Source organism: Suillus bovinus (genome assembly GCF_016758785.1).
Source record: "Suillus bovinus strain UH-Sbo-P2 chromosome Unknown EDB93scaffold_86, whole genome shotgun sequence".
NCBI lineage: Eukaryota > Fungi > Basidiomycota > Agaricomycetes > Boletales > Suillaceae > Suillus > Suillus bovinus.
This window is the reverse complement of record NW_024542142.1, coordinates 1-63,165: the sequence shown is the minus strand read 5'-3', so window position 1 is coordinate 63,165 and position 63,165 is coordinate 1. Positions and strand designations below refer to the sequence as shown.

The 63,165-nt window shown below is 46.9% G+C and overlaps 18 protein-coding genes across 18 annotated transcripts in view; 9 read left to right on the top strand and 9 right to left on the bottom strand.

Annotated features, from left to right (window-relative positions):
• EDB93DRAFT_1176032 (uncharacterized protein) overlaps positions 1–397 on the bottom strand; it is a 530-nt gene extending 133 nt beyond the window's left edge. Inside the window, exons 1-2 of the mRNA XM_041450499.1 lie at positions 187–397; positions 40–134 (exon numbers count right to left, since the gene is read on the bottom strand). Of these exons, the coding sequence (XP_041302852.1) occupies positions 69–134; positions 187–339 (219 nt within the window). The 5' untranslated portion in view covers positions 340–397 and the 3' untranslated portion in view covers positions 40–68. The remainder of the gene's footprint in view (positions 1–39; positions 135–186) is intronic.
• A 1,256-nt stretch (positions 398–1,653) lies between these two features.
• On the top strand, positions 1,654–4,938 carry EDB93DRAFT_1255121 (uncharacterized protein; the record flags this gene model as incomplete). Its single annotated transcript, XM_041453731.1, has 9 exons — positions 1,654–2,272; positions 2,320–2,490; positions 2,542–3,206; positions 3,256–3,657; positions 3,748–3,808; positions 3,870–3,989; positions 4,129–4,679; positions 4,742–4,766; positions 4,823–4,938. The coding sequence occupies 9 exons, from the start codon at positions 1,654–1,656 to the stop codon at positions 4,936–4,938; spliced, it is 2,730 nt and encodes a 909-aa protein (XP_041302851.1).
• Positions 4,939–5,900: 962 nt separating this feature from the next.
• EDB93DRAFT_1176014 (RTA1 like protein-domain-containing protein) lies at positions 5,901–8,009 on the top strand. Its single transcript, XM_041450498.1, has 7 exons — positions 5,901–6,396; positions 6,445–6,501; positions 6,554–6,682; positions 6,730–6,965; positions 7,024–7,245; positions 7,306–7,372; positions 7,429–8,009. The coding sequence occupies exons 1-7, from the start codon at positions 6,330–6,332 to the stop codon at positions 7,551–7,553; spliced, it is 903 nt and encodes a 300-aa protein (XP_041302850.1). The 5' UTR covers positions 5,901–6,329; the 3' UTR covers positions 7,554–8,009.
• A 2,308-nt stretch (positions 8,010–10,317) lies between these two features.
• On the top strand, positions 10,318–12,253 carry EDB93DRAFT_1093677 (permease for cytosine/purines, uracil, thiamine, allantoin-domain-containing protein; the record flags this gene model as incomplete). The annotated part of the gene is made up of 11 exons (XM_041446540.1): positions 10,318–10,442; positions 10,509–10,592; positions 10,644–10,667; positions 10,720–10,779; positions 10,828–10,984; positions 11,032–11,063; positions 11,120–11,332; positions 11,380–11,425; positions 11,474–11,751; positions 11,805–11,866; positions 11,916–12,253. The coding sequence occupies 11 exons, from the start codon at positions 10,318–10,320 to the stop codon at positions 12,251–12,253; spliced, it is 1,419 nt and encodes a 472-aa protein (XP_041302849.1).
• Positions 12,254–12,736: 483 nt separating this feature from the next.
• EDB93DRAFT_1175990 (cytosine-purine permease) lies at positions 12,737–15,255 on the top strand. The gene is made up of 12 exons (XM_041450497.1): positions 12,737–13,095; positions 13,151–13,240; positions 13,301–13,384; positions 13,438–13,461; positions 13,515–13,574; positions 13,623–13,779; positions 13,827–13,858; positions 13,914–14,126; positions 14,174–14,219; positions 14,274–14,551; positions 14,607–14,668; positions 14,724–15,255. Exons 2-12 carry the CDS (start codon positions 13,227–13,229, stop codon positions 15,059–15,061), a joined length of 1,308 nt encoding a protein of 435 aa, XP_041302848.1. The 5' UTR covers positions 12,737–13,095; positions 13,151–13,226; the 3' UTR covers positions 15,062–15,255.
• Positions 15,256–17,238: 1,983 nt separating this feature from the next.
• On the bottom strand, positions 17,239–17,549 carry EDB93DRAFT_1040253 (uncharacterized protein; the record flags this gene model as incomplete). Its single annotated transcript, XM_041444549.1, has 2 exons — positions 17,239–17,444; positions 17,501–17,549. Coding segments are annotated over 2 exons (255 nt in total), but the record flags the coding sequence as incomplete, so codon positions are not given.
• Positions 17,550–18,015: 466 nt separating this feature from the next.
• EDB93DRAFT_1323055 (uncharacterized protein) lies at positions 18,016–24,667 on the bottom strand (the record flags this gene model as incomplete). The annotated part of the gene is made up of 20 exons (XM_041454975.1): positions 18,016–18,511; positions 18,564–18,648; positions 18,698–18,786; positions 18,841–19,277; positions 19,325–19,484; positions 19,536–19,835; positions 19,887–19,990; positions 20,039–20,207; positions 20,264–20,643; positions 20,698–21,386; positions 21,436–21,817; positions 21,864–22,182; positions 22,234–22,532; positions 22,586–22,967; positions 23,015–23,247; positions 23,304–23,420; positions 23,469–23,669; positions 23,715–24,234; positions 24,285–24,563; positions 24,602–24,667. 20 exons carry the CDS (start codon positions 24,665–24,667, stop codon positions 18,455–18,457), a joined length of 5,268 nt encoding a protein of 1,755 aa, XP_041302846.1. The 3' UTR covers positions 18,016–18,454.
• Positions 24,668–24,904: 237 nt separating this feature from the next.
• Positions 24,905–27,412, top strand: EDB93DRAFT_1255116 (DEAD-domain-containing protein; the record flags this gene model as incomplete). Its single annotated transcript, XM_041453730.1, has 3 exons — positions 24,905–25,019; positions 25,074–25,816; positions 25,871–27,412. The coding sequence occupies 3 exons, from the start codon at positions 24,905–24,907 to the stop codon at positions 27,410–27,412; spliced, it is 2,400 nt and encodes a 799-aa protein (XP_041302845.1).
• Positions 27,413–27,572: 160 nt separating this feature from the next.
• On the bottom strand, positions 27,573–29,971 carry EDB93DRAFT_1093713 (CTP synthase N-terminus-domain-containing protein; the record flags this gene model as incomplete). Its single annotated transcript, XM_041446541.1, has 12 exons — positions 27,573–27,829; positions 27,882–28,184; positions 28,232–28,389; positions 28,446–28,534; positions 28,586–28,718; positions 28,770–29,029; positions 29,077–29,271; positions 29,321–29,422; positions 29,477–29,509; positions 29,561–29,697; positions 29,751–29,858; positions 29,911–29,971. The coding sequence occupies 12 exons, from the start codon at positions 29,969–29,971 to the stop codon at positions 27,573–27,575; spliced, it is 1,836 nt and encodes a 611-aa protein (XP_041302844.1).
• Positions 29,972–34,407: 4,436 nt separating this feature from the next.
• On the top strand, positions 34,408–36,210 carry EDB93DRAFT_1107782 (uncharacterized protein; the record flags this gene model as incomplete). Its single annotated transcript, XM_041447767.1, has 15 exons — positions 34,408–34,433; positions 34,487–34,560; positions 34,616–34,648; positions 34,705–34,724; positions 34,778–34,792; positions 34,951–34,979; positions 35,032–35,045; positions 35,097–35,128; positions 35,186–35,187; positions 35,245–35,246; positions 35,307–35,366; positions 35,416–35,550; positions 35,609–35,840; positions 35,897–35,978; positions 36,007–36,210. 15 exons carry the CDS (start codon positions 34,408–34,410, stop codon positions 36,208–36,210), a joined length of 960 nt encoding a protein of 319 aa, XP_041302843.1.
• On the bottom strand, positions 36,065–37,931 carry EDB93DRAFT_1175914 (uncharacterized protein). The gene is made up of 9 exons (XM_041450496.1): positions 37,678–37,931; positions 37,525–37,620; positions 37,443–37,467; positions 37,341–37,385; positions 37,214–37,288; positions 37,077–37,156; positions 36,930–37,020; positions 36,514–36,907; positions 36,065–36,455 (listed from the first exon to the last, which is right to left on the bottom strand). The coding sequence occupies exons 1-9, from the start codon at positions 37,837–37,839 to the stop codon at positions 36,317–36,319; spliced, it is 1,107 nt and encodes a 368-aa protein (XP_041302842.1). The 5' UTR covers positions 37,840–37,931; the 3' UTR covers positions 36,065–36,316.
• A 67-nt stretch (positions 37,932–37,998) lies between these two features.
• Positions 37,999–39,809, bottom strand: EDB93DRAFT_897008 (WD40-repeat-containing domain protein). The gene is made up of 6 exons (XM_041457864.1): positions 39,582–39,809; positions 39,461–39,521; positions 39,140–39,409; positions 38,378–39,090; positions 38,289–38,324; positions 37,999–38,233 (listed from the first exon to the last, which is right to left on the bottom strand). Exons 1-6 carry the CDS (start codon positions 39,683–39,685, stop codon positions 38,077–38,079), a joined length of 1,341 nt encoding a protein of 446 aa, XP_041302841.1. The 5' UTR covers positions 39,686–39,809; the 3' UTR covers positions 37,999–38,076.
• Positions 39,810–41,877: 2,068 nt separating this feature from the next.
• EDB93DRAFT_1255111 (uncharacterized protein) lies at positions 41,878–43,537 on the bottom strand (the record flags this gene model as incomplete). Its single annotated transcript, XM_041453729.1, has 4 exons — positions 41,878–42,394; positions 42,445–42,850; positions 42,900–43,103; positions 43,159–43,537. The coding sequence occupies 4 exons, from the start codon at positions 43,535–43,537 to the stop codon at positions 41,878–41,880; spliced, it is 1,506 nt and encodes a 501-aa protein (XP_041302840.1).
• Positions 43,538–44,338: 801 nt separating this feature from the next.
• On the top strand, positions 44,339–47,439 carry EDB93DRAFT_1331612 (uncharacterized protein). Its single transcript, XM_041455218.1, has 15 exons — positions 44,339–44,548; positions 44,605–44,740; positions 44,792–44,934; positions 44,990–45,038; positions 45,104–45,173; positions 45,228–45,281; positions 45,343–45,530; positions 45,586–45,677; positions 45,729–45,914; positions 45,966–46,110; positions 46,166–46,179; positions 46,229–46,344; positions 46,397–46,539; positions 46,586–46,708; positions 46,766–47,439. The coding sequence occupies exons 1-15, from the start codon at positions 44,494–44,496 to the stop codon at positions 47,082–47,084; spliced, it is 1,833 nt and encodes a 610-aa protein (XP_041302839.1). The 5' UTR covers positions 44,339–44,493; the 3' UTR covers positions 47,085–47,439.
• A 1,411-nt stretch (positions 47,440–48,850) lies between these two features.
• On the top strand, positions 48,851–50,228 carry EDB93DRAFT_896569 (uncharacterized protein). Its single transcript, XM_041457863.1, has 7 exons — positions 48,851–49,111; positions 49,167–49,199; positions 49,251–49,423; positions 49,470–49,552; positions 49,610–49,819; positions 49,878–50,013; positions 50,063–50,228. Exons 1-7 carry the CDS (start codon positions 48,959–48,961, stop codon positions 50,178–50,180), a joined length of 906 nt encoding a protein of 301 aa, XP_041302838.1. The 5' UTR covers positions 48,851–48,958; the 3' UTR covers positions 50,181–50,228.
• A 3,531-nt stretch (positions 50,229–53,759) lies between these two features.
• Positions 53,760–56,975, top strand: EDB93DRAFT_1212768 (major facilitator superfamily domain-containing protein). The gene is made up of 18 exons (XM_041451056.1): positions 53,760–53,857; positions 53,917–54,097; positions 54,163–54,188; positions 54,241–54,267; positions 54,366–54,464; positions 54,512–54,576; positions 54,630–54,733; positions 54,789–54,910; positions 54,967–55,027; positions 55,086–55,307; positions 55,361–55,367; positions 55,418–55,449; positions 55,502–55,558; positions 55,610–55,626; positions 55,678–55,730; positions 55,781–55,867; positions 55,915–56,116; positions 56,192–56,975. The coding sequence occupies exons 2-18, from the start codon at positions 54,054–54,056 to the stop codon at positions 56,542–56,544; spliced, it is 1,578 nt and encodes a 525-aa protein (XP_041302837.1). The 5' UTR covers positions 53,760–53,857; positions 53,917–54,053; the 3' UTR covers positions 56,545–56,975.
• Positions 56,694–58,567, bottom strand: EDB93DRAFT_896049 (glycoside hydrolase family 5 protein). The gene is made up of 11 exons (XM_041457860.1): positions 58,347–58,567; positions 58,222–58,290; positions 57,958–58,172; positions 57,810–57,907; positions 57,736–57,760; positions 57,659–57,683; positions 57,589–57,593; positions 57,514–57,533; positions 57,281–57,451; positions 57,058–57,233; positions 56,694–57,001 (listed from the first exon to the last, which is right to left on the bottom strand). The coding sequence occupies exons 1-11, from the start codon at positions 58,456–58,458 to the stop codon at positions 56,844–56,846; spliced, it is 1,074 nt and encodes a 357-aa protein (XP_041302836.1). The 5' UTR covers positions 58,459–58,567; the 3' UTR covers positions 56,694–56,843.
• Positions 58,568–60,300: 1,733 nt separating this feature from the next.
• Positions 60,301–62,221, bottom strand: EDB93DRAFT_896112 (glycoside hydrolase family 5 protein). Its single transcript, XM_041457861.1, has 10 exons — positions 61,733–62,221; positions 61,611–61,679; positions 61,347–61,561; positions 61,199–61,296; positions 61,123–61,147; positions 61,047–61,071; positions 60,979–60,983; positions 60,903–60,922; positions 60,670–60,840; positions 60,301–60,622 (listed from the first exon to the last, which is right to left on the bottom strand). Exons 1-10 carry the CDS (start codon positions 61,848–61,850, stop codon positions 60,391–60,393), a joined length of 978 nt encoding a protein of 325 aa, XP_041302835.1. The 5' UTR covers positions 61,851–62,221; the 3' UTR covers positions 60,301–60,390.
• Between the last annotated feature and the right edge of the window lie 944 nt (positions 62,222–63,165).

The window sequence follows — 63,165 nt, the reverse complement described above, 5'->3', positions numbered from 1 at the left end:
CAACCATGATATCAAACCGAGAGCAGAAACATAGCTCACTGTCGTGATGTGCTGCTCAGGCTTCCGGCTTAATCACGGCCACCACCCCCTGGTGGTGGTGGTTCTACGTGAGCATTGCAATATGAGTATGTGGCCTAAGCGCACAGGTGAGCCATGTGGTTGAATCCTGGTTGCTTAGTGACTCACGTCAGTTGCGCAAGTATAGCCCTCGCAGCAGTCTTTCTTTGAAGGGTTGCAAGATTTACCCTGTTTACCACACTCGGCATTTGTGTCGGCCTGGGTACTGACAGCCATAGATGCTGTCAAAGCACAAACAAGGGCAAGGAAGGAGAAACGCATTTCCTGTGAGAGCTAGTATGAAGTCTTCTGAAAGCGGGGAACACTATAGGAGGACGACCAGCTCTTATATCCTGCCTGGATATATTTATGAACGCGATCCTGATCAATTTGGCAGAATCGTTATTGCTGTCAGATGGTGGTAGAATTCCGGTAGAACCTACAGGAGCGTGTTCAATTGATTAGGACTATCGTATCATATCCTGTCGGCAGACCTAGGCATCGACATCATCTTTTTCGAATTCCCCCCGATCGCTCACTTGTCGCTCAATAATTTGAACTCGAGCCCTGCGCAGCGACGGTGAAAATTGGCAAACCTTAGTAATGAATCCGTAGAATATTATTGCGCTAGCAATAGCAGGAAACGACCGAAGCGGACCCTGCGCACCACGAGCAGCACTTCCTGCTATACCTTGATCATTATTCCCCGACTTCCCACGAAGTGGGAGTAGGTTTTGTCGGATCCAAATACCCAGGCACCTAAATGTTGACCGATGCAGTACCGGACAGGTGATGCATCACATCCTAAGCAATATTGATGCATAACAAAAATAGGCTACTTAACCTGTTCTGATGCATCAGAATAACATTATAGCCTGCCTGCGTGGCTGAAGAGCTGGTTTGGTGAGCGTGAAGGGTACGGACGTGCGGGAAGCAGGAGGGGTGGCGTGCAGGCGTTTGCACCAAGGCAGCGTGCTAAGGAGGCTGCTGCTTCAGGGCGGGTGAAGGGACATCACTGGGGGTCTGGAAGGAGATTGGGGGAGTCGTAGTTTGTGGGAGGCTGACTTCCCAGACGAAGGAAGCGTCAAGAAATATTGATCCCTCCAAGATCTAGGCCTGGTTGCTGTGTCATTTTCTATTGAAAATTATTACACGACTTGCTGGTCAAAACCTCGTTTCCTAACACTCACGTATTGTGTTATATCACCTCAGTCTTCAAATTAGTAACAATAACGTTTGACAGACGGAATCATAAAGACATTTTGTCAACTCGGATTACCTTTATGTAGTCGGCTGAAAGAGAGAGAACTTATATTTGTAGTATGCGGTAACACAACTGTCAAGACGCGATGATATTCCGCGGTATACGAAAAAAAGGGGAACATTATGGTACGAATGATTATTTTTATGTAGGCTGAAACAGTGAAACTGCTGGATGTGATGACGTGAGACAATGGAGCGGACCATGCCGTACTGCCGACAACGGGCCATTTCCGTGTTGCACAGAGTTATGACCGTCAATGGTCGATATAATTACATGCAGTGATAGTGCACCCTGCGTCCCTATCACCCCACCTACATATCCATGTATCACCCATGGCCTTGCAGACCCTAATAGCCCTCATCTTTGCCTTCGCGTCTACCAGGACGAGAGAATCTGACCCAGAGAAGGGTCCGGAGACTCTCAGTGAAACTTCCAATGCAAAGAGGAACTTGGATACTCGCCCTCACAACGATGACGAGAAAGACATGCCCCAGGAAACGCACCTGGACGTGGACATTGACGTTGACGATGAGGATGGTACACCCCCAGATGAATCTGTCTCAGGCTCGCAGACCGACCCGCTCCAGTTGCTTTCTCTCGACTCTCCTGACAAACGTCCGTCATTGTTCACTCGGGTGAAGACATTCATGTTTCCGCCGTCATCGGACGACTTGTCCTACGCACCAAACTACCGGTACATTCCCCTTATAACTGGCATCGTAGTACCATTCTCGATCTTGCTCGAGATTCCAGGGCTTACCGGGCACTGGTACATCCGCACCGAGAACTATAATACCGTCCAGAATCGTGCTAATCCAGTCTTATTGGATATTGGCCTTGCATTTAGTATGACTTGTGCTGTCCTGGCTAATGTATGTATCATCTTTAGGTTTCTTGAGAAGCGGGTCATGGTAATGACAATACTATGCATCATGTTTCTGTCCATCCACGGTTTGTGCCTCGGTTTGAGCAAAGGCGTTTATTAACCTGAGGTATAGATATCATCAATGTCGTCGCTCTCACCATCTTTGGCGTGAGCCACCGATTTAACGACGGGTTTACATACGGTGAAGCCTTCTGGATGACTGTCTGCTCTACCGTCGTATCGGTCATCACCAATGTAAGCCTTATCATAGACTTCATCACCACTCCCGATTTCAAGACAAGCGGTATGTATCCCGTATTCTATTCTCTTCACTCACCGCCCTAACATGATACAGGCAGTGGTCTCACCCGCAAGCAGCGCACGCTAATGATCATGCTTATAAGCCTATTTGCCTACATCGCATTTGGCTCTTTAGTCAATTCATTCCTGCTCTCTCTGAGCTTTATCAACGCTCTTTATTTCACTGTGACGACAATCGAAACTATTGGCTTTGGCGACATCGCGCCCAATTCACCTGGGTCAAGGGTATTCATCTGCTTTTACGCTGCGTTTGGTATCGTGAATCTTGCTGTGGTGGTAGGCATGGTACAAGAGACGGTGAGAGAAGGGCTACATGTCGGTTATTTTCGTCGCCTACATGATATTCGAGAACGAAGACGTGCAGCGCGGCGACGAAGGAATGCAGAAAAGCGTTGGCATTCGGCGGTCATTTGGAGATTGCGAGATAAAGGTGCAAAGGTGTGGGTTCGAAAATGCCGTCCGACATCCAACTCTTTTTGGGCCAAAGTGAAGAGAAGGTTTTTCCGCGCTGCAGAAAAGATGCCGCATCCTTTAGATCCTTCCCGAGGAAAACGTCTCAACCTCGAGGCACTCACACATGCCGAGTTGAAGGCGGCGGCAATGGAGGCGGGCGTTCCACTTGATACACTACTTCCACCACAGTTTTACGAAGCGCAGATGCAGAACGACGACGACGACGACAATGTTGATGACCTGGAGGTAAGTGTCCCTTCTACCTTTGTTTCAATGGTACTCATTACGGGCGAAGATTGCGAGCACATACCCTGCCTTGTCTGTCCCGCATACGGTGTATGGTATGAATGTACGGCGTGGTGCGCATCGAATGCTAACACACCAGCGACTTGGCGCCATGGCAGCACTCCTAACGAGATTTGCGATTGGAGTTTCCCTGGAACACAAAGGACCCATCACACAGGCCGCTGTTGGCGGTGTTGAAAATCCCAGCGAAGACCCTGCTTTGAATAACAAACGTGGCTTGAGCGCTGGCGACGAGGGCTTAGTTGGAGGTGAACGTAACACTGAAAGCTCTACGACATCGAGCAGCGACGATATAAATGCAGAGTATGATTCGATGGTTGCGAACAAGGAGAATCACGCACTTTTCATGCGCTCGTCCTTTGCATGGATAACCTTCGTTGTATTCTGGTTGGTGAGTTTGGTTGCAAATTTCGTTTGATCTTCGCTTGTGTTTTCGCTCCCATCATCATATGTATATTGAGCGATCTGACAAACACTGTAGGTTGGCTCTGCAATATTCAGTCTGACCGAAGGCTGGTCGTATGGCTTGTCTATATATTTCTGTAAGGCTTTTAATTTCGTGTCCTCGAGACATCTGATTTTGACTTGTAACGCGATTTTTAGGTTTTGTTGCATTCACAACGATCGGGTATGGTGATCCCGCGCCCAGGACACCTGCAGGGCGATCTGTATTTGTTGTGTGGGCTCTGCTCGGCGTTGCCACAGTGACCGTATTGATTTCTGGTGCGTGCTTGTTCATTCTCTGCAACCTTTTGCTGACATTGACCTCTATTTTTTGTTTCCTTCAATTGCATGCATGTTCTTCGTCATATTCCGACATTCACATCTATATTCAATGTTTCAATATGATGTCCGATCGCAGTCGCCTCCGAGGCCTACTCTAAGCGCTACAAGGCGATGCTTCAATGCGGAGCTTTCGAGCGAGCCGTCACGGTATACCGCACTCGCACAAAAAAGATGTATATAACGAGGACCCAGTCCCTTTCTGAACCCCAGCCTCCGGATCAACCTCAAAGCCCAATCCAAATTCACCAGATTCAGGCTCAATCGTTGACCCCAGCCTCTCCAAGCGTCCGATTCGAACCTCACGCTCCTTCAGATGTCCGACTACGCACGACTTCTCTTGAGCAGGACGACGATGGCGGCGAGGGGAGCCAGCAACCACGAGACACAGAAATGAATGCACCAGATCCCAATCTACGTGCACAAGACTTGCTCGAGACACTCCCGCAGCGCGTCTTAAATGAGGTGCATTCATTCCAGGAGTACATGCGCTACCTGGGGAACAGTGACAGTGGTACGAACGCATACGTGAATGAGCAACTGAGGGCACTCCTGGACGATGTGTTTGGCGTGGCTGATGTGAAGGCGAGCGTGAAAATGGATATCTTGAAGGATAAGGATACCAGGCGGGTAAGTCGGTACTCTCTTACCATTAATTGAAGAGTTGTGAAATTGACTTTTGAACGTATCAGACGCTCATCACGTTAAGCATCGAGAGTGAGTCCCCATTTTCTTTGGTTGTATGAGGGTCATCAATTGACTGCTGGACGCAGAATCGTTGATGGAGCTTATGACTATCACGGAGGAGGCGATTGCAGCGATGAATGAGCGTGACCGTGTTGCTGCGGCCTTAGTTCAGGGGCGTGAAGATGCTGATGTTGATGAATAATGGCAAGCGCGTGGAGGTAACTATCATAATCATGCGGTATATCATCCATTCAGAACAAATGTCCTCACGCTCAGTTCCATGACAGCCTTACGACACAGTTCATCTTCACGTTGCACGGCAACGAACCATCAACACTGTCACCCTTCAGTACACTCGCTTGATTCCTAATCGACTCGGAATGGCGTCCGGTTCGACTGCACTGCGCGCATCCCGGGCCGCATTTGAGACTCGCGTCATATATGGCATGTCACGGCCTTGAGATGCTAACTGAATTTTTATAACTTCGCATGTATCATCTGCGTGTCTAATTTGCTACTCAACAGCGGTCAGAAGTCTCTTCATGCTTCTGATTCAACATCTCGACTGCTTATCAGTAGTTTATATCAGCTCGCCTATGACATTGTTGATATTGCGCCGCTGAGTATGCCTGACGTAAAACTCCGATCGAGTTCAGCCAAGTGGCCACTTAACACCATCCCCCAGAGTGTCCCATTATCTGCCTGTACCCAATTCGAGCACGAAGCTTGCTTTGGATGCACGTTCTTTTATCTTCATTAACCAGAGGTCACCGGCCCGGCCTAGGTACACTACGATACAATATGATATTCCTGGGAGAAGCCGTCGGCACATGAAACCAGCAATATTGTCATGTTGCAAGCTTCAAATCCGCTCATGGATCAACGTTCAACATCGATACCCTTCTGAATGGAATCGAGATAATCAACATCTCTTGGCACGTTGTATGTACTGCTAAGCAAGATCCTTGGTGATCGATAATTGACGACCACTATGGCATGCATAGTTCAAGATCAAGATATTAAATACCTGGTTTTCTGGGCTCTTCTGCCCAGCATAAGGAGGCCTACCAATTGGGCAAGTCAGCGAATCAGCATGATCCTCATTTGTCACTCGGGCCCGGTTGACGTGGCATACTACGTGTGATATTGTCGTATGACTCCGATCCGTAGGAATGGCAAGCTAAACCATCTGGGAGCAGGTAGAGGCGGACAACCCTTACAATATTGTGGGTTTTCAGTAAGTACTGGACTGTCGTTTCATCATAAAGCGCAATTTGAACCACTTCTAATTTGAATTGAACTTGTCCAGAGCCGTGTTCCTCTTCGGTGCCGCAGGTTGATTGACAATTCTCTAGTTGGGAATTGTGTCATGCGTAACACTCATGAGTCCCCTTTGAACGACATTCAAAGATTACTGCGCTGATCACCTACTGCTTGAATACACTATCTTTTACAGGTTGCAGCCATGGCCCATAACAACTCTTTTTTTGACCTTCGCTTCATCGGGAAGGTCTGTTGATGCGGGATCTGATATATAACCCTTGAGAGCAGCGCCACATCTAGAGATCACCTTTTGCACCCAAACTTCCAGTAATGAAGGGCATGCAATTTGCGAACATTCTAATAATTATCGCCTTCCTCATGGGCGCATTGAGGGCAGGTCAGGAATTTTTCGATAACTGTCGAATTCAATATCTAAATACAATAGCCAGCGATGACGGCGCAATCGGTGTCGAAGTGCCGACAATGATCTATGCAATATTTAGTCAGTTCACAAAGCATCATCTTTCAGATTGGATCTAATCCATTTCATCCAGGATACAATCCAAACAAAGTTGTGGCAGCTGTAGCAGGCGGGTTGTACTCCATCGCTAGCCTTTGCTTGTTCATGCGCTTATTCATGAACAAGGCATGGTGGGGACTTTGCCTCCCCATAGCCTCAACCTGTAAGTTCTCACCACCCACTTCGAAATGCATGTTGATCTTAAAACAGTCATGTCTATTGGCTTTTTCATGCGCATACCCATGGTCATGAACCCAAATTCTCTCACAATTTTCATGGTCGAACAACTCCTTACCCTATTACCGCCTGCTGCATACCTTGCCTTCAATTACATCCTTTACGGGCGTTTCATCGTGAAATGCGTGAACAGACGCTACTCTTGGATAAAGCCAGAGAAAGCTGCGCAGTACTTCATTATCAGCGATATCACGACTTTCTTCATACAAGTTTGAAGTTTGATTATTAGTCTCCTTCACACGAAACATTAATCGTGACATTGTGTAGGGTGTAGGTGGCGGTATGGAAGTGTCGACAAAAGTGACAAACGAGAAACTGGGCTCGAACATACTGCTCACCGGATTAGTCATTCAGACACTCTCATATACGTTCTTCACGATCCTAGTTGTGCATACCTGGCATGGAATCCTTCGAGACAGTTTTCTGCTCCGTCAGGAGCCATGGGGACCAATTATTTGGATCTTGATGTTTTCTTCGACAACCTACATGGTGCGTCTTTCGCCCACACTTTATCGTCCATCTCACTGATGTTGATGTTGCATCATACAGATTCGTTCTATCTATCGTGTTATCGAGATTGCTCAAGGTAAGGGCGGCTACCTCGTCACCCATGAAAGTGAGTGTTGGGAGATACTAAAATTGGGGCGCTTGGTCTGACCCTTGCCTGATAAGTCTACTTCTACCTCCTCGACTCCCTGCCACTATTGATTGGCATTTGCACATACATCATCTACTGGCCAACGAAGTACCTCAAAGGGTCGTCCAAGCCTACTAATGAAATGACGGAACAGCAATAAAGTTCTGTTATTGCCATGCCCATTTGAAATTTCAAGAACTCACCCGGGCGCGTGAACCGCAATACTCACAGGAGAAGAACCTTGGGCTGTCACTTGCGATTCAACGCACAATGTCCTTCGCTCTATATTTAGCCCGTCGGTGTTGTGGTGCAACCCTTTGCTAACATTCATTTCTATTTTTTGTTTCCTTGAATTACATGCATATTCTTCGTTATATTCTGACGCTCACATCTATATTTCAATGTCTCGATGTGACATTCGATCGCAGTGCTACAAGACGATGCTCCAACGCGACTCTTTCGAGTGAGCCGTCACGGTACACTGCACTCGCATAAAAAAGATGTGTATACCCAATTCCATGACAGCCTTACGAAATAGTTCATCTCCACGTTGCATGGCGACGAACCATCGACACCACCACCGTCACCCCTTAATGATATACTCGCTAAATTCCGGACTGGCGGTTCGACTGCCAGTGCACTGTGCGCATCCGCATCCGAGACTCACACCGACATATGGTATGTCACGTCCTCAAGATGCTCATGAAATTTTCATGAATTCGTGTGTAACATTCGCGTCTCTCTCAACAGCTGAGCGCTGTCAGGAATCTGTTTATTCTTATTCAACTCATCTTAGACTATGGCTTATTCAGCACGGTCGATTGAATTAAACCATCTGGTGCCGCTGAGTGTTACAGGCGCTGACGTAATGAGCTTCCGACCGAGTTCAGCCGAGCGGTTAATAATAATATCATACACCCACTAGCACCCCCAACTTTGAAAGCGTCTCATTATCTGCCCATACCCACCCCGAGCACGAAACTCACTTTGGATGAACGTTCTAGAGGTATCAGCCCGACCTAGATACAATACAATATTTTCTGGGAGAAGCTGTTGACATATGATACCAATATCATTATCATACATCCGCTCATGGACCAGGCCATCTGCCATCGATATCCTCCTGAATGGAATCGACAACTCTTGGCACGCTGTATCTACTGCTGTAAGTCAAGATAGTTAATAATCAATGATTGACGACAACAAAATTCAAGATATTAGATATCTGGTGTTTTGCGCTGTTGTCCATTCTAAAATCTACAACTTATCGATTTTCACTGCCCAGCACAAGGAGACCTATCAATTAGGCAAACCAGTTCAATGCTCAGCAAATCAACATGATCTTTATTTGTTACTCGGGTCATTGACGTGGTGGCATACGTGTCGTATGACTCCGATGGTAGGAACTCCAAGCTGAACCTTCTGGTATCTGTAGATGAGAAGGTAGAGGGGGCGGACAACCATTTGCGTCAGTGAATTGTCGCTTCCACAATTCGAACCACCTCTAATTTGTATTGAACTTGGTGCCGCAGGCACAGGGTTGATTGGCGATTCTCTAGTTAGGCCCATCAATCACGTGTGCGTATTGACCGGGTGAGCACGTATGCTTGACAAATGATAATTTGCTCTCCCCGTCCCATGTTGTCCGGTGGTACGTCATCAAAATACGTGTTGATATTAACCCTCATGGCTTCTTTCTCCACATGGTCATATTTTCATGATCGGACAACTCCTCACGACGTTGTGCAGGGTGTATGTGGCGGTCTGAAAATATCTACAAAAGTGGGCACGAATATACTGCTCGCTGGATTAATTGTTCAGACACTGTCTTCATGATCCTAGATGCGCATACGTGGCGTGGAATTATTCGAGACATCTTTCTGTCCCCTCAGAAGCCACGGGGGCCAACTCTTTGGATATTGATGCTTTATTCAATAAACTACACGGTATGCCTTTCGCCCACATTCATCGCCCATCTTACTGATATTGTGCGACACAGATCTATCGTGTCACCGAGAGTGCTCGATGTAATGGCGGCTACCTCGTCACCCATGGAAGTGAGTGTTGGGAGATACTGAAACTGGGGCGCCGCATGATGAGTGTACTTCTACCTCCACAACTCCCCTGCCAGGCATTTGCACATACTTACATCATCTTCTGGCGAACGAAGTATCTCGAAGGGTCGGCCAAGCCCGCTAATGAAATGATGGAACGGCAATAAAGTTCTGTTATTGCTATGCCAATTTGTTCAAGAACTCATTCGGGCGCGTGAACCGTAATACTCGCAGTAGAAGAACCTTGGACTGTCACTGCGATTCAACGCACGATGACCTTTGCTCTTACTATATTTCGGAATGTCTTGCTGGTACATAAGTGCTTCTCATCATGGTGCTATTGCAGTATTGAAAAAATAACAGGCGGAGTAACCCTGTGCCACATATACACTCGTGTTTGCTTCGTCTGAAAGCTTAATAGCTTAGTCAGCATTTACGTCATAACTTATTTCATCATGGGTGTAATGGACTATCATATGATCCTACTTTGGCCTACGAACCGCCCAGTTCATCATTATGCCACATGGCAATAAAATTCCGAATCCGATTTAAGGATACTGCGAGGTTGAAGGAGCAAAATGATAGACTCCCCAGCTGGTACTCTCACGACGCGTACTACCTCCAAGCGCGAAATTCAGGACAATCGTTGCTCACACAATGCAGTACGAGTCTGTTACAGTGGAACGGAAACGAGATTACTGCTCCAGTTCCATGACACCACCAGATTTGGCCTTTGATAAGCCTGTGGGCAGTGATCTGGAGGGCAGTCACTATCATACAGGATTTCTCAGACGTTTCACCCAGTTACTTTCTCGTTATGGAATCGAAACTCATGGGTGAGTGAGATGCCGTGTCGCTGTGATATCTGCAATGTCTAAAGCATTTCTACCTGTTACTCGGATCAGTATAGCACCGATACCAGCAGAGGAACGCCTGGAGACTCGATGGTACCAAATGTTCTTCGTGTGGTTCTCTTCCAATATGAATATCTTGACGTGCGTTTTGGGTCCTGTCTCGACTCTTGATTCCTTGCTATCTGCTGAGTCAGTTGAGATATACAGATTCAGCACTGGCACTGTCGGACCTGCATTCTTTTCCCTGGGAGTCAATGAATCTTTCATCATCATCGTTGTTGTTGATCTGGTGTAAGTGCTAATGGTTCATATGATCATCAACTTTCTGTGAATAATAACTAGGGTCTGCTTGGTACCTGCGTTCTCGTGAGCTTAACTATTATTATCTGGACATTTCTCTGGACTTATGAATATACAGTGCTGTTTTTGGTCCAAAGCTTGGCACACGATCTATGGTACAGGCAAGGTTCTCGTGGGGGTGAGTTATTTTTCTGATTGCCATTATCATTCCCTGACGGATATCAAGGTACTTCGGTGCCATCATACCGGCTGTCTTGAATGTTTTCTCTTTGGAAGGTTTCCTTATTCTCAACTGCATCATTGGTGGACAAACGCTCGCAAGCCTGTCTTCCCATCTTAATGATACTCTTGGTATTGTTATCATTGGTATCATAACTCTTGTGGTACGTCAAATCTGTTTTGTGACACATCAAAATGTCAAGCTTCACAGGTCACGTTCTGTGGATACCGCATCATTCATTGGTAGGATCACTCAGCCACGTACTATCCATATAACTCTGGTACAACTTTGATTCTAGGTACGAAAGTATCGCCTGGATCCCAAATGTGATTGCTTTTATCGCCATACTGGGTGTCGGTTATCCCCAACTACGCGACAACCAATCAGCTCCTGTCTCTGAAGTGAATATCGCTGCGGTTCTTTCTTTTTCGTCTGTCCTCGTGGCTAGTATTCTCAGCTGGTGTACCATGACCGCCGACTATGGTATATACCACAGCCCTGCTGCTTCCTCGTGAGTTTCCTCAGACCACGCACGGACTCTCTAAAACATCCTTATAGTGCAAGAATTTTTCTCTACACATATCTCGCGTTTTTAATTCCTAGTGTAAGCCCCTATGTACTGCTACCAGCATCATAATAACGTCTTGAAAAGGTGACCGCCCACACTCTTGGTGCCGCGTTCGCCGCCGCAGCTCCCAATGTGCCTGCTTGGAATGAAGGATTTAACAACAGTTCTTCCATCGGTGGCTTGTTATACAGCGTGCTGCTACCTACAGGTGCATTTGGAAAACTTCTGACCGCTCTGGTGGCTCTCAGTATACCCAGCGCTTGTGCGCCAACCATGTATTCGTTCAGCACCAGTTTCATGGCTATCGCTCCGTGGTTTGCTGCAGTGCCTAGATGGGTATATATTTTCGTCTCTGAAGGAGTGTACGTATATTCAGTATCTTGAACTCTCGTGATACTTATTATTTCTCTTGAAGTCTGATACCCGTAGCCATTGTTGGCGCCGAAAAGTTTTATACCACTTTTGTTGACATCCTGAGTACGAGTCCAAATTATCACGATATTTGTAACTGTCGCTGACTCTTCAGATGTCATCGGATACTGGTCGTCGGTATTCTCTGCGATTATTATTACCGAACATGTCCTATTTCGGCGTGCCTCGTTTTCTGAGGATGAATATCCTATCGCGACTTGGGCTTCGCGTACTCTTTTGCCTAGCAGTATTCCCGCAGTTGTGGCTTTCGTGTGCGGCTGTGGAGCCCTTGTTCCATTCATGTCGCAGGCTTGGTATGTTGGACCAGTGGCGAAGCGTGGGAGTGGAGACGTTGGGATGTACGTAGGGTTCGTGGTGGGAGCTATCACATATGCATTGGCAAGGGGTTTCGAGAAATTGTGGTACAAGAAGATGACTAGATCAGATGTGTAGCGTAGTTTTCAAGGCAAACAGCCACGTACACCTGTTCTAGGTGTCGTCAAAGAGACAATATAATTTTCGGAAAAAAGAAAAATCGAATGCTAGTTTACCATCATGGACAATGTAGTGACCTTGCCTAGACTTCGGGGAACCATGCAATCTACTCCCGGCGGTTCTTAATCAAGTCCGCTCCTCCGGAACTTTGTCCGGAACTTCGCCAGTACTCCGTAGCGCTACTCCCAATCGCTTATCAGAAGCGAAAAATTGCCAAGAGCAAGCATTGCATATGGTGATAACACGATATCTGAAGGCAAAAGTCAAAAAATGTCCAACATAGCAGTACGTCGGAGTTCTTACAATATTGTTTTATTCCAATGTTGATGATCTTTTGCAAATGTGTTTCAAAGTACGTTGTAAAATATTGTACATGCGGATAGTCAAGTCATTGATCATAATCAAATCAAAGATCATGCCGCTATTTTGATGTGCCTGTAGTATAATGGCTGGTACGATATGATGCCATCGGTATTGGCAAAGCGTCGGATCCCACTCGCTTTACTTTCGCTTGCTAACAAACATTTAATAGTACTAGGAATAGGCGCCTGGCTCATCTGCCACTCTCACTGACGCTGTTTAGCACGTCGACCAAGTCAATTGCTGTGACTCACACAATGCAGACTTACACAGTGGAGCAGAAACAGGACAGGTTCGTTGAAGTGCCATTCCAAACCCAGTGTGGCCTCTGATGAACATACGAGGCCCGAGGATGATAGCCTAAAGGACGATCGCTCTCATATAGGATTCCTCAGGCGTACTACTCAGTTACTATCTAGGTATGGAATTGAAACTCGTGGGTGAGTGATATGGCGCTGTTTTTACATTTTTGCTGATCCTTGAACCTTCGATAAGCATCGCGCCGGTGCCAGCAGAGGAACGTCTCGACACTCGGTGGTACCAGTTGTTTTTCGTTTGGTTTTCCCCTTGCATGAATATCTTATCGTGCGTTTCCATTACAGTGTTAATCCTGATGCCATTCGCTGATCCACCTAATACCTGCAGATTTAGCACTGGGACTGCTGGACCTGCATTTTTTTCCTTGGGAGTTCGTGAGTCCATAGTTATGATCGCCGTTGTTAACCTGGTGTAAGTCAGGAGTTCACGAGATATCGATACTGCAGTGATTGACCTTCAGCTAGATGTTGTTTAATGCCAGGATTCTTGTAGGTTGTCTTATTCTTCTCTGCACATTTCTGGGGGCTTCATAATGCGCTAGTGCTGTTTTTGGGCCAAAGCTTGGCATGCGAGCTATGGTACAAGCCAGGTTCTCATGGGGGTGAGTTATTTTTCCGATTACCAGTATCATTTCCTGAAGCGTATCAAGGTATTTCGGTGCTATCATACCGGCCGTTTTGAACGCCTTCTCCTTGGAAGGCTTCCTTATTCTCAACTGCATTATCGGTGGACAAACGATAGCAAGCTTGTCTTCTCAACTTGACGATACTCTTGGTATCGTCATCATCGGTATCATATCTCTTGTGGTATGTCGGAACTCCTCCTGTTGCACAAAAAAATCACAGGTTTTAAGATCACTTTCTGCGGATACCGCGTCATCCATTGGTGAGACCACTTCAACACCAATCATCCAGAATTCTGACCAAATGTTGATTCGTAGGTACCAAAGTGTCGCCTGGATCCCGAATGTAATTGCATTTATCGTCATGTTGGTTGTCGGTTATCCACATCTACGTGACAACCTATCGGCTCCCGTCCCTCAAGCAACAACTGCTAACATCATGTCTTTTGCGTCCTTTCTCGTATCAAACATTATTGGCTGGTGTACCATAATCTCTGACTATGGCGTATACCACAGCCCTGATACTTCTTCGTGAGTTTTTCTTGGCTATCGCCAGTACTCTCTTGACATTCCGATAGTGCAAGGATTTTTGTTTACACGTATCTTGGGTTCTTCGTATCTAATGTAAGCCATTTATGTCTGCATCAGTTGCATCTTGACAATTCTTTTTTCCGAAAGACGACTGGTCAAGCTCTGGGTGCTGCATTCGCAGCAGCAGCTCCGAACGTGCCTGCTTGGAATGCAGGATTTGATAACAGCTCTTCCGTCGGTGGCTTGTTTTACAGCATCTTGTTACCTACAGGTGTATTTGGAAAAATCCTGACTGCTTTGGTCGCTCTCAGCGTATCCAGCGCCTGTGCACCGACGATATATACTTTCAGCAACAGTTTCATGACTGTTGCTATGTGGTTTTCTAGGGTGCCCAGATGGGTATATATCCTCGTGTCAGAGGGAATGTGAGTGTCATTAAGTAGATACATACCTTGGCGACGCTCACGACTCTGGTTCAAGTCTCATACCAGTTGCCATTATTGGCGCCAAAAGGTTCTATGCTACCTTTGTCGACATCCTCAGTACAAGTCCCAAATATCGGTATCTATTGTTGGCGCTAACATGTTGATCTTTCAGACATTGTTGGATATTGGTCATCAATATTCGCTGCGATAATACTCACAGAACATGTGTTATTCCGACGAGCCTCATATTCTGAGGCTCAATACCCCATCACGACGTGGGCTTCGTATGCTCTCTTGCCTAGCGGTATCCCCGCGGTAGTGGCTTTCTTGTGCGCATTTGGAGCCCTTGTTCCATTCATGTCGCAAGCTTGGTATGTAGGACCAGTAGCGAAGCAGGGCAGCGGAGACGTTGGTGTGTTCGTGGGGTTCGTGGTAGGAGCTATCACCTATGCGTTGGGGAGGAGTTTCGAGAAAACACTGTACAAGAAAATGGGTAAAGGAGATTCTTGATAGTACTTGTATCAACGTACACGAGTCGTCTTCGACTATCCCTCAACGCTGAAAATTACAAGAGACAAGTGATTTTTTCCAACTTTGAGGCCTTGATGCTTCCGGTTCGATGTCGATGGCATATATTTGACCATATATTTGCCCCACACTCGATCATGCAACCACGCATGACGCGACGGCGGAGACAGCTGCCACTACAAATTTTTGAGCTACTTGTAAGTACAGCAAAATCATCGGTATGATGGGAGTTCTATCGGGAAGAGAGTCATCGCAAAATGTGGTATCTCCGCACCGATATAGAATACCATATTGATAGCACTCCCCACTGGCAACTTCCAGCATCCGAGTCAATATCACGACCTCTGCCACTCACGTTCGCTGTCTTGGTCAAATAGTCACATTCAGTGCTGATAGAGTCATGCGTAGGGCGCTGGTATAGGAAGAAAACGAGGTGTGGGCACGAAGTTGCGAACTCTCGAGACGCTCGATGGAGTACTAATCCTCCATCATGATTTTGGTATCTACTTGGGAGGTCTGGCGCAAGACGGTCATCAGTAGCTGTAGAAATGATGTATCAGTCCTTGTAGCACAGGTACAACAAGCTTGGTTGGCATTCACACCATGAGGTAGTAACTGGTAAAAGATGCGGCACAAGCATTACGTAATTTAAACGCTACACAAGCCATCACTGGCAAAACAACTTGGCTTGGTTTGGTGTCCAACAAGGCTTGACATCTAGACCTGCACCGCCAGCCGTGTCTATAGAATATCAGCGTATACCATATTCCTTGCCCCGTTTAGTTTTCCGATCCAAGTGCTGCTGCAGCTACTTATGGGGTACAGCTTTCCCTGCGATGGAGGATGCGCTATTGATGTCGCTACTCTTGTCTTTGCGATAGCCAGTCATCATGGAGTTGCCATGGCTCTCACGCCTGATATATGTAAGTTATATTTCGAGGCGTAGAATAGCTTGTTGTCAATTTCTGATCTCATAAATAGTATAGGCCGTGGCGAGATGGTTTCACGTGGCCTTGTCATAGCAGTTGTAATTGGACCTCGGAGATGGCATTGGCTGGCTCCGGCTCTCGTATCACCTCCGAGTGCGGAATCCGACTTGAGTGGTTTAGGCTGGTTGATTCAGAATCAAAGTACGCCAAGTTTTTATGAATGATCGTTCCAGTATTGCTCACTCATTGAAGCTTGGCTTGATGAACACCCGGAAAACGGTGCCACTCATGTTTAGCTGAAAGTCCGTCAAGCCGCAAGCGGAATTAGAGTGGGTTATGGGGGGCGGCCGTCCATCGTATTTCTCAAGGCGAACAACCACCGCAGACCCGCGTGTCCAGAGGAAGCTGAGAGTGGGCGCCTTGGACTAGCACAAACCCTGCGAGCCTAATTATGGCAAAGACGTTTGTTCGGTGAGACCGTGAGTCCTAATTTACTTTGCTCATAGTCTTTTTTTAACCCATTTTGCATTAGCCACCGACCCGTGTGATTGCCTTTGACCCGGCCACACGACTCGATCGAGCATAACAAATTTCTCGACGATCAACTGACTGACAAAGTTCGGCTTCTTCCTCTGCTCTCGACTCGTTGCTTTTCGGGATTTGCGCCTTGGAGAGGATAAATATGTACTCCTGCCCTCTCGAAGGAGGAGCTGAGTTTTCTGTACTGACCGCGACGGCTTCTTGCTGTCACACGTTACTTTTTTGCGTACGCATGGGGATCTTCGATCCTGACGTTCCCCACACCCAGAATGAAAATAATGTTTCCGGTTTGCATCAATCGGCTGTGGGGATTAAAGCTAACCCGCTCCACATGATTCATATGACGATCGACGCTGTCTTGAAAGTTTCTGGAAAGCGGTACCGACGATGCATGTCCCGCACGTGGACGACCGTGCTGTGGCGTTGGGAGTCTTTTGCAATCTTGGCGAGGCACCTCGAGCTATCAAGTCAAGACGAGCGTTCGTCGTCGATGCAAGTACAAATTACCGTTTTGCTACATAGGGTATACAAAAGAATCGCTAGCCAGCCCATAATTATGTGAGTAGTTACATATGGTATATTGTACTGGAAGTGCTCGAACCATGATAATTGTCACCTGTGCCCCTAATTTGACCGTCTCCTGTGTACTTGTCTTCCCCTTTGAAATCTGATCATGTTGCTCGCATCAATCATCCTTCGAAGTTGAGCCATAAGGTCCTTTGCTAGGAAGACGGTGCCGTTGTCTTCCTCGTAGCGTATGCGGTCTTCGTCAAGAAGTTCGAGAACACGAATGTCCTCGGGGGAAACGCGCAGGTCATGGGAATACCGAAAGATGGACACGAATTCGTGTCGAAAAACGATCATCCCTAAAGATGTCTCTGATTGGAGTGGGTGCACTATGTAGATTATAGACGATCGTATCAAGCTCGGATCTGAATGGTGGACGACTCACATTGGACCAGACATATATCGCCCTTTACGCGTGCGAAGGCGAAGCGTGGATGTGTTTCAAGATGTACTTGTTTCAACATGGAGGGGGTAGCAAATGTTATTGAAGATGGCGGCTGCCGAATGTGCGCATCGGCATTGTATGTGAGGGCAGCGGTGGTCATGCCGGACAATGGACAATGGGAATGTGAATGGACGGGAGGTGCGAGCAAAGGACGCAGCAAAGAAAGGGAGGAACACATGGGTTGGAGCGGTGAACAATAACCTTTATAGACACGCGAGGAAAATACGGTTTGTGGCTAGTACATGCTCCGACAATGAGGAAATAAACTTAAAGCGGTGAAAGGTTTCAAAACAGAGAAAGCCCTCTTTATGATCGGAGTCCTATTTATGGAAGCCGCAAGGCCAGAAGCAAACACCAGCACGGGACTGACCTATATATAGATAGCTCGAGTTCGCCCGGACCGTGATTGATAAGCCTGTAAAATTTACTTTTGTCTCGAGGATACAAAATTGATGGCCGAGTGTAGTTTCAGATTCGAGTCGCAACCCACCGTCTCGCGTCGGGTACCCAGGAGGAGCATACGCAAGTTTACATTAATATGACGTCAGAGTAGAAATTTTCAGGAATGGAAGATATTCCAATTTCAAATTGTAGATTATCCCGTGACCAAGGAAAAGAAGCAACAGTCTGGGAGATATACCTTGAATATTCGGGTGTGACGACAAGATATGCACTCCGAACAAGGCAGGCCGCCTACCATGGAGCACCCATGTCCGACGGTCACGGGAGACGTTGTGCTTGGTCAGGGGGCGGTCTAGATCATACTCCACTGCAATCATCACTCGATCCAGCTTAACCCTGATCATGCGGGCAGAGGCTATTAATATTAATCATCGACGCATACTATCAGTAGGAGTCATCCTTGGAAGCTATAGAGACACCAGACATGGTTCATCACAGTATGTCAGATCGACAAAGCGGACAACTTGACGAATGGCTGCTTTTGAACCACTGAAAGCCAATTTAGATCGTTACGAGGGTCGATCGAGCGTCTGGTACTCACTTTGTACAAGCAACTCGCATGGAAACGGTTCTTGCAGGTCTTGCAGGGCTTTTGTGGAAGGCTGCTGTCCATGACGCTGATGATCCTGTTCCAAAGTAAGAATCAATACGATCATACAACTGAGACTTGCGTACGAGTAACAGATCGCACACTCCACTTGACCAGCGAAATGAAGGGTCACGTTCTTCGTGAATACAGTTAGGCCGTCGACAATCCGACCATTCTGTGCACGACTCTCGTTAAACAGACCATCATTCATCATTGCCATGTCGCTTACCTGTTGCCAAACAATTTGTTGTACCCCCAGCACCCAAGCCCTCCATCTATCTTCAGATACCCCGACCATCTTCGTATCACGGATCTCAAGTCGGTGCAATGGCCAGTCGCTTGGCAATCTCAGAGACAATTCTAGCACTTGATCATCGACTGTGTAGGAGGCCGTGACCTCTCCAGCGCTCGGTGACACTTTGATAACGAGATTCTCCGTTGTGTGCAGCTCTGACGATGGATCAACCTGCCGCACTTGCGCAAGCTCGGCTCTGATAATGCCTGGTGAGAAGTACGAAGCAGTGTAGTCCACCACGCGCGATAATAGCTGTCTGTCCGAACAGTCTGAGATCCAGCCTCGGATTAATGCTGGGACCGTCAGAAGCGCTCGATGATAGATATGAGCGGCCAGGAGTCGTATGCTAAGGATACTCTCGGGCTCGAAGTCTGAAAAAAGTTAATTCGAAGACATGACGCAGGATAGAACCACTGACGGTCAATGAAAAAGTCATCGACTGCCCAAATATCGAGTTTGAACGCCTTCTTCTTTCCACTGAAGAGATTGAGAATATCGAAAACGTTAGGTATGAAGAAATCCCCGATAATACCAAGGCTCCTCATTCGATTAAAGTACTGCGACCGAACTTTGATAGACTGGAGTGTGCGTCAGCTAAAAATAGTTTGAAGCCTAAAACCAGTACTCACAGCATCGATGAATAGATCAAACACGATCATCCATGCTAGTAGGTAACCAGAAACTGTGTGTAGTTCAGACAAATCGATCTCGACATCGTCTGATTCAGAATCATGGAATCCCTCTGCCAAAGTCAAATTCGATTGCAGAATGGCAAGAAGTTCAACAGGTATTTCAGCGCTGACGCTGTCTTCCGTGTCAACAGCAGATTCGATGACGAAATATTCGGTCCGCTTGCGAGCTGCTTTGTGCAAAAGGCTGTACCCCATCCGCTGAACTTCGTAGGAAGGATCAGTGAGGAGGTGACACATCTAGACATCAAGTATCAGTACAGGCACTCGAAACCCATTCAAAAATATGACTTCGGGCAGTGTTTTCTCGTTTATCAGTGCATCAGGCAACCCTTGGATGACTGCAAGTGCCAGTTCCCTGCACAGAGAACGTGGTTCAGAACGATCGGTATTATCTGTGGCAACTTCAGCGTCATGCTCCATTACTCTGAGTTGCGACTGACCAAGTTTCGTGGATACCAAGTTCTTGACAAGCGTTAGAATAGGTTCTTTCCTCCCATCCCAACTTGCACGCAGTGGCTTGTTGGTCAGGACCAGGTCTTGAATAGTAAGGATGAGACGGAGCGATCTCCCTAGCATCGTCAGCGTTGCACTATCGGCAAAAGAACAATTCTAGATGTAACTTAGCCACAAGTATGGCTACGAGTTGTTATAACAAGCTGACATACCTCTAAGTTGTTCTCGACCACATCAAAGATGAACTCCCAATGGTTCCCAGCAATGTTCTGCAAAATCGGGGACAAATGCATGAACAAAAGTGGCATCATGCTCTCCACATCTTCGTCGATATCGTCGTCGGAAGAAACCCAAGCTTGACAGGTCTTCACGACATTGACAGCGCGATGCTGTGGCAAGAACACCACATCGGACTCAGAATCAGGGGCTGTTGCTGCAAGACGACGAAGGAGGACGACTCCCGTCGTGTTTGCTCTGCTCGCAGGTACTCCAAGGAGATCCGAGGCAATCTCGTTGCGGTAACGATCCATTCTCGATGGCTCTGGAGCAAATTCAGTGATGCTGGAAAGAATGGTCACGGTGGTTTGGGGCGCTATAGACGTATTGTTATGCGAACATCGATCACGACATGATCTATGTGACGCACCTGACTTTTCTAGCCTACGTGCCAGATTCAACCATTGGTCAGAATCTGTTTTGCTAGCACTCGCGAATAGATGCTTCAACACCGAGCGCAATACTAGTGAATCTCTGATAGTATCCTCACGTTTGGCGTGATTGACGACGTCCACGACAAAAGACGCCAAAGCATCCGATGACGGCGTGGCACAATTAGATATGCAAGCGTTGACAACCTGACTGTGAAGGCCGTCGTCGCCTGTAGATAGGAGGTAAGTAGATAGTTGGTGAACCTTCGCCAACAGTCTGCGCAGTTCTGACCGCGATACATCTGGTCCAAACAATCCACTCGGAGTTGCGGGGACGCGTAGAGCATCGTTTGCGTATTGTCCAAGTATAAGTATGTGCCGCAGTGCCCACATATTCTCCTTAGCGATGCTCCGGTTGTCGCTCAGGTACGCCAGAAGAGCAGACGTTACCCTGATGTATGATGAATAGCTTCTTGGATCGAATTCCAGACCAGAGATAGTTGAATCCTCAAACTCCGAGATAGCCGGGATGATGGACTCGATGAATGCAAGACTAGGGTCTGGTGGATCAGATGGAAGCGAGTTAATCATTGCGTTGAATTCGCCTGCTGTAGGGAAGACATCTGCAAGCGGGATGATATCAATGCCTTTCGGCTTATGACCTGAAAGTGTTAGAATATCTTCTGGTCTACAAAAACAATTCAGAAGCGCGGCGGGGCAAGGTGGGCTGCACAAACCGCGTGTAGGTAGAGCAATCTTGAAGAAGCTCTTTCAATTTCTCTTTAATTATTCCGCTCAGAGCGCTTTGTAGTCCGTCGTCTCCCTTCGAAACCCAGAGATTCCAAACCCCTCGTGCGGTATCGATTATATGTGTTTCCAATGTGGAGAATGTTACTGGTAGAAGATATCCTACGATGAAAACATCTGGGAGAATAGATACCAGTGAGTCACTGGTAAGCTTATGATTCTTGCTGAGCATGATATGCGTGAACTCTATAGCAGTGTCCAGCGCAGTGAACGGCGCATCTGCTGTGTACAGAATATCGCCTATAGTGGATGATAACGACGATACAAGCGTATCGAATAAGATATCTTGCCCGTTCTCCGAGAGGAAAAAGTCTATTGAACAGTCAAATAAGAATACCAAGACCAAAGGAGGACTCACTTGGTACTTGGATGAGCCTCTTTATCACATCGCTGCGAGAAGTCGTGACATTTCCGTTTAGCACCTCGATAAACAGGTGTTCTATGACGCCATCTAACTCGCCATCTTCGGGCCGTAAATATTTGGGACATATATCGGCGTCAATCACGTCCAGTAGTACTGATAACAAGTCGATCTGTTGGGAAACATCGACCAGTAACACATGCCATAGCTCCACACAAAGATCCTCGTCATTCCGACCAGACATGAACGCAGAGATCGCCTGAGGAGAAACTTGCAGAATGCGAAGCGCGTTGTTGATAAACATGTTGTCCATTCTCTGCCAACAGTCAAGAACTGTACTTTTACAAAGGAAAGAAGGGTTACACACCATAGCAAAGTCGGTGTGCTGGAATAGATGAGGACCAAACGTCTCTATTAGCGTGATCACCACGCCAATGTTCTTCGAAACTTCAGCACTGGTCGTATCAGAAGCAAGTACCGTCTCGCACTTCCCAACCGTTTCCTGCACATATTTGCTTATGAGAGTGCGTGTAAACTCTGCAGGAAGGTCTGTCGCTTCGAAGATGTCCACGAACGTCCGAAGCACCGTAGGTGTAAGAGAGGGAGACTGGTCCTCTTGAGAAAGGATCGCACTCGAGACGGTATCCCAGGCGGTGGTGAAAAGATCTGTGAAGGAAACGCGTCTTAGATCAAAATGGTGGTAGACAGAATACACCTACCCGTATTCAAGCGATGCAGAGATAGTAACGAACTAGCTATCAACTTCCCCACATCATTCTCGTCAGTTCTTAGGCGCCTTGCTTTGAGCTCTTGCCAAATGCGTGTAAATTGAGATTTGACAAGTTCATCTGCCGCGTCTTGTGAACGTGTGTTATTTGGCGCCAGGCCATCTGAGAAAGACCCAGATAACACTCTATGGTCATGGGATCCACCCAATAGTCTTCTCGAGAAGAACACCAAACATTCCAGGAGAGACGAAAGGAATGCGGCAGAAGGCACCTTTCTCTCTAAAGAATTCAGGGCATGGCCGTCGATTGCTGCCCAGAACGAAGTGAAGAAATCGTCGAGGGGCATCCCCGTCCTAGAAGACGCTGCGATGACCTGATAGACGGATTACTAATCATAACATGTTGCAGCAAGGAACATACAGAGGAAGGAATGGTCGATAAAACAACGAGGACCGTCGGATACCCATCGATGGGTGATCCAGCACATCCAAGTTCAAGGAATTGAAGAAAGTCCCGGTATGCCTCAGAAGAATGTTCCTTGCGAGTGGAAGATGTTTTATTCTCAGACTCCTCGTTATCCGAGTCCGAATCATCACCATCCTCGTGTTTATCTGGTTCATATGCCCCTTCAAGAATCCACGCGTTTGGGAATTCTGTAGAGCCAAAAAGTTAGGAACGTTTGATGATTAGGTTATTAAAATCGGGTTGCCTTTGAGGAAAATTAAGACTGGCTGGAACAAAGCATTTCTAACTCCTGAGTCCGTCTCGACCCATGCAGAACGAAGTAAAACAACGCTCAGGATAGGAATAAATGGCCCAATAGCGCCTGTATATTTCTTAGCGCCTTGAACAAAAGAAACAATTGACAGATCACCTCTGTAACGTTGTAGCAGCAGTGATAATAATGCCCACGTGGCCTGCCGTACTTGAGGTTGCCCGTGCCCAAGACCATGGATTTCAGGGTCCGGAATCCAAGGCGCATGCTCACCGCAGTACAGCGACGTCCAAAACAGTGGGTTAGACAGCAAGCCAGATAGATCATCTAGAGACATAATCTTCGAGGCAAGGCGAGCATCTATAGAACTATAAGAACTATGAGCATTGCATTGACACGACTTACCAAAGAGCCAGCGGAAAGCGCTTAGTGCACCAAAACGAAGTCGAGCATTCCTATCAAGGTCGTTCTCTTCATCTGCCTTGTTGGATTCTAGTTCTTCCCTAGAGGCCGCTGGAATGAATCTTCCGCCGGGTTTTTTTATGCCTGGAGTGGGAGCCACAACTGGTGCAGGGGGATTGAGGTAATTATGAACTCCTGGAGGATCCAAAAGAGTTCTTTGAAGGAATTCCATTATAGAAATCAGCATTTCCGTGTTTACTAGTGTTCCTCCGTCTGTGCCTGGAGAGGTGATGCTAGACCAGGACTTCTGTCCCTGCAGAGATACCTGACGATCGACGTCGTGGGCGAGCATGCACCATGTACCCATAAGAGCCTCAATTTGCTCAGATGTTGCAGTTTCTCTCAAAAAGAAGGTAGCGGCATCCCGGACAGCAGGGATCCGTAGATATGAGAAATGGAGTGCAGCAGCCAAGAGGCGGATCCGGCGGACAGAATGTACAAAAAATACAGGAGCCCTATGGAACTAGATACAGTCAACGTCGAAATATGGATCATGATTGCCAAACGACACACCCAAACTGGAAGCATCGTGACAAGTGCATCGCATTCTACGCTCTCATCCCCCTTCCTTGGACTTTCATCGATCCATTTTGATTGAAGCTCTTCCAAAGCCCGTCCCTTCGTGACAGGATCCTTCTTTCCCAAGGATCGAAGAATGATAACTAGTTCCGGCGGAAGTCTATGTATAAGGCCAAGAGTATCCAATGGATCTGGCTGCGGTGGTGCTGGCTTAAAAGGAGGGATGTAAACCTTCTTCCGGGGTTCCTTTTTCTGACCTTTCTGTTTCTTCTGCTTCGCAACCACAGGGACTTCCGGAGGGGTGCACCTACAGCTGCCTTTCGAGCATTCTTCTTGCGCGTACCCGAAGTTGCTGAGGATTTTGTGTTCTTCGGCATCTTATTTACAAGTTAATAAGAGCTTCAGGTAGTGCGCACCGCCGAGCAATTTGCGATGACTAAGTAATGTGAGTGGCTGAGGGTATGTGACTAGTGACTAGTGGTTGTTTATACTTGTTGAATCCTAAAGCCTTTGATTTCCTTTTTAAAAAAATAGCTGGTTCTTAAAAACTTCCTTCCTTACCATTAATTCGTCACATCGTGATCTACCTCATTTTCGAGGCTTATAACTCGTATATGACGTGCAGTCTGCTCGCTCGAGCAACGACAGCCTCAAGTAGAGCATGCTTTCGCTCACAACTCCTTCAGAGCCAAGGCCATGGGTTTGCGACATTGAGAGGAAAACGCGCAGGTATGGTCATGCAATTTCTAGCCAGATGCAGCTGCAATAACCGAGATTTCTCAGGCATTTTAATTCCTCATGTTTGTTCACGGAAGTATGAATCTACTGCAACAGCGTCAGCAGCCGCTCCTCCTGTCGTTCTGCAAGAGAATATCGCAAATGCTCCAGCACCCACAGGTATCCCTGCGGGTAACCTTCCTCTCGAAGAACCATCATGGGAATCGATGAAGCAAATGATATCCTATAAGACACTCAGTGCTATCACTGACAATCCTTATCGATTCAAAACTATGACCCCCGTCCAAGCTGCAGTTGCAAAGCTCCTCCCAGAGCTTGCTCTACCTCCTGATTCAACATCTAACGACGCTCCGACACGGTCACGAGATCTTTTGGTCAAGGCAAAAACTGGTACCGGGAAGACTTTTGCGTTCCTAATTCCAGCTATCGAGGCTCGCGTTAATGCCATCCACGCTCGGGGTAAGCAAGCGGTTCGCGATGCAGGCCTTGTTTCAGACAAGCATCTAGAGGCACAAGCTCGGAGACAATTCACCAGGGAGCATGTCGGCACCCTTATCATCAGCCCTACCCGCGAGCTCGCTACACAGATTGCCAACACTGCTATCAAGCTGACCGCGCATCACAAGGACTTTGAGGTTAGACTATTTTTTGGCGGAGCGAGTAAGCGAATCCAGATGCGCGACTTCATGAAAGGGCGGAGGGATATTGTCGTAGCTACCCCCGGGCGACTTCGTGATTTGCTGCAGTCGGAGCCTGAGGTAGCGAATGGTATTAGCAAATGTAAAATGGTATGCCACCCTATGAGTTCAGTATGATCCCCTTGCTTACCTATTTGTGGCTAGGTGATATTCGATGAGGCAGACATGCTTCTCGATATGGGCTTCCGGGATGACATCGATGCAATTATGAGTTATTTGCCACCTACACCTGAGAGGCAGACATTCCTCTTTTCAGCAACACTCTCTCGGAACGTTCGCCAGGTCGCACAGACAGTTCTTGCCCAGGACCATAAATTCATTGACGTAGCGCATGAAAGTGAATCCCCAGTTCACGCACACGTCCCCCAATACCACACCGTCCTCCCCAGCCCATCTCAACAGATCCCCCACCTTCTTCGTCTCCTTGCACATGACCAGCTTTCAAACCCGGGCAAGAGTAAAGTTATATTATTCCTCCCCACTACACGCATGACACAGCTTTTCGCGACACTCACTCGCGAGCTTTCAAAAGTAGTACTGCCTGCTGGCCAGTACACCAAGGTGTACGAGATTCATTCTAAGCGCGCACAGGACTCACGCATAGCCGCCTCTGATGCTTTCCGCGCTGACAAGTCTGGAGCGTCAATTCTCGTCACGTCCGACGTGTCTGCACGAGGTGTGGACTATCCAGGGGTAACGCGAGTCATTCAGCTGGGTATCCCCGCTGCCACGGAACAGTACATTCATCGTGTCGGACGTACTGGTCGCCAGGGTTCCACAGTTGGACGTGGGGATTTAGTTCTCCTGCCTTGGGAGATTGGCTTTTTAAGCTGGCAGCTCAACGAAGTTCCGCTAAAGCCAGTCACATCAGATGAGCTCGCGCGCCAGGTTCAGGATCTCGCAGCTCACTATGACGCTGACCCTCAAGAGGCATTCAAGAGTGTAACAATTAGGACACATGATCTCAAGGGTCGACCAATGCGGAACACACCCAGGGCGTACGACGCGCCGCTTTCATCACGCCTTTCCTCGGAAGAAATGCACAACAGCATCGCGGCGATACTAGAACATATCGACGAAGAAGCTGTCAAGGAGACTTTTGCTTCTCTCCTTGGCTATTATATCCCTAAGTCGCCTGAGTTGCGAGTTCAGAAGGGCAACATATTGACTGGATGTAAAAATTGGGCAACGGAAGCATGTGGTTTACCTGCACCTCCGCATGTCAGCGACGGCTTCCTGCAGAAGATGGGCCTCAACGACGGACGCACGAAGCACTTTGGCAAATCGTACCGGGATCCTAGGCCTTCAGCCAGACCTGTAAATTCATGGGAAGGAAGGGGCAAGCAGAACCGGTCCTTCGAGAACCCCAGAGGAAACTTCCGTCGGGATGAGCGGTTGGATGAAAATGACCCTTCTGGCGACGTTGACGAGTATCGTGGTGCACGTTATGGAAGGGAGAAACCCAAACCACGTAGAGAGTGGAGTGACACTTCTGGCAGTACTGAAGAGTACCGCGGTTCACGCTATGGGAGGGAGACCAGACCACAGAGAGAGAGAAGTGACCCTTCTGGCAGTACTGACGAGTACCGCGGTTCACGCTATGGCAGGGAGACCAGACCACAGAGAGAGTGGTCGAATAATGCTCCACGCCGCGAGAACAGCTCACGCGGGTTTGCCAATCGGTAATGGATTCACGACCAATACTAATTTAGATCGCATACAATGCACCACTCGACTTTCGTTATTAGCCTACAGTCACGCTTATTAATATCATCCAGAGTATTTGAAATGGCATTGATTCCACATATTATTTATGAGTGGTATGTGTGCCATGCTCGCTAGCCTTTTAGTCAGTTGGTGGTGTCATGGTACCGACACCATTGGCAATCGGATGTTCTTGCGTACTTGTCCTCAACGCCTCTTCACTAACCATCGAATGTTCGGGGTGAGGTGGGCGGAAGGATTTTAGTTGTTCCTGGATCTGTTCTTCGAGATCAGATTGTCCACAAGACGCTGCAATGAAGCCTAGGAAGGGTGGTGAAGGGTTGAGTGGTCTAGAGCACAGTTCGGGATGGGCTTGTAGACCCATGAAAAATGGATGATCTGCAATGATCAATCGTAACAGCCTTCAGATCGATTGCGCATATGACCATACCTTTGAGTTCAAGGATCTGCATTCTCTCCCCCTTTTCGTCCTTGCCCACGAATGTAAGACCGCTCTCCTGTAGACGCTGCACCTGTTCCGGGTTGACCTCGTATCGGTGTCGATGCCTTTCCCACATTTTTTCATTGCCGCCGTATAACTTGCGAGCCTTGGACCAAGCCTCAAATTCACGGTCAAATACAGTGGGTCGAAGACCCAGGCGCATTGTTCCACCCATATGAGTGCGTGAGATCTCAGGCATGAAGATAATAAAAGCATTTTGTGTATCGGGAACGAGCTCAGCCGAATGAGCATCTATGGAAGATAAGAGAAGCAATGGCTAACAAGAAAATAGAGCGAACCTGGTATTTCGAGCACGCTACGTGCCCATTCTACCACAGCCATCTGGAAGCCGAGGCAGATACCAAGGAAAGGGATTTTCTGCTCTCGTGCCCATTTGATGGCAAGAATCATACCCTCCGTGCCGCGCTTTCCGAACCCGCCAGGAACCAGAATACCGCTGTCCTTATTTGAGAACCAGACGATCTCCTGATCAGATATACGGCCGCCACTTACCCAGCACCAACAACTGCTCGCCACGCATCGTGGTATTTAGCAGGATCAGATTCCTGCGTTGAAGACTCCAGGTCCGATGACTCGACCCACTATGCAACATCACTGTGAGTCGTTTATTCTCGGGTACCAACACAACCAACCTGAATAGTGAGTTTCCTGCGAACGCGGAATGCAGAATGTTCGAGGGCTTTTATGACAGACATGTACGAGTCTTTCAGATCGGTGTACTTCCCAACAAGGACGATTTTGACTTCGTCGAAGAGGCGTTCTTGCCTGGACAATGAGAGATGAGAAACGATGATAGGGGAAGAAAAATAACAGTACCCTTTTGTTACGGCTCTCCACTTCATTTCCAAGGACAGCCCTTTGGAAACCCACTCTTCTGTGATGTTCAAACTTGCGAGATTGAGCCGCTTACGGAGATACTCGATAATTCGTTGCGACTGTAAGAGCAAGGGGACGTGGTAGACAGACGAGACATCATGAACGCCTATCACCTGCTCCGACGCAACGTGACAGAACATGGAAATTTTGTCCTTGGTAGAGGATTCAAGGGGTTGGCGCCCCAATAACCGGCACGCAATCTCCAGACAACGTCAGGTATGCCATTTGAAAAGGATACATCACTTACTAGGTCGGGCAGCAGACCGAGCCCGCGCAATGCATGAACAGTAGTCTGAGTTGGCTTTGTCTTCTGCTCGCCATGCATGTCGGGAACAAGTGAAACATGAATCAATGCGAAATTATCGTGTCCAACGCGAAACTGGAACTGGCGCATTGCCTCTATAAACGGCGCCGACTCGATATCTCCGACAGTGCCGCCAAGCTACAGAAAGTCAATATCACGGCGGAAAGTGTTGCATGTTACTTTTCACCTCCACAATACAAATATCAGGTTCCTCTCCTGATTCATCCACCGGTATCTTTGAAACACGCTGTATCCAATCTTGAATCGCGTTCGTTACGTGCGGCACAATCTAACCGCCGAGGATTAAGAGCAGTGAGGTACGCAACAATTGTCATGGACGTACTTGCACCGTTTTTCCAAGGTACTCCCCTCTCCGCTATTCAGAACAATAAACTCCTGTCAAAAAGCGAGAGAGAAGACAACTCACTTCCTTCTCAATAACTTCACGATATATTTTGCCCGTAGTAATGTTATTGTCTTTGGATAGTGTAACGTCGAGGTATCTCTCATAATTCCCCAGGTCTAGATCCACCTCGCCACCATCATTCAAAACGTAGACTTCGCCTGATGGGCGAATCTTAGACGGTTGTTGAGGAAACGTCGCACTCAAATCTCACCATGTTCTGTCGGTCGCATAGTACCAGCATCTATATTCATATAAGGATCTATCTTGATAGCTGTGACCTTGAGGCCTGCAGTTTTTAGGAGTAGGCCTGTTGAGGAGGCTGGGGGTGATAATAAACAACCAGGTACAGCGTCAAAAGCGCTGTGTCGCACCGATAACACCCTTCCCGATCCCACTAACAACACCTCCGGAAACAAGGATATATTTTGTCATCGCTGCAACAATCGAGAAGGTGGCAAGCAGATGAAGAGCTCGCAAAAGATGACGAGCAGAACGCGTCAAAATTTTGGAGACCGTGATCAACAAATAAGGAAAGTGACGGAAACATGAGCACTGCCACTATCTTATCACTAAGCTAACGAACGTGCGAGAGATAATTACGACGTCGACATTATAGACCACTAAGAATTGAATCCAGTGCTTACATCAGTCAAAGGACAGAGGAAAGTTGATTGCGAGGAAAGAACGAAAAGAAAACAAACGAGTGTGTACGTACTTAAGTAGTAAAATGAAGTTTTCACCAAGTGAGGAGTAACCAACAGGTCACTAGTCACTGCCAGTTGACACGTGCGCACGCTGCTGGAAAGACATACCAATCATGTCTTCTCCTGCATCGGAGCTATCCACAACCTTAGTGTGGTATTGTCGAACGCCAAGGATGAGGCGTGGTCCGAGCACAAACAGCTGCATAACTGAAAGAATTTGACGAAGGCCATAGTAAATCTGAGGTCCCATGGCAAGTGAGTTCTGTAAAGTGATGAATTCAGGTCACCAAACGTCAGCGACAGAAGGGCGTACTAAGTCTGGAGACAAAAACCCGAGGTCGAGACAGGAAACAGCAACAAAGCTAGCATGTACACTTCAGCAAAAAAGGTTGACTAGATTCAAATTACGAGCGCACCTGGCAAAGTAAACCACGTGAGTTCTCATTAACACTATAAAACTGTCCCTAACGGCCCATCCTGTCGAGGGTCGTTGCAGTTCACGGAAGTGTTTTACAACAATCCAGACTGCAAGACACAGCGCAAGAACTTCCCATAGAGTGGAGAGTATCCAAGTTATGAGAAGAAGAATGAGGGCGTTTGCCTCCGGGTCATAGCAATAGCATTGATAGGTACCGGAGAAAACAAGCTCCTCTGGTGTTCGTTTGATCAGCACAAGTCTTTCAACCGTAATTAAAGCTTACCCCCTACAGTATACTTGTTTAGGATTCCAGTCATTACTCCACAGGCGACTGTGACTGCTGTGAAGAATACAATGAGAAAGATAAGCATCTTTCTTGATTGTTGATACATGGCATATAGTCGAGTGATCATAATGGCTTGCATGATGTATCAGTCAAGACGATATCATTGAAGTACCATAGCGGAGTAGCTTACCGCCTAGCATGGCATTTGTGATAACACTCATCCAATTTAGTGTGTAGTATATAGCATTGCCTGAAAATCCAAGTCAGTGACGCGTGCTGGAAGATGACTTAGCATTCCAGGAAAAACCTCACAGCTGTCGCAGTCAGTGTGTTGCGCCGACGAGTTTGTTGATAATCTCACTCACCCCTAAAAATAGTATTGCAGTTAGTGGGATGGAACTGGAAGCGCAAATGCGTTAGAATACATACTTCATCTGTTAACGAGACTGTCGGAAGAAATTCTATACGTCGCTGGTCAGAGGAAATACACACGGTGTATGTGAGGAGACATACGCAGCATGTTGATGCTAATTGTGAGTAATGGCTTATTAGCACAGCGAAAACTTATTAACCTTGCAAACCTACACAACGTATACTATTCCAACGTAGCGCAACTAGAATATTTTGAAATTAGCATGTCTTACCAACTGCGCCGCTTGCAATATAAGCTACGCACACCGATGTATAGAACCGTAATGAGGGACCAGTGATGCCTCTGCTGCGAATTAATTGTGTCCTTCTGGTATAGGACTCTGCTCACCCAGACCAGTTCATACTGCAATAATCATTCTTAGTGGGTTGGATTCCTCGTTAATGGCGTCAATTTACCTCTTTTCCGATTGTCAATGCTGAAATGATCATAAGGATATCAAAGTGGTTCCTTAACACTACCTTACTTACCGCAATCGTATATCACCGCAGCGGAGGAGGCAACTGTTAAACCACAACTAAGACTCATGAGTGACAACATCCGACTGGTTGTCCACGAACCTATATAATAACTGATATTGATATTGAAATTGATCTGCGGCCACCAATAGGGATCGTTTGAGACTGCGGTCATATTTGAAGGATGGTGGGAGTCACTAGCGTGAGTCGGGGCACTGAGTGGCAAACTTGGTAAAATATCATGATAATGGAATTCGTGTTAGATATAAGTATCACCGCCCATCTCCCCACTGCTAAAAAAAGGCACCATGGAGGTGAAACGTTCTTAGTTGACCGTTACCATCGCGGTGTGATATCAAGGACAACGGGGCAATCTCCTGGAGGCTGGAAAGCCCCTAGTCCGACTCGATCAAATCAAGGTAGAATTTGGGCGAGGTTGATCGTCACAAAGTAGTATCTTTACAAGTGGAACGCTTAAACACCGCAAATATTGAACGGGTGACTGATTGATTGTGATGTATGAAACTTGTTTCCAACGCGAAGGTGTCCTTGTATCACTGGCAGTTGCGGTATTTTATCAGTAAAATCATACAACCACCGTAACTGATCTAACACAGATCAAGGAGCGATCATGATGCAGTCTTCGGGAACAAAAGTCTACCGTCTGAATAATTCTTGAGGAGGCGTAGTATCTCTCTCCACTTTCAGTGGCCGTGTGACAGCATCATGACCAACTCTCCTGAAAAAAGTCACGTTCTGTTGGCAGAGAAAGTCAAATGGGTGCCTCACCTATCCCAATCAACCACCCCTACCAATGCGTTCTGGAAGTTCCTCTTCGCATGTACCTGTCGCGTCGTGCACACTTCCTCACTCCCCGTTACAATGTCATCAAGACAAAAATATCCCCGTAATGGAGTCCCCGACATCCACGAAGTGTAAGAATACTGTAAGTCTGTGCAAATTCTGCGATTGACAAGGTTTCTCTGATCCCACTAAAACTTTCGACCCGAGTAGTATTCACGTGATGCATATTATTGACGTGATCCCGTCCGGACCTAACGGTCTAGGCTATGTTCATTTCGTTTTTGTGTTTGATTTTATCCGTTGTGACAAGCGTTCGTATGTGCTGCACTGCCTGTATGGTCTGTGCGTTTTCATTTCTTAGCGGCATGGCAGTGTCTCGTTTTCAAACTCCTGCCTACTGATACCTATCGTGGAGTTTGGGTTTTTGGCCTGGCGGACGACGAGCAGGGACGCTTATCGCCTTTTTCTAACTTCTCTAGTCTTCTTTCCAGGTGAGTTTTTTTATGTAGTAGTTCATATCTCCTCTATCTGACTTCACCTGTCGTCTTGTCAGAATTTAGTTTCGCGTCTCACCATTCTCACCTCTTCGAATAGTGGGGTGGAGTCCCAAAGTCGTAGTTCACGCAGCACGCTGTATTACGTCCCCTCCGTCCCCTCGTTGTGGCTACTGTGTATTTCTATATCGAAATTTATTTTCATAGGGTTTCCGGTCCTCTAGCCTGGGACCGCTTTTTCGCCAGTACTCCTTAGCGGCTCGTGCAAGCCCATTAGAGTCTCAGGTGTGTTTTGAACCATTTGTAATGTTTAGAATTCTGCTGAGTCCGAAACACACTTTCACGTCAAAATACCAACTTAACATTTATGGCAAAGGTTTTGGTCGACGCAGGCCGCATTTCTCGAGTAGTGATGTACACCTCAAATGCTGCGTCTCAAAATCCCTACTATGTCCCAGTGCTTACCGCTGTATAAAGCTCCTTTGTATTCAAATAATATTGAAGGAGGCTCTGGCACGCTGTGACCCCCTTGTCTTATAGGTACGATACTCATGTGTTATCGCCTATAATTACCGTCGTTAAGAATACCTCACTGCAATCACTTTTGGAACTTTGCGACATAGCACCTGTTGCTTTGATACCATCAATATCCCTGGATCCATATTCCTCTAGGTCGAACCCTACAATAATACCAAGAATACTTGAAAGATCGCACTATCATAGCACGGATCTCGAATAGTTCGTCGGTCTTTCTTTGCGTGAGTCACTGATGTAAGTTCCTGTTCATAGTTGTGATGAAAGCTCGGTCATCGCGAGATAAGTACGAAGCTTACCAGGGCGTACTGGCACGGGATCAGGGAGTAATTCACCTCGCATGAGGTATGTTATTCTTCCTTATCGGCGTGTGAAGCGTTCATGTTGCGATCCATTGGCTCCTGAGAAAATGATTGCACCAAGTACAGCTATCCTGTGCCTTCGGCATTCATACTCGACATCTATTTACATTTCTCAAAAGGTCCGCAACTCTGCTGAGAGCATGCCGACCATGACCCTCACTGGGCAAGCTTGCCAATCTCCCCAAACGTGACACCTGCTATTCAAACAAAACTTACCTGGGCCATTAGTGATAGTTTCTCCTGCACTGAATGACAATCAACGACTTTCTATGATAAACAAAACGGGGTGCGCATCATTTGTGGGTGCTGACAGAGGCCGGATATCTGATGTCACTTCAGAATTCATGCTGGGTCATTTACTTCAATCAATCAGATATCATGCCCTCAAGTCTCACTTTAGCAATGTAAGCGCATGTTCATCAGGTTCCCCTGCTCGCTCACTCACATCCTCTGATAGTATGACCCTAGTTTCGAGCGATCCCAGCTGGTGGCCACTTATCAATGCAGAACTTATTTCCAGCTATTTTGTAGGTTCGTGGAGAGCCAGTCGCACGATGACCGTGATGACTCAATTAACTTTTCGCAGTTGTCGCTTGTGCTATGGCAATATACGATTGGGGTGAGCAACATCAAGTATGGAAATAGAAATATTCAGTGACATCATGGGGTTTCTAGGACTCACGTTCGGACAAGAGGTAGGTTGACACCATCAGCAGGAGCAGTCATCTCGCTGAGAATGGTCTTACAGGTGGAACTGGTCTGGGTGAGCGGACTCCCAAATCAAAAGACTGATATGAAGATCCCACAACTAATTCGCGGCAGAGGCAACACTGGTCCATGATGACCGTTCTGTATCTTGCTGTATGTGTCCTGTGTTTTCAAGCGTGGTTAGCAAGCTGTACCCATGTGATTATATCCCAGGCACGGTATGGTGGAATAGGATTTGTTGTGTAAGTTTCGAAGCTTAATCCATTGATGTTGTGCTCATTATTCAACAATCAGGATCAACATTTTATGTATGTCTCCTCGTATAGACTCCTTTTCTTCTTGTGATGAACGACATACAGTCGATGTTCCAACAATTCCAACAACAGATGCAGTGAGTATTTCCCACCGATGCCTTCCATTCCCGTCCAAAAATTGAACTACCATGTAGGGGTGAGTGAGATTCTTGAACAACTCGTTAGTTCAACTTCAACCTAATGACTCCCACAGCTGTGAGTTTGTTTCGAGCCTGTGATCCTCCGAAGCTGATGACCGATATTGCTGGATTTCAGGCCGTATCATGTTCAACGCAATTAATTGGACAAGTGATGTTGTAGATATAATACTGGGTGGTGAGCTAAATATCTCCGTGATATTGACTCAACTGAAATATCATGCAAGCCATCATGATCACTCGGTTGTATGCTATGTATCAGCGATCCAGAAAGATGCTGGTATTTCTTGTTGTCGTCTTTCTGGCTATTAGAATCGCCATTGTAGTGGTGATCGTATTACAAATAAGGCAGGTTACAGGGGGTAAGCCCTACATGTGTATGAAATATTCAAGTGCACCATGCTCACCGATAAATACCAGAGGAATTCATTCTCTCCGGCACCTATCAGTGCATATTTGACTATTCGGGATATCTCCAATTTCTGGCTTCCGTGACTTGGATACTCGGCGCTGTATGGGAAGTTCTTGCGCTGTGTCTCGCAGTCTGGATTGCTGTAAAGCACTTCCGTGAACTGCGAATACACTCAACAAGGAGTATTGTTACAGACTGTTTTACGGTTTTAATACAAACTCACGCAAGTTACTTTGCGAGGTGAGCTCACAATTTAATTGCGGCTGTCTTTTCCGCTCACATTCTGCACGTACCAGCTTTCTTGCTATAGCTTGCTTTCATATCGGTTCATTTTCTTTGGCGATCTTAGCGGTATGCCCATCTGTCACCAACCTCTATGTGCGCCCACGATTCATCGATTCTATAGGACGTGTATTCCTTGGACGCTCAGATATATGCTGGTTTGGCTCAAATCTTCCAAGTGGTGCAGCTGTCTGTGCTTGGACCACGCCTCATCCTTGGTGTTCGAGAATATCACGCTAAACTCGTGGCCGACTCCGATGCAACAACCGCTATGACTTCAATTGCTTTCCAGGAGCGCGTTCATGTAGAAACCAGTAGTACCGTGTAGTACGGGACATGTTCGATATGATTTACAATCGGCGGGTATTAGTCTGCAGATTGCAGGAGTTTGTTTGTATTTAAGGATGTTGATTCGACCAGCTTACAACTGATTGTTACGACACATTGGACAGATCGACCTGAGAAGGCATCTCCCATCCCAGAATCGCCCCAATCAGATTCTGTGCCGCACGAGTTGCCATTTCTAGTCGAGTTTCTAGTGTAGCGCTTGCAATATGAGGCACTATCACACATCTACATAGCAAATATCAGTACAGCTAAGAACATCAAATCAGGTAAAGCTGGCACTGACCTCGGCTCCTTAACAAGAGGATGATCAATCGTGACATTGGGTTCCCCTTCGACGACATCCAATCCAGCTCCCCAGATCCATCCTTCTCTCAAAGCCTTCGCCAGAGCATCTGAATCAACCAACGTTCCGCGACTCGCGTTCACGAGAATGCTGGTCTTTTTCATCTTTCTAAGCAGTGTCTCATTCACAACATGATACGTTTCGCCCCCTCCAGGAGCAAGCACAAAGAGAACGTCACTTTCCCGCGAAAGTTCATCGAGGTCTACCTTCGAGACTGCTTGAAGTTTGTGTTGTTTTGCGAGCGCAGCATCCCGAGCGTGGTTTGGAAGTGATGACGGGTTTGAGAAATACAAGCAGTGTGTGATTCCGAACGGCACCAGGCGCGCTAGCGTCGCTTTGTGCGATTCGTCCAAAACCAAGAAAACCGATTTTTCTTGTGGGGGATGACGTCGTAGTACTGAGTTGTGGTCCGCACAAGCCAAAAGGAGCCCACGAGAAATTTGCCCACTGACATTGATAATGATTCAGCACAAAAGATCTCACAAAGAACACAAATCACTGACCTGGCCCCTTTGCACAAGGTCTACACCGGCGCCTCCGTTTCGGCCAGCCATGAGAGCGAGCATGACCGACAGATCAGCAACTACGTGTCACGAAGATAAGCGGCGATTTAGAGTGTTTGTTCAATGCCCTGTCCCACCTGCGTCTGTCAGGACATCAGGAGTATATCCCACTTTCAAACCACGTTGTGCTGCTTGCTTGAGGTCGATGTGGTCTGCGGGTTGAGGTTAAATCAAGTGCTGGCAAGTTCAAAATACCACACGCACCATACCCAACGGACATGGTGGATACCACCTTCAAAGATGGCCCAGCTAGCAGACACATGCCGGTCAAAACTTAGCTAAAGGTACTATGTGTTGCATACACACCCTTGTCCAGAAGCTCTGCATCAACCTAAGCAAGTCATCATCAGCGGATGCAGTGTCTTTAAACATCAAACAATGACCATACTTTGTCCGCGAGCATGACAATCACACCTGTCGCACCAGATATATTTTCCATCAACCATGACCGTTCACAGGCACTGTCCTGCGGCCAGACAACCAACTACAACTGTAGTAAGCCCCTCGTTCGAGTTCCTATACCAATCGAATAGTAACTCACATCTAGTTCTGGTCTTGCCTCAAGAATGGACATGACATTGGGTCCAAGGTTGCGACATACAACAACTTTGAATCGTTGACTGTGTAGATGAGATGCGACAGACATCAGTCGCTGGGTGGGCACAGAGGGAGCAACGATTGACCCTGACTCGGATGAAGACATTTTAGCCTGTTGCTGGTCTCCGTGACTACTACTGAAGCCTCTAGGTAAGTGGTCGAAAGAGAAATGTTTAAATCTGATCGGGCCACAATGAGAAGTATGAGCGTGTATCAACACTTCAACTCGGTCCGCGCGGCTCGCCGTGTGACATCACCTGGTTCATTCATGGGAAAGGAAGGGCATCGTGATGTGGAAAATAGCAGAGGAGCATCAATAGCCTGAGCACTACATACAAATGACCTATTCAGTAATCGCGTTCTCGCCCATATTGACATCAGCATCCTGGGTATCTTCCGACTGCTCGACCCCAATGCTCCCGGCAGTCCTCCAAACATTACCAATGGTCGCTTTCCATAGTCGCACACGACCATCATTCCCAGCAGAAGACAGAACGGTTCTGGGAGAATGCGTATCAACTATGCAGCCCACGATATCTGTAGACAAAAACAAACCCAGTGATGTTCCACTCAACACGGCCAACCGCCGATCTGCGCGCATCCAATCAGAAACAAAGCCATAGGGGAGTGCGTATCGCACGTACTTGTGGTGATCGAAATCTGCTACTACAGTTGCAGACCATTTAGGATCGCCCCCTTCTCCTTCGACATCAGGTTCTTCCTCCGCAGGCTTGACTCGCCATATCCTAACATGTCCATCACGACCTCCAGTAGCTATAAGGTGATATGATCGCCCACACGAAGGCGCCCACGCCACCGACGTGATCGCAAATGGTGTTGGAGTGTCTCCGTCGCTCGCAAGTGAAGTTCCTGCCTCAGCAGGCAACCCCGCCGGCGAAGGAGAAGGGTCTAAAGTAAGGAGAGTCGTCGGTCGACGAGAGGGAGATAATTGTATAATCTGTTCAGAGTGAGCAATACCACCAAAACAATTTGGCGTGACAATTACTTTGATAACGCCAGATATCCCACAGCCAGCCGCGATGATCTCCCCCCAATATCTATCTTTACACCATGATATGCACCACCCTCCATCTGCCTCTCGATTCCCCACTCCGGGTCGTCCCTGAGTGGTGGGATTTTGCGATTGTTGCAGGGCTTGAGCGACTAGGGTTGCAGATGCACCCTCAAGAGTTGCACTCGTTTGAGTTGGTGTCGCAAACGCTACAGAGTACGACGACGACAGTGATACAGATGGGAGTGTTGAGACATCGACCTCTTCGGAAAGCTGCCATGTGACTAGCGATGATTGTTCCAAGCACTCGTAGATGCGAATGTGATTATCGGAAGAGACACTTGCCTTGCAGAAGCTCTCATAAACCTCCAAATGAGACGAACGACTGACGTACCAACTTCAACCCAAAATGGTGAGGGGCAAATTCGACTGCGCGGACAGTACCTCTCGCATCAAGCAATACAGCCCTTTCCACCCATCTTGAAGAACCACATGAAGTAGGGTGAGGAGATCCGGTACCAGCACCATTCGTTTGGGAATCAGCTGTCGATGCAAAGCTAGTTTGCTCCCAAATCTTCACCGTACGGTCGAAAGAGGCAGATGCGAGTATAGTCCCAAATTCAGGGTGAGCCCAGCTTAGTTTTGAGACGGTAGCATCGTGAGCCTGGCATTAATTGGTTGATAAGCGCAAACACGCGTCTTCCAATATGCTCGCCTTCCAGTCATCTTCAACGTTCCAATTTCCATTACTCTCGTCTACTTGCCAAACTTTGATTCTTTGACATCAGAGTAAGTCAATTGTAGAAACAGGTGTATGTATCAGGGGAATAACATACCTCTGATCGAGACTGCAGGTAGCCAAACGAAGCCCATAAAAATCATAAGCTACGTCTGTCAAAAGATCATTATGCGCGCTTTGGATGAGACCAGTTTGTATCATGTTTTCCAAGTTTGCTCGGAAAAACAAAGTGGGACAAAGAGTTTTGGATTACGTGCTGAGATAGTAGTAATTTGTATGTGGTCAATATGTGGTTTGTTCTTTCTTGCAAGGGTCAGCTGCAAAGCCTTTAGAATTAAATAACAACAAACAAACGTAAGTTGAATGTCAAGACCAATTGGAGAAAATTTTCTACTAGTGCCACATGCGAGCGATGATGATTTTGTATTAATCATGCCATGCAAGGTTTCAGTGCAAACGTTCATCATGTCTCGAACTTCATACTATCATCGACATTGGTGTCTGTGGTTATAGTAATAGATGCGAGGTAGCAGCAGAGTCACACATTCGATGTCTTATTCCTTTCCAGGATCGACGTCCAACTCCTAGTAAAGAGCACTCAGGCCCACTTAGCGGTGTTTCTCTCCCGGATAACCCACAAATTCTTCCTTGCCAAACGCTGCAGTGAAGTTACTGCTCGTAGAAGGCTGTTACATCCAGATACAACAATTGCCTCGCCAGGTTTATACTATGTCGTTGTATATGACATAGGCCACCACGAGGATTTTGACACCAGCCTCAAGAATAGCAGAGATGACCTCGCCCATACCATGCACCCAGCATGGGTTCAGGGTTATGTCCTTAACCAATTACATCACAACCGTTGACGCTGATACGATCTTAATACGGTGATCTGAATACTGTCGAGGTATTTCAGGGGGCCTGTTATGAACCGAGAAGGAGTCAGCCTAAGCAACATCACTCATCAGGGCGGGAAGAGTCGAAAGAGGACCCAGTTAAACGGTGGCGCACGGAACCAGATGCCACCTGCGACTCATGAGGCTACGAGAAATTTGCCCATGTTCTCATCAATCAAAGTTCAACGCTTCTTGGGGAGGATTTTGTCACAATCCAGTAAGACATGCCGGCCCTCCGAATCTACGTATATGTTGACTGGTACGTCTTCTTTGATACTTGACAATATACAAGCCAATTTACTTATAAAGTATATTGGACAGTCGGACTCATTCGCGGCCGTGCACCAAGCCTGCCACAAGCTATGTGTAATGCACAAGCTCCTGCGGCCCCTTTCCCTCACTACCAACGAGCGTGGTCAACGTTCGAGTTCAGCCAACACACACGGCGCCTACTTCCCTGTTGCCCCTTAGTTTAAACCAGAACCTCCATCTCCCGGGGGACAAATGTACAGATACTGTCGAGCATTATGGGATATCGCCCATTACAGAGGGTGTTTCACATCTTGTACACGCTCTTGTTTGCTCTCCGACGTCTCAAGGATCAACCTTCTGGAAGACCTCGGAAGACTGAGCTCACCTTCATATTTCCGATGTCACTTCTTATCAGCCAAACGGGTAGGGAGGAGCAAAATTCTGTCATCTCCATCGCATCCTGACTATTCATTATGGTTCATAACTCTATCAACGTATTCATCGTTCGTGTCTGTGCGAGGGTCTACCTGTGGAATACTATCTGAAAGCTCTGACGGCTGTCGCAGTAAAGAAAGGAGCGGAAGAGATTTATCGTCAAGGCTACAAGAAAGAGGAACTGGCGACGAAGATCATTGAATTCATCCTCGAGAATTGCTTGTGTGCGTCCCTTGTCTCGTTGTGAATTTGGAAGTTAAAGTTTACCAACGGCCTGCAGCAAAGGACTTGGCAGAGAAGTAGATGATGCTCGAGCCAAGTTTACGATTTCTCGATGCATTCTCCCGTGCTATGCGCTCGTGTAGTGTACGATAGCACGCTAGCTTCAACTTCCGAGCGGCGTAATAGACTGGTGTTTCGTTGTTTCTGATGCTCTTCTCCATGCTATATTCTATACTTGGCACTCCATCTTCGACTACTGAGCGCCCGATATTATGCCGGATTTTAACACACGTTTTTCGGATCTCATCATATCGCGTTCTGTTTGGTGTTGCCCTTATGCTCGACAAATGATCACTGTTTCATTCTTATTTTCAATCGTGAGAATTTGAGAACTGGCTCGGGATGCTTCAATGCTGAAGCGGACGGGCACAACAGCTAACAACATTGTTGGTGCTCGTCGGGACAGCACGCAGCTTCAGTGGGGAGTAAGTCGTGTACATGAAAGTACGGGAGACCGCAGTAAGATACCAGACCGAAAACCAAGATGACAGGAAACGTCGCGAATGTAACGAGCTCCCCAATAAAGAACTATAAGTGCGGCACCAAAGTAACCCATGACACCGCCTTGTAAGCGTCAGGAGGAAGATTGCGTAAAGTGGTGAACATAAGTACCAAGAGAACAGCACGAGCTGTGATGTACAATATGGCAAATGCAGAACAAATCACACCCCAGATGACATGCTTTGCTGAGTCGGGTATGTGCCGTACTGAATTGATTATTTCCCGAACTAAGTAGGCACTCAGACAAAGCCAGGGAGTGCAAGTTATAGCGACGGCACTTATGCGCCATAGCATCTGTTCCTGATACGTGGTGAACGCAAAAAACCAAGCCATACAATGGATGCCACCAAATATGGTCGCCATATGCAATGCGGCTTGCTGAAGAACCATCCTGTCCGAGACATTGAGTTTGATGCTACCATCAAACGTCGGAACTTGGAGCTTTCGAGATGTAGGAATGCCAGCCCAGCCTATCAGTTCTATAATTGGGCGAAGGACTCGAGGCAAGAACCGAAACTGAGCGAATTCGTTTGTGTCACTGACACTAAGGCAGACATAATCAATAGCGGTATAATTGTTGAGACGCATACATACTCAATGTAGTCCTTTAGCTCTGACTCGGTCAACTTCCAGTGCACTGGATGTGGACATTCCACGTTGAGAGGCTTGTACCACCATACAGCGTAAGTGAGGAAATTGAGAACCGCAAAAGCGAGTGTTCCCACTTCGAGCTGGGTGATTTCGAGACGATAGATGGCGCGGGTGATGAGTTGCACAACAAACCAGGCCACCTGAAGGATGACTAATCCTTTCGATATCGCATTGCCTTTGCTCCTGTCGTTGATCTCGTCTGCCGTTAGGGTAGGGGCATCGATACACTTTTGACGTATGAGTTTGCGAATGTGCTCAGGCTGTAGTACACAATAGGGCTTCCCATTCACATAAAGCATGAAACCACCCATCAGCGCAAAGAAGCTGTGCGTCTGAGTCCATGTAAATTCTAAAGATGCACATGAGCTAATGTTAAGGTGAGCGCGAATCGGGCTTACCTTCTGGGTCAGGCTCGAATTGCTCTGACCTAATCCATCTTGCAACCCACCTCACGGGAGCACAGAGGGAATGCCAAAGAGACGCCAGCACAGAAAGAAAACCTGCAACAAACAGGCGATAGAGGCGACCTGTAGCCTTCTGCCAGAGGAAAAAGAATTGAAGGAAGGGATGTCCAGTTCCGAGTGCTTTAACAGGCACCTTTTCTAACGACGTATATAATGAGTTGTGAGATGCTGAGTTTCCAAAAGAACAACTCACCTTCAGACTCTGAATAAACCTTGGGATACCCTGATTTCTTGAAATGTTCAAACTGTTTTGTAACTTCTTGAGCGCTGAACCACTGGCGCATAGCCCATATGACGATCAGTTCCGGAGCGATTAGTGCCAACATCATCGTGCCAAGTTGTCGCCATAAGATATAAGGGTAGCCTCTGCCCTTAGGACTCGGGATATTGGGGTGTATGGCACTATAAACGCATGCAAAAAGAGTGAGAACGGAGCTGGAGACGATGGTCCACATGCTTCTGGTTGTGAATGATGGGGCTTGAAAACTGCCGTCAGTAGTAGTGTTTGTTGTATTTGTTGTAGGTGCAGCTTGGATCACTCCAAGGAGGACGCAGAAAAGTATCAAGCGCATCGTTGGATGTTACTTTGGGGTGTATCACAATATGCATCCTATTCACTATTTGTATTTACTGGCGGGCGTTAGTACGACAAGGGTAGACTGCGGAGAATATGCTGGTCTTATCTCTCGAGCGTTCACGCGCTAAAGTGAGCAGGCGCGGAGCTGTCATCTCCTAACCCTGAAGCCGCATGTCAGCCTCGATGTAGACATGTGGTGTCGCAAGTTAGTAATACTTTCAATAGTAAGGTTCAAAGAAGCGCACGCATGTGACCTGACTTGGTAGAATTTAATCATGGAATGGCGAGTGGCGAGACAGTGGAGCTCGATCATGACTAAAATTGAAACAATCTAAGTGCGGCAAAGTTGTCAGTAGGACTGAAGCGCCAACTTGAAAAAGAAAATTGCGGATATAGCCTGAGGTGACAGATGGAAGCATTCCAAGCTAGGTCAAATCAGAATCCTGTGCGCATCTGAACGAACCAGCATGCAAGTTTCCAATAGAAAGCAGATCTGGACCTGACTAGAGCATTCCAGAGTTCAGACTCCAGACATTTTTTGTTCCTCCCCTCCTCGTACCTTGCCTTCGGCATTCGTCGTCTCTAGATGGACCTTTCGGTTTCCAACACTGAACAGTGACTGACCCGTATCCACCGGCAGAATTTAACCAGCATACAGAATGGCGAGACAGTGGCCCAGGAGGTGCGGCGAAGTCGTCAAAAGGAAGGTGCCGAAATGATGACTAAATTAAAAGATAGAAGCTTTCCAAGGTAGGTTAGTAGCATCAGAACCCAGGCTGTGCCATCTGAACGAACAGTCACTTCAGCGCTTCATGCGGATCTCCTGCAACTTGCATGTATCAAGCAGCCCGGCCGGCGCTGATATATGATGTTCGCATCCTAGAGTTATTACTCGTTTTGCCCCTGCCATCCACTTCCTCCTTACCCTTACTTCCATTAACTTAGAGGAAAATGTCAGAAGATACTCCTACCGTTGTCGCTTCCTCTGATCCTCTCCACATTTCCAGTAAGAATTTCCAGCTTACCATGTAATCCACCCCTTGGACATATTCTTCTTCCTAGGTATTGCCTTCCGCCTTGATGATGCTTCAAAGAAGAAGATCGATTCTGCCGAGTTGAAGCTTGATTCACAGCTACAGAAAATCCACCACAGTTCGGAACAAGACAAAAACCTCAGTGCAAAGTTCGATCCCGCCATGTGAGCCTCATTTATTTTTGTAGAAACTCGTTTCAGAACATCGTAACACAGTACCGTGACCACTGAGCAGGTTTCCTTGTCTGTACACTGTTACCATACTATTATGGGCGTCCTTCCGCGGAAGACCACCACGAACTTTTCATTAAACAGAAAAGATATTTTGGCCCAAACAGTGGATCCCAACGGACAACGAGGTGAATCAATTCGCCTCCAGCTGTATCTCATCAAATTTATAACTTGACACCGTAGAGTATAGCACGTCTAAGCGGAATATGGCAGTCATCATTACTACAACATCGTCAGTATATTAGTCTCTTATTGCGGAAGAAAACTGAACATATCGACCATGATTGTTTATTTCAGACAGCTGCAGTCGACTAGCAGTGATATTCTAAAGATTTGCCCGAGATTCCGGCTACTGGTAATAGGGAATGTCTGTTTCTGTCATTGTCTTCAAGTATAGATGTCTCACGCATCCACTTCGTAGACCGGCGTCGGAAAGTCAACACTGATTCACCAGGCATTCAAAGTAAAAGAAGTAGTTGAGTCAATGAATTAGTTGCACGCGGGGACAGTTGCTGACGTTCACCTGTCTTTTACAGCATGCCGCTGAATACGAGCGTGGTGAAGCGGATATCCATAAGGAATACACTGCGCCAGAAAATGAACGATTTGTCGTCCACGATAGTCTGGGGTTTGAAGCTGGCAGTAGCAAAAATCTTGCGATGGCAAAAGACTTCATTAACAGCCGACGCAGCATGCCACTGAAGGACCAAGTCCACGCGGTCTGGTACGACTTTCTACTGATTTCCGCTATCGCTCTGCCATATTAACACTTCTGGAAGGCTTTGCATCTCGATACCTCTTTCCAATGAAGCGTTGCTCGAGAATGGAGTAGAGGAATTCCTCAAATTGAGGAAGGAAATACTAGGGGATAGTGCGCAACGTTTCCATTTCGTTCTCTCATAACCTCATATTTTAAATCTAGTTCCAATCATCGTTGTCTTTACTAAGTATGATGCTCTTGTCGACAAATTGGAGTACGACGCCAGTAAATCAGACGACTATGATGAAGCCGCGCTCGAATCGCTTAAAGTTAACAAATTGGATGAACTGTGTATCCAGCCGCTTAAGGAAGTAGCCGGGAGTAACATCCTGCACACAACGGTTTCTAGTAATGGGGGGTTTTACTTCTCTTGTTTCCGATGCTGACACACCATTATAGCGGAGGAAGAGCACGAGAGCACCGTAAGACAACTGATCGATCTTACAACCACGAACGTCGAAACATTTGTCGCCTCAGAAGCAGCATTGGTCATGATGATAGCCCAGGGTGCGGATATTGGTCTTAAAGTTAAGGCATCAATTGCGTACGACCACTGTTAATTTGGTAACGCCTTAATTTCACACTTTTATTCTCCACAGTATCGGCAAGAAAAGTTAGTCTTGTCATCGTCTTCGGCGCCTTGTTGACTTCCGAATTTCTAGGATATTGGAGAGGTCTCGTTGCGAGCGTGAACTTCATAGGCTTTACCATGTTGGAATGCTTGTCTGTGATTCACAAGGACATCATTGACGTTTGGAACTTCAATGACCCTTACCGTGTAAGATGCATATTGAATTTTAGTCACTGGGTGCTGACATGTTTCTGCGAAGTACTTGGCCAGTGACCAGTTCAAAGGACTGATACTAAATCATCTAGACAAGGCCGACGACGAACCGACGCCAAAAGATTTAGACAACTTGGAGGACGACGAACTGATGGACAAGGCAGACCTTCCACACACAGCACAGGCTTTGTAAGTCATTGGTTGTCGTACTCCGAGACATTTCAATTTACAGAAGCTTTAGCAGCGAATTCAGCCTCGCGACAATCACAGCGGTTTTGACATTGTTGGCTGGCGTGTTGCCACCAATTGCCGCAGTGGTGGCCTTGGTTGAATGGGCTCGTGATGCCTATAAAGATGCGTAAGTGAATGCATATTGTCTCCATCTGAAACGTAGTTTATGAGGTGACCGATCTAGAAATATTGTCTCGCAGAGAATTATGACGTATATCGTGGATTTAACATGTGTCATGCAGATCTTGTTCCTGCTAGTGCCAACAGGGCCTATTTCTCGTCATGTCATCAAAATTGCCATCAAAGCTTATGAGGGAACTTACAAAAACCAAATCCACTTAGCAATCCAATCTCACTGCGTGTCTGCCATTCGTAGAGGAGAGGATGATGCGCTTGAGAAGATCGTTAAATTGATCGAGGATCATTCTATCAAGGCTGAAGAAGTTCGGGGCCTGAGGGCGCGGATTGGACCCGTGGATTTGAAAGCAGACGAAGAGTGGTAGACGATGCGGCCTGCATACATGACAGTGGTCAATAATTATGATTTCTACAAGCGTACCTTGCTTACTATGTGTATAAGTATATCATGATGTACATGCTTGCGTTTACTTATGTCTGACCCAAGGTTTGAGCTTGAGCAATCACGTGTTCTTAGAGTTCTGCAATAGGCGGTGGCGGGTACATTGGCGGGATTAATTGCCATGGTCGTTCGTAATATTGGGTAGGTTTCAAACTCCACCGGGAGTGTTGTTCGTAAAAACAGAATGGGACAAATACTTTTGAATTGCGCGTGGAGGCAAGAGCGATTATATCATATGGTTGTTCTTCCTTGTGGCAGTGAAGGACTCCCTGACTCGGAAAGGTTGTACAAAGCCTTTAGAATTAAATAATAGCAAACAAACGTTTACAGTTCAGCCGGACCGTCATCATAACCGTGACTGTGACACGGTCTGTAAACTTTCAAGGACCAATCTGCATACGGGCGATTATCGGGCAATGATTTTTTTTATCAATTGTGCAAAATCTCGGCGCAAATTCCACGTCTCGAATATATACTCATACCATGGTGCCCGTGGTTACATGGTAAATGCGAGGTGACACAGCCCACTCGCACATTCGATGTCTTATTCCTCGGGTCCTCTCATTCATGGCGTCCGACTCATCAATATCTAGCTTCGTCCGGTTCATCGACCATGTCGTTGTAGATGATATAGGCCACTGGCACGAGGATTTCGACACTGGAAGAGAGCAGCAGAAATGATCACCCAGCATTCAACGCCATGTCCCGCAATTCTGTCAAAGTTTTTCAAATGGCTCGATCCAAGCCATACAGTCACGCATATATTTCAAAATATCGAGTCTTCGACGCCCACCGTGAGTTGTTATACTTATAGCATTCTTGCCAATGCATGTAATTTTGTACGTTCGAGGTGCAGGGTCATTCATCACTTACCTCACGACCGTCAACAACTATATGATCTCATTATTACTAGGGAGTTTTCTGTGATCCGAGAAGGAGCAGGACTAACTCATCGCAGTAGGCACCAGGGAGTCGAAGGAGGGCGGTGGGTGCACAAAAGCGGCAACTCTGGAGGTTTGTCCGTCCTGCTCGTGATTCAGCATTTGGGGCGGATTTATCATAATCAAGATGGACACCAGCCCACCGAATCTACGTGTATAATGACCGGTACGTTTTCTTTCACACTACAATATATGCGCTAAGTTATAAAGTATGATGGACAGTCGGACTCATCCACAGACGTGTACTAAACCTGCCCCACGCTATCTATGAATACACGAGCTCCCGCGGCCCACTACATCAGCCAACATGCACGGGAGTCATTGCTGTCTCCCCTTCGTTCAGACCCTGTCGAGCATTATGAGATGTCACTCATTCTAGAAGGTGTCTCATATCTTGTACATGCTCTTGTTTGCTCTCGCACACGTCTCAAGGACGAATCTTCCGGAAGACCTCGGAAGATCAAGCTCACCTCCATGTACAGAGATTTCCGATGTCACTGCTTTTCATCCAAACGGGTAGGGAAGAGCGAAATTCTGTCATTTCCGTCGTAGTCTGATCATTCATTATAGTTCATATCTCTATTTTCATTGTTCGGCATCGTTTGTTATGTAATCCTTGTGCTTTTATCGAACGATTGAACAGTGGCAACCTCGTGTCTGTGCGAGGGTATGATTAGTTGTCTGATGCAGGGAGATAGATAAGAGATAGGCGCCGTGTGTGGCTGTTGTGTCATAGGTCATGGAGTCCTTCCTTCGTGTTCTTCGCTATCTCGCCACGACCTTGTTCTGTACCACAGGATAGCCTTCACGACTAATCAAACCATCTCTACTTCAAGAGGCACATCAAGGTCTCCCAATGGCAACTATCGATGCCCAAGACCTCCGAGAAAGAATTGGGCGTTTTCGAGTTCTTACCATGGGGAGAAGAAACGCAGGCAAAACAACCATCCTTCAGAAGGTCTGTAACACCACGGATGAGCCAGAAATTTACGATATCAAAGGAAAAAAGGTGCGGGTGATCATTTGTGTTATGTACTCGTCGATCGTTGATCAAATATGTGTAGCTCGATGCTGATATCGTGAAATCCTCGATCAAGGTAGTGCATCATTTGCCCTGTGGGAATACATCCGCTGATGTATATGCTCAGCGTGGAAATCACGATATCACGAACCAAATGGTCTTCAAAAGCAATCCCAATTTCGTCTTTCATGACTCGTGTGGTTTCGAAGCGGGCTCTGAAAAGGAATTCGAGGTCATGATGAAATTTGTCTCAGAACGCACACACGCAAAGAAATTAGAGGAACGAATTCATGCTATATGGTAAGTAACACCCTTCTGACGTTTTGCGCTTGTTGATTGCAATCAGGTATTGTATCCCGATGAGCGACCGGAATCGATTATTCCAACAGTCAGAGGAGAAGTTCTTCTTGCAGTGCGACACTGGGCGCGGTGAGCCTACAGCTTCGTTGACACTTGCCGTGCTCAGACTAAATGATCGATCTTCAGTTCCCGTGGTTGCAGTGTTCACCAAGTTCGACGCTCTGTATCCAGTTGCATATGGAGAAATCAAGAAGCAACTTAAAGGCTTATCGGTAGAAGAACGCTCAAGGAAGATTGCACAGCGCGCCGAAGAACTGTTCACGAACACGGGCGTTTTGAATAAGTTATGCAAGCCTGAAAACCGTGCGCGTCCTAAGTCGCATGTACGGCTGGAGAGTAAGTGATTCAGGTTGACTGTGTCATGTCAAAGTTGATATATTAGCAACCATCCTAGACATGAACGAACCAAATACAAATTGCAACACTCTACTGGAAAGCACCACTCTCGCACTGGATGACGAAGAATTGCGCTTGTGTTTGTTGTCGACACAACAATCAAATCTGGAGCTTTGTATCAAGTGTGCCATCACGTGAGTCGCAGATTTGCAAGTCACATATGTTTATTCCAACATCATCTAGAACACTTGTTGATCGCGCACATCAGCCATTCGGGTCGCTTCGAATCGATTATGAAGTTTATCAGTATGACATTGCTAGGTGGTTTGCACATATCAAAGTAAGACGAAGATTGATCTAATCTGACAATGTCCTGGTACTGGTGCTCACGATGGTAAATATGAAGTGCTGAAACTATAAACACTCTGATATATTTCCCTTGATTATAGTTGTCTTCCTATAACAGCTGGTAAGATTGTGGTTTACGAAGCTCGAACAGCACGGACGATGCTGATGCCTTGCGGATGCTCGCCTGTTTGACAGTGGGTAAGTGCCTTGATGCTTTCTACTGCTCGACTCATGCTCACGATCCCTATGCCTTGCTGCTGCTCGCCTGTTGACAGCGGGTAAATATACTAGTGGTTTCCAGTCCTCCACCTATGCTGATGATCCCCATGCCTCGTTGCTGCCCGCCTATTCACAGTGGGTAAGTGCATTGATGATCTTCAGTCCCGACCCATGCTCACGATCCCTATGCCTCGCTGCTGTCCGCCTGTTGACAGTATGTAAGTGCCTTGATGATTTTTAGTCGTCAACCCTTGTTCATCATTCCGTCGCTGCTGCTCGGCTGTTGACAGACGGTAAGTGCCTTGATAGTTTATAGCCATCGGCTCATTCTCATCATTCCCACGCTTCGCTGCTCCTCGCACTGTTGACAGGAGGTAAGTGCCTTGATGGTTTCTAGTCCTCGACCCATGCTCATGATTCTTATGCCTCACTGCTGCTCACCCGTTGATAGTGGGTAAGTGTCTTAATAGTTTCTAGTCCTTAACTACCCTTACTCATCATCTCCATGCCTCGTTGCTCCTTGTCTGTTTACAGCGGGTGAATACCTTATAGCTTCTATTCCTCGACCCATGCTCATCATCCCTATGCCTCCCTGCTACTCACCTGTTGACAGCGAGTAAGTGCCTTGATGGTTTCTAGTTCTCGACCAATGCTGATGATCCCCATACCTCCCTGTTGCTCGCCTATTGACAGCATGTAAGTACCTTGATGGTTTCTAGTCCTCAACCCATGCTGACGATCCCCATGCCTCCCTGCTACTCACCTGTTGACAGTCAGTAAGTGCCTTGACGGTTTCTAGTCTGACCCATGCTCATTATCCCCATGCCTCGCTGCTGTCCGCCTGTTGACAGTGTGTAAGTGCCTCGATGGTTTCTAGTCCTCGACTCATGCTCATCATTCCCATGCCTCGCTGCTCCTCGCCTGTTGACAGGACTGTATGTGCCTCGGTGTTTTCTAGTCTTCGACCCATGCTCATCATCCCCATGCCTCGCTGCTGGTCGCCTGTTGACAGCGTGTAAGTTCCTTGATGGTTTCTAGTCCTTGACCTATGCTTATGATCCTCATGGCTCGTCACTCCCTACCTGTTGACAGTATGTAAGTGCCTCGATGAGTCCTCGCCGCATGCCCATAATCCTCATGCCTCGCTGCTGCTCGCCTGTCGACAGAAAGTAAGTGCTTTGATGGTTTCTAATCTCTGACCCATGCTCATAATCCCCATGTCTTGCTGCTGCTCGCCTGTTGACAGTCGGTAAGTGCCTTGATGGATTCTGGTCCTCAACTCGTGCTCATGATCCCCGCGCCTTGCTGCTGCTCCCCCACTCACAGCACGTAAGTGGTTATGATGGCTTCCAGTCCTTGACCCATGCTGATGATCCCCATGCCTCGCTGCTGCTCACCTGTTGACAGGACGTAAGTGCCTTTATTGTATCTCATCCTTGACTCATCTCCGTGATCCTGATGCCTTACTGGTGCTCACCTGCTGATAGCAAGTACGTGCTTTTGATGGTTTCTCGTCCTCAACCCACCCATGCTAACGGTCGTTGCTGCTCACTTGTTGACAGAAAGTACGTACCTTTGATAATTTATCATCGTCAACTCATACCGACCATCTTTGCTGCTCATCTGTTGACAGGAGGTAAGTCCCTTCATGTTTTTCTGTTTGCAACCCATGTCGACTGGTCTTGCGTTTTTTTGGCAGGTGGTGGGTGTCTTGATCGTATCTTGTATTGAAATGATACTGAACAGTATAATGGTGTTCACTCATTTTGGTATAGCCTGATGTAAGCATTTTCTATTCTATCAGATGGAGTCGAATCACCATGACTCATATAATGCGTAGTTCGTTGAGTATCTCCCTCGATAGCTTATTTCCCATGTTCATTCATCTTGCATATTTTCTTGCCCTGTGCAGAACGTGAGTCCCCTCATAACTGGAAGCATTAAATGTGGAAACCATTTTGACTGGTTCCTTCATTTTATAGAATGTGAGTATGTTTCAGTCGCTAAGGATTTTAACCGCATAATCCCTTGTGTTCATCACGTGTTCGCAGAATGTGTGTGAATCATCTCCGATATGATAATATTCCACTGATAAACACTCTTATTTAGCTCGTACGTCCATGAATATCATATCTTCACCAATACATAGCGACACTCATCTGGTTTCAACCCCTGACAGTTTGTGAGTTACCTAAGCATTGATACGGCACTTATTCACAACCGTCATGTCAACTAAATAGAATGTGGGTCTTTGTTATTAGTCGAATGTCAATTTATATGATTCTGACATCCCTCTCGCAGGAGGCAAGCAATTTTATCTGTGGAGTTGATTCCGATCCTCACATTTTCAACCTATGCTAGGCCGAAATCGAGCGAGATGCTATTATTCACGTCCTTCAGCCTTTGGTAGGTTGATTTCCCCTCGCACTGATTCTCCGCACTGTAAGAGTGTGCAACAGGTTGCGAAGGGATCACTGCACACATCTGCTATGAACAGAATCATCCAGACTGGCCTTGGTCAGTTTCTCACCGCATGACCAGTTGCAGTCTTGATGACAGGAAGTAGCTACTATTGTCGTCCTCGAATACTCCGCCTTTCTCCCGAATAGCTCGAAGAAGTTGGAGGATGTCGAGTCTGCCGTGGCCTACTACCTGAAATCTCCGACGGTTATTGCAGTAGAGAAAGAAGCGAAAGAGATTTCTCATCGAGGCTACGACAAAGAGGAACTGAGGAAGAAGATTTTGGAGTTCATTCTTGAAAATCGCTTGTGTAAGTCCCTCGCCTGGTTTTGAACCTGGAGGTCGAAGCTTACCGACAGCCTACAGCGAAGGACTTGACAGCAAAGTAGATGATGCTCGAGCCAAGTTTCCTGTTTTTCGATGCATTTCTCCCATGCTATACGCTTGTATTGCATACGATACCCAGCTTCAGCTCCCGAGCGGTGCAGACTGATGTTTCCTTGTTTTCCGATGCTCTTCCTCATGCTATGTACCATACTCGGTAGCATTCAGACTAAAGTACAAGACACATACAAACTAATAATACCATCCTGAAGGATACAACATAGTTGTCGACAATATCCAGTGGAGTCTGGGTTCACATTCGGTAGATAAGCAACCAGGCCGCAGCTTACCATCGTGACAGGCCAACTGTCAACATACTGGCGCCCATATGTCAAGTTGCACAGGCGCTACTTAATATATCACAATGCAATGAGCTGCAACAAGTCTGATATCAGTTGAGACTGTTGAGTTGACTTGTACTTGCTCCTGGCACCCCCCGTGCCGATTTTTTGTACCGTTTTGATGCCAGGGCACGTGCCAGTGCGCAACCGAGTTTGTGTGACGCGTGACAGTTGCCTCCATACATGATGTACATACTACAGTCAGGTTCATGCTTCGTTAATCTCAGTTCTATTCCCAGACTCGGAGCCTGACCGAGACTCCTTACCTATCATTAATTCTATCCCTGTTCGTACCTCTGATTTCCAGACAAGGTTCGAAGTAAACGAATAAGATCCGAATAACAGGCTACCATGAGCTCGTGGTACACGCCGTGACCTCGTTCCACTAAGCGGTGATTATAAGGATCTGTATTAGGCGCCAGAAGAGCACAAACTTGCCTTGACTGTGACCATCGACGTCCTCTACCACTGCAGCAACACCCATGGCTAAGAAGGTCACCCTAAGTAGTGTTTCTCTCATCTTTGCGTTTGTTATCTTGCGTTCGGTTTTCTTCTTCGAACTAATCGCAATGCTCGAATCCTCTATCACAGGTGTGGAACAGCTCTCTTTTCTGATGGCAAGCAAATACAACATCTCCGTTCAAACATGTATTTGATAATTGTTCTCAGGTTATGCCAACAATGTCATTGGTTCTGGTGGGTGATGCATTAACTTAATGAGCTTTCTTTGACCCAAATTCGATTGTTTTGCAGTGAATACCCGTGAGCGTTGTTTTTCACGAAATTTACTCAAGGTTCAATGACAATTACAGTTCTAAAACGCATATACGGTACTGGTTCTGGCGGCATCACTACGAACTACAGCACCACACTCTCTAGTGTCGCCTTCGCAGGTACGTACCTGAGTCACCTTTGTTGATGAGCAATTAAATCGTCCCAGGCATCGTGGTGGGTATGTTTACCTTTGGCTACCTCTCCGACAAAGCTGGGCGCAAATTCGGTATGGTAAGTAGATATCAATTCGATCGATCAACCCACAAGTCATGCTTTTGGAACAGATGTCCGCAACTGGGATCATTGCAGTATTTTCTGGTCTCTCATCTGCGTCGTCTGGTGTTAACCACAACCTTAATGGTATGCTCGCTATGCTTATCGCATGTCGGTAAGTACACGTGCCGGTCCAAGATCATCTCTGCCGCTCATCATCTCTTACACAGCTTTTTTCTTGGGATTGGCGTTGGCGCTGAATACCCTTGTGGTTCTGTGTCCGCATCTGAACAATCGGAGGAAGAGGGCATTGCTAAGAACTCGCAACACCAATGGCTCGTGCTTGCGACGAGTGAGCTGATGTGACGAAACGTCTTTATCACCATTATTCTAAAACGCGCTGCCCAGCCACTATGATCGATTTTGGTTTCGTTATTGGAGCGTGCGTACCATTGGTACTTTACTGGATGTCCGTGCTGCCATTCACTTCCACATCTTGTAATTCATGTCCAACTGTTGCTTGTCAGATTCGGGGACAACCACCTTCGTGCTGTCTGGCGTCTCTCGGTTGGGCTTGGTGTAGTTCCTGCTGCTGGTGTCTTCTTTTGGCGGCTACACATGGAGGAACCTAATCGCTATAAGCGCGATTCAATGAAGCATGTCCGTATCCCATACGGACTAGTCATTAAAAGATACTGGCGTGGCCTGCTTGGCATCTCGCTGGTATGGTTCATCTATGACTTCGTCACGTATGTCGACAACCGCTTCCATGCACTCTGACTAGTCGCTCACATACCTCCAGATACCCAGTATATTGTCAGGCACTTACGGGATACATTATCACTGATTTTTCCTATAGTTCGGACTTTATTCATCCACAATCACCGACACGTATTGATTTCTTTTGTTTCTTGATGTGAGTAGAACTTGACCGTCTTGGCAGCATTACTGGCGGCAGTTCATCCCTCGCCGTCGTCCTTGGTTGGTCCGCTGTGATCAAGTAGGCTTTCACCCGTTCGTGGATCATGCTCCTGTTAACGTAGTTTCACAGCCTGTTCTACATGCCAGGTTAGTCTATTAGACCATGACGAAATTTCAGAGCTCACATTCTGTCTGCAGGCACCATTATAGGTGCCTTCGTTGTTGATCGTATGGGTCCAAAGGTCACCATGGTGAATGGTAATAAGCAGATGTGGAGTGCTTTTTTTTAATCCCATTTTAGATCACTGGCCTTCTCGTCCAAGCAGTCATTGGATTTATCATGAGTGGTTTTTATACCCAGCTGTCACAACACGTTGCCGCTTTTGCTGTAGGTATTTCTCACACAAGGGTCGTTGATGCTGAGTGGTTCATTAGGTGGTGTACGGCATCTTCCTAAGCTTCGGCGAGTTTGGTGCGTGGGGTTGCGCAATCCCTCCGTCTTTTAAACTCTTTTTGCCTAGGTCCCGGAAACTGCGTTGGTGTAGTGGCTGCAAAGTCTGGACCTACTGCTGTGCGTGGCCAGTATTACGGTGTTGCAGCTGCTGCTGGAAAAATCGGCGCATTTGTTGGAACTTGGTGTACGTGTCATATAGTCCTTGTATGGCGGGTGAACTGAGTTGATTCTTTGTCTGTCTAGTGTTTCCGGTCATGATCACAGATTTTGGTGGCTCAGGCTCAACTAAAGGGAACACTGGCCCCTTCTGGGTTGCCAGCGGTCTTGGCATCCTAAGCGCAATCATTGTATACTTTCTTGTGACACCCTTGGACCACGATGGGATGAGGGAAGAGGACGCCAAGGTGCGCAGCTATCCCTCCCGTTACCCACGGCATTTACATACCTTACAACGTAGTTCCGTGAATACCTCGAAGCGCATGGTTTTGACGTCTCACTTATGGGTCTTCGCAAAGCTGAAACCATGCAATATATGGAAGGCAAAGGGACAGGTTCAGCGGTCAAGGTTACTGACTCAGCGACCAAAGTTTAGCTGTGCTGCAAACATATAATTCTGAATGTGTTGAGACGCGGTTGCACTCAGGCTGCGTCAGTGGCATGATCCATTCCGATTTCCTACCTAGTACTGTGATTTTTGTACATGTATGCTATATGGGCTTGTACGAAAAAAAAAATGGAGCCGGGATAAGCCCTCCTTGAAGGAAAAGTGCCAGTAGTCATGAATCAACGAAACTCGTAACTTCGCACTAGCATAGGGATAGTAAACGAGATGACGTCCCAGACGTTCCTAAAACCCAGTCATTATTATGGAAATTTGAAGTGTGTCTGGGTAAAATACTCCGTGCCAATCTCATACCACGGTTGCAACGAACTTATTAGTTTTGGGCGACATGGACTTCAAGACCAAGAGCGTGTCGTTCCAGTGATTGCCGCTGTAGGAAGGCACCTGAGAAAGCACATAGTTTGTGGCGAAGGAGCCAGCCGCCCACCCAATGTAACCGAGGATAGCTACAGATGACACACGTCGATTTGTATCAGGGCACAATAACGTATGAAAAACGTACCATCAGAATGAGCAGCCTGGTAACTAATTTGTTGCGATATGTAGCCGACACAAGAGTTTACGTTCCCACCACCAGTCTCCGAGTTGAGGGCCTGTCGACCGTTTGCATGGAGCCAGGTGGTCAGAGGGGACCATGTGTCGTCAATGCCGTTGGTCACGCACTCAGCGTTGCTGCCACTAAGTGATATCAGCGGATGTATAGGCAAGGGAACTATTGTACTAACGAGCCATCATTGTCGAGGTACTTGTGGACGTCCATAACAAGGTTAGTGTATGTGCCGTCAGGGTTATGCACCGTGCTAAGGGCTTCAGCGGAACCACTGGAAACAAAAGTCTTCGCAGAAGCCCAGTCTGTTCCGGGGAGGAGAATGATCTGAGTTGTAGCGCCAGCTTCCCTGAAGACCGAATACATGATTTTTAATTGACACACCCTGCAGAAATAGTAGAACATACTGACCGAATGGCTGTAACTGCACTCTAGTTCCCCAGAAACATCAGTATCATCTGAAGCTTGTGGACAAGAACCACATACCTGGACTGTAATCGTGAAAGCGGATTGTGTCAGAGGTGAAAACAGAAAACATCCATCAAGAAATTCATACCGGACTCTGCCCAAGCGGCGAGATTCTAGATTCAGCGATCTCAGCATGACCCCTTAAGGATTTTTTGAGACACTAACCGGGATATCATGAGGTTCGTTCATACTGATTATCAATAAGTCAGCAATCTCGACCTGCAACGGCCATCACATACATCCCAAAGATGACTCTCGTCTCGTCCTTCCAGTGCGAGGCAATGTTAGACCAGAGCTCCGCAAATATTTCGTTGCTTGGACCGCCTTGACCAATAACCTATCATCGGATTGAGTATCGTTGGCAGTGTCAGAAGCACGGTTGCTAACCTGCCCATTGTACCTAGCGTAATTGTGTATATCAATCTCACAGTAAGCGCCAGTGCTCAGACAGTCGGACACCAGCATGTTATATTTGGAAAACTGAGTCTCATCCAAGACGCCAGTCATCTGGTCATTAGTGAGGTATTGCCAGCCAACAGGAAGACGGAACACATTGTAGCCGTCATTGACAAAATGTTGCATTTGGCCCAAGCCATCAATACCTAAATAGTATGTTAGAGTTGTGAGAGAGTTCTCCAAAATAGATTATACCGGATAATTGGTAAATAGGGGGAACAGCGTTGGAAGCCACGCAAGTGCCATCTGTGCCACAGCCAAAGTCTATGGAACAGGACTCTGGTCATGACTAATAATTGTAGTAGTACTATAGCACCCACCAAAACCTGCAATATTGACACCGGCGAACTGGAGCGGTGTAGACTTGGATGTCTGGGCGTTGATGAGGATCGTTGTGGCAGCGACAAAAAAATAAAAAGACTTGATGGCCATTTTACGTGAAAAGAATAGGGAATCTGCTGAGGTTTCATCTGATAGTATGGCTGTCCTTATGTATGGGTCAAAGCTTCAGGTGTGTAGAAAGCTTTACCAGTGCTAGGAACAAACACACATGATGTACTCTCAACCGTGACCGAAGTTCGTGCGAGTTCTGCATGAAACTATGCCACTGAGCTGACCCTGTGGTGACGGGATCTGATCACGAAGATACTGAGTTGATCCCATGAGGCCCTATGGTGACGAGAAGAGTCAAATATACTGACCCCATGGTAATGAGATCACAGCGTATCAAGAGAGATAGTATTTGCCAGCAGTCCCCAAGACTGCTTGAATGGAAGATAAGTAGAACAGCGCAATCACGTCGGAATATCATGCAAGTCTATAGGTTTATGCTTTGCGTCATAGTGGACAGTAAGCTTGAGCACGGTCAATGACCATATTATGCGCTGACTAAGATTCTAGGGTCGAACATCATTAACCTCGTGGTTGTCTTTTGATTCGGTCGGCCATTATAGTACTAGTCCCATGGAGTTTTGCTTCTGACTCCACATGGGGGCTCGTTGTAAATTCCCCCGGTACTGCGCACGGACCCTTGACATCGTAATGCCGCATGAACTTTTGGTGGGTTCCACTAGTACTATCTATTGCATAATAATGCTACCATTCGCCAGCAACAACTTTACTGCGCATATCGAGCTCGCTGTGCCCGACGACGAGCAGCCCGTTCTCACTTCGACCATTTAACAGCCCGCTTTTTCCCTTCAAAATCAGTAGATTGCAGCATAGAGGTGAGAACATACATTTTTAGTAATGAGTAACTCGTTGGGGGAAGGTCTAAACACTAGACCATACACTAATCTACTTGCTAGTCTTCGTCATGAGCAGTAGACTGCTCCTGTTCACTATCTTCAATGGTCTCACGGCCCTTAGGTTACCTTTCTGAGCACGCCTCCGCTGCCTGGACCTTGTTTGGTTGTCTTCCCTAGCCGTGTTCTTGCGCTTTCGTGACGGACCTGCCAGTGCATATGAATGCTTTTTACGAAGTTTGCCAATGACTTCGCCTGCTACCTGCTGCCTTTACACATCTGCATTGAAGTTGTCAAGCTCTGACCTTGTCAGGGTTTTCCACGCACAGGTGCCTACTTTTCACGCATCGCGAAGGACTCGCACGTCGAAGACGGTGTGGATGCTCCAAGGAGATGTGAATAGGATGATTGTCGGCCAGTCGTCCATGAGGATGCCGTGCGAAACAACAGGTTTATAACAATGATGGTCTTGTTCGTCATGCGTTCTATCAATAAAAGTGAGCGGCGGAAGAGCCAAAGTTAATGATGATATCTCTATTTAATCATGCAAGAATCAGTCTCGCAGCTTGCTTTTGCATGTTTTTGACACTATCTCACCTGATAATGGAAGAAAAAAACGCCAAGTGCAACAGGCGGATGGAGGTCAGACATGGTCGCCCCAGGTATCTGGCCCTTGATGCTTTGTGTCCAACATCCAGTCGTTCGAGTGTTCCATGCCTGCAGTCGATGTGTTACATTGATCACATTGAGAATATGTGACTTGGTTGATGATGCATATCACAGACGCAGGATGCGAAGAGAATACTGGAAGCTGAATGTCGAACGTTGAACAATGAGCATATGGAACTATTAATTAATCACTTCACACTGACATGGGGATAGTAAACGGGATGACGTTCCAGACGTTCTCAAGCCCGGTCATTATTACAGAAAGTGTCTAGGTTAAATGCTCTACTTCGATGTCATGCTACAGTTGCAACAAGCTTATTAGTTTTGGGCGACATGGCCTTCAAGACCAAGAGCGTGTCGTTCCAATGATTGCCGCTGTAGGAAGGCACCTGAGAAAGCACATAATTTGTGGCGAAGGAGCCAGCCGCCCACCCAATGTAACCCAGGATAACTACAGATGACACATGTCGATTTGTATCAGGGCACAATAACGTATGAAAAACGTACCATCAGATTGAGCGGCCTGATATCTAATCTGTTGTGACATGTAGCTGACACAAGAGTTTACGTTCCCACCACCAGTCTCCGTATTAAGAGCATGGCGACCATTTGCACGGAGCCAGGTGGTCAGAGGGGCCCATGCATCCTCAATGTCGTTGGTCACGCATTCAGCGTTGGTGCCACTGAGTAATATTAGCATAGGCATAGGCAAGGCAAAGATTGTACTGACGAGCCGTCGGAGTCGAGGTACTCGTGGACGTCCATAACAAGGTTAGTGTATGTGCCATCAGGGTTATGCACCCTGCTAAGGGCTTTAGCGGAACCACTGGAAACAAAAGTCTTCGCAGAAGCCCAGTCTGTTCCGGGAAGGAGAATTATCTGAGTTTTAGCGCCAGCTTCCCTGAAGACCGAATACATGATTTTTAATTGAGACACCCTGCAGAAATAGTCAAACATACTGACCGAATGGCTGTAACTGCACTCTAGTTCCCCAGAAACATCAGTATCATCCGAAGCCTGTGGACAAGAACCCACATACCTGAACTGTGATGGTGAAACCATATTGTCAGAGGTGAAAACAGAAAAATCCATCGAGAGATATCATACCTGACGCAGCCCAAGCGGTGATGTTCTGGTTCAGCAATCTCAGTATGAACCCTTTAAAAAATTTCGAGATACTCGCCGGGATATCATGAGGTTCGTTCATACTAGTTATCAGTAAGTTTCATCAATTTCTAGTTGCAGCGGCCATCACATACACCCCAAAGATGACTCTCGTCTCGTTCTTCCAGTGCGAGGCAATGTTAGACCAGAGCTCAGCAAATATTTTGTTGCTTGGACCCCCTTGACCGATGATCTATTGTCGGATTAAGCACGGTTTGGAATGACAGAAGCACGGTCACTAACCTGTCCATTGTACCTGGCGTAATTGTGGATATCGATCTCACAGTAAGCGCCAGTGCTCAGGCAGTCGGACACCAGCATGTTATATTTCGCAAACTGGGTCTTATCCAAGACACCGGTCATCTTGTCATTGGTGAGGTACTGCCAGCCAACAGGGAGACGGAACACATTGTAGCCGTCCTTGACAAAGTGCTGCATTTGGCCCAAGCCATCAATACCTAGGGGGTATGTTAGAGTTGTGAGAGAGTTCTCCGAGGTAAATCAAACCGGATAGTTGGTGAATGGGGGGAACAGCGCCTGAAGCAACGCAAGTGCCATCTGTGCCACAACCGAAGTCTGTGAAACAAAAATATAGACATGACAAGTAACGGTGATAGTATAGCACTCACCAAAGCCTGCAATATTGACACCTGCGAACCGGAGCGGCGCAGACGTCTTGGCATGAACGAGGACTGTTGTGGTGCTAACAACAGCAGCGACAAAGGAATACAAAAACTTGATGGCCATTTGACGCGAAAGAAACAGGGGATCCGCTGAGTGTCCATCCGATACAATGGCTGTCTTTTATAGCTGAGTTAAAACGTTCATTATGGTGTAGAATGCTTCGCCAGGAACAGATATGCATGATGCGTTTTCAGTCAGGACCAAAATTTGCGCAAGTTCTACATGACATGACCCTATGATGATCAGGATTCAGAAGAGTTATCCCTAAATCATGAAAATATGCTGACCCCATGGTAATGAGAAGACTCATCTCTGAATAATGATGACAATCACGACGCAAGAGCGAGAACAAATATTTGCCAGCGGTCCCTAAGACTACCGCGACAAAAGGGAGGCAGATCAATGCAACCACGTGAATTATGCTTGCCATCATAGAGTGGACATTTACTTATGATTTAAACGCTGGGGCAGTGGACTCTGGCCAATGATGAACAGATGAGCTAGCTTCGGGTGGTGAATCCTAACTGGATAGCCTCTGCACGTGCAAGTGGTATTTCCTTGATATGGCCCACGGTACTTACCATATAGTTAGATTGACAAATTCTATGTTTTGGTGGTAGTGGTGCCTGGTGGTAGTTCAGATCCCAGGTAAAGATTACTGCCGAACGACCGTCGACAACGCAAGTAAACGTTGGCGATATTATACTTTCGGTGAATGGTCGCTCCACTATATGCAGTAGTGATATAACAAATCGATCATCCAGGACCACGACAGCACCGCTTGTTTGTCGATATTGCTGTATTGATTAAGATGTATATTGCTCTCTGGTCGAAACGAGGTCGCTAGTGCCATCATGGACGCTCCCATGGAGAGACAAAAACTGAGCGAGGAATATCATATGTATCTTGCAGAGGTGCAACTCGGGAGTTGAAGTTCGCGAGTGAGCCGAAGTGTTGAGGCTGCCGCGTTTGCAGGGGCAAAGTTTGATACTTATGTAAGCAATTAAAATAACCGAAGTTGCCCTAATGTGGGGTCTGAGTCACGTTCTCAACGAGATTATCATGAAACATCCAAAGAACATTTTAACTACCCCATCGTTCAGCTGTTCGTCCGACAGCGGCCTTGCAGTACTCGTATATATAAGGTACTTAATTTGATTACATTAAAAAGTTTGTGGATTGATGATTCGCATCATAGACGTCGACGCAGGATGTAGATTTAGTAAAAAAATGATCACGGAGTTAATTATCATAAGAATCATGAATCAATTACTTTACGCTGGCATGGGGATAGTAAACGGGATGAACCAGGACATTATTACAGGAAGTGTATCTAGGTAAAATGTCCTACATTAATTTCATACAACGGATGCAACGA

Excerpts from the sequence above, each read along its gene's own strand:
- EDB93DRAFT_1176014 (XM_041450498.1), top strand. The coding sequence starts at position 6,330 with ATGAAGGGCATGCAATTTGCGAACATTCTAATAATTATCGCCTTCCTC. Across the intron at positions 6,397-6,444 it reads CATGGGCGCATTGAGGGCAG|CCAGCGATGACGGCGCAATC; the intron begins GTCAGGAATTTT and ends TAAATACAATAG. Across the intron at positions 6,966-7,023 it reads TCACGACTTTCTTCATACAA|GGTGTAGGTGGCGGTATGGA; the intron begins GTTTGAAGTTTG and ends GACATTGTGTAG.
- EDB93DRAFT_1175990 (XM_041450497.1), top strand. Across the intron at positions 13,780-13,826 it reads TCGGTATCATATCTCTTGTG|ATCACTTTCTGCGGATACCG; the intron begins GTATGTCGGAAC and ends ACAGGTTTTAAG. Across the intron at positions 14,220-14,273 it reads TTGGGTTCTTCGTATCTAAT|ACGACTGGTCAAGCTCTGGG; the intron begins GTAAGCCATTTA and ends TTTTTCCGAAAG.
- EDB93DRAFT_1175914 (XM_041450496.1), bottom strand. The coding sequence starts at position 37,839 with ATGTCTTCATCCGAGTCAGGGTCAATCGTTGCTCCCTCTGTGCCCACC. Across the intron at positions 37,468-37,524 it reads TTGTCATGCTCGCGGACAAA|GTTGATGCAGAGCTTCTGGA; the intron begins GTATGGTCATTG and ends TGACTTGCTTAG. Across the intron at positions 37,157-37,213 it reads TGATGTCCTGACAGACGCAG|TTGCTGATCTGTCGGTCATG; the intron begins GTGGGACAGGGC and ends CGTGACACGTAG.
- EDB93DRAFT_897008 (XM_041457864.1), bottom strand. The coding sequence starts at position 39,685 with ATGATACAAACTGGTCTCATCCAAAGCGCGCATAATGATCTTTTGACA. Across the intron at positions 39,091-39,139 it reads ACCATTTTGGGTTGAAGTTG|GCAAGTGTCTCTTCCGATAA; the intron begins GTACGTCAGTCG and ends AGCTTCTGCAAG. Across the intron at positions 38,234-38,288 it reads GTTGAGTGGAACATCACTGG|AACCGTTCTGTCTTCTGCTG; the intron begins GTTTGTTTTTGT and ends GCATTCTCCCAG.
- EDB93DRAFT_1331612 (XM_041455218.1), top strand. The coding sequence starts at position 44,494 with ATGTCAGAAGATACTCCTACCGTTGTCGCTTCCTCTGATCCTCTCCAC. Across the intron at positions 45,531-45,585 it reads GACCAAGTCCACGCGGTCTG|GCTTTGCATCTCGATACCTC; the intron begins GTACGACTTTCT and ends CACTTCTGGAAG. Across the intron at positions 46,345-46,396 it reads ACTTCAATGACCCTTACCGT|TACTTGGCCAGTGACCAGTT; the intron begins GTAAGATGCATA and ends GTTTCTGCGAAG.
- EDB93DRAFT_896569 (XM_041457863.1), top strand. The coding sequence starts at position 48,959 with ATGGCAACTATCGATGCCCAAGACCTCCGAGAAAGAATTGGGCGTTTT. Across the intron at positions 49,553-49,609 it reads GCAGTGCGACACTGGGCGCG|TTCCCGTGGTTGCAGTGTTC; the intron begins GTGAGCCTACAG and ends ATCGATCTTCAG. Across the intron at positions 50,014-50,062 it reads TGTATCAAGTGTGCCATCAC|AACACTTGTTGATCGCGCAC; the intron begins GTGAGTCGCAGA and ends AACATCATCTAG.
- EDB93DRAFT_1212768 (XM_041451056.1), top strand. The coding sequence starts at position 54,054 with ATGGCTAAGAAGGTCACCCTAAGTAGTGTTTCTCTCATCTTTGC. Across the intron at positions 54,911-54,966 it reads ATGGCTCGTGCTTGCGACGA|CCACTATGATCGATTTTGGT; the intron begins GTGAGCTGATGT and ends CGCGCTGCCCAG. Across the intron at positions 55,450-55,501 it reads TCATCCACAATCACCGACAC|CATTACTGGCGGCAGTTCAT; the intron begins GTATTGATTTCT and ends CCGTCTTGGCAG.
- EDB93DRAFT_896049 (XM_041457860.1), bottom strand. The coding sequence starts at position 58,458 with ATGGCCATCAAGTCTTTTTATTTTTTTGTCGCTGCCACAACGATCCTC. Across the intron at positions 57,234-57,280 it reads TACCTCGACAATGATGGCTC|TGGCAGCAACGCTGAGTGCG; the intron begins GTTAGTACAATA and ends GATATCACTTAG. Across the intron at positions 57,002-57,057 it reads CCAGGCTGCTCATTCTGATG|CTATCCTCGGTTACATTGGG; the intron begins GTACGTTTTTCA and ends TGTCATCTGTAG.
- EDB93DRAFT_896112 (XM_041457861.1), bottom strand. The coding sequence starts at position 61,850 with ATGGCCATCAAGTTTTTGTATTCCTTTGTCGCTGCTGTTGTTAGCACC. Across the intron at positions 61,148-61,198 it reads ACGAGAGTCATCTTTGGGGT|TATGAACGAACCTCATGATA; the intron begins GTATGTGATGGC and ends ACTGATAACTAG. Across the intron at positions 60,841-60,902 it reads AGTGCAGTTACAGCCATTCG|GGAAGCTGGCGCTAAAACTC; the intron begins GTCAGTATGTTT and ends TTCGGTCTTCAG.